The 72,089-nt window shown below is 38.7% G+C and overlaps 2 protein-coding genes, 1 long non-coding RNA gene and 1 other non-coding gene across 4 annotated transcripts; 2 read left to right on the plus strand and 2 right to left on the minus strand.

Moving 5' to 3' along the window:
• Nucleotides 1-14,257: 14,257 nt before the first annotated feature.
• LOC133793213 (small nucleolar RNA R71) lies at nt 14,258-14,364 on the minus strand. Its single transcript, XR_009874668.1, has one exon. It is a non-coding gene; the product is annotated as a small nucleolar RNA R71 (small nucleolar RNA).
• Nucleotides 14,365-38,009: 23,645 nt separating this feature from the next.
• Nucleotides 38,010-39,377, plus strand: LOC133788266 (NAD(P)H-quinone oxidoreductase subunit N, chloroplastic). The gene is made up of 4 exons (XM_062225681.1): nt 38,010-38,574; nt 38,669-38,785; nt 38,889-38,974; nt 39,076-39,377. The coding sequence occupies exons 1-4, from the start codon at nt 38,149-38,151 to the stop codon at nt 39,134-39,136; spliced, it is 690 nt and encodes a 229-aa protein (XP_062081665.1). The 5' UTR covers nt 38,010-38,148; the 3' UTR covers nt 39,137-39,377.
• A 160-nt stretch (nt 39,378-39,537) lies between these two features.
• On the minus strand, nt 39,538-45,344 carry LOC133788265 (sister chromatid cohesion protein SCC4). The gene is made up of 12 exons (XM_062225680.1): nt 44,839-45,344; nt 44,582-44,723; nt 43,974-44,090; nt 43,327-43,831; nt 43,078-43,116; nt 42,471-42,592; nt 42,135-42,281; nt 41,799-41,888; nt 41,558-41,682; nt 40,438-40,643; nt 40,110-40,234; nt 39,538-40,000 (listed from the first exon to the last, which is right to left on the minus strand). The coding sequence occupies exons 1-12, from the start codon at nt 45,201-45,203 to the stop codon at nt 39,815-39,817; spliced, it is 2,169 nt and encodes a 722-aa protein (XP_062081664.1). The 5' UTR covers nt 45,204-45,344; the 3' UTR covers nt 39,538-39,814.
• A 1,870-nt stretch (nt 45,345-47,214) lies between these two features.
• On the plus strand, nt 47,215-48,376 carry LOC133789707 (uncharacterized). Its single transcript, XR_009873667.1, has 2 exons — nt 47,215-47,822; nt 47,909-48,376. It is a non-coding gene; the product is annotated as an uncharacterized LOC133789707 (long non-coding RNA).
• Nucleotides 48,377-72,089: the final 23,713 nt, after the last annotated feature.

Genomic DNA, 72,089 nt, shown 5'->3' on the forward strand with positions numbered 1-72,089 from the left:
AAGGTGCTGTCTTAGGACAGACTTGAAAAAATACCTCTTGTAATTTACTATGCTAGCAAAACTTTAAATGATGCTCAATTAAATTATTCCACAACCGAGAAAGAATTGCTTGTTGTTGTCTTTGCATTGGAGAAATTTAGATCTTATTTGTTAGGGTCTAAAATTATTGTCTATTCTGATCATGCTGCATTAAAATATCTCTTGTCGAAAAAAGATGCTAAGTCCCATTTGATCTGTTGGATCCTGCTTTTACAAGAATTCAACTTAGAAAGACGTGACAAAAAGGGTTTGAAAATGTTGTTGCTGATCATTTATCTAGACTAGTTGTTGAAACTATACATGATTCCACTCCTATCACTAAAACTTTACCTGATGAACAATTGATGCATGTTTCTTCTTTGCCTTGGTATGCTGATATTGTGAATTATTTGGTCACTAAAGAAATACCATCTCATTGGTGTAAGCATGATAAATCTAAATTTTATTCTGAGGTGAATTTTTTTATCTGGGATGATCCTTACTTGTTTAAATACTGCTCTGATCAAATAATTAGAAGATGCATTCTAAATTGTGACCAATCTAAAATTATATCTTTTTGTCATGATCATGCATGTGGAGGACATTTTAGTGGTAAGAAAACAACTGCTAAAGTTTTACAATGTGATTTTTATTGGCCTACTATCTTTCGTGATACATATGTGTATTGTAAAGCTTGTGACCGTTGCCAAAAGTTAGGAAGTTTAACTAGACGAAACCTGATGCATTTGAATCGTATTCTTATAATTGACATATTTGAAGTTTAGGGCATTAATTTTATGGGACCATTTCCTAATTCTTTTGGTAATCTTTATATTATTGTAGGAGTTGATTATGTGTCTAAATGGGTTGAAGCTATTGCACGCCACACTAATGACCACAAAGTTGTGCTTCGGTTTTTGAAAGAAAATATATTTTCCTGTTTTGGTTCACCATGTGATATCATTAGTGATAACGGTACACACTTTGTAATAAGTCATTTGAACATTTGATGAAACAATATGGCATTACACATAAAGTCTCAACACCATATCACCCACAAACTAGTGGTCAAGTTGAAGTGTCTAATAGGGAAGTTGAGCACATTTTAGAAAAACTATGAATCCAACTAGGAAAGAATGGTCCTTAAGACTCACTGAAGCATTACGGGTGTATCGTACCACGTAAAAAATGCCCATTGGCATGTCACCCTACAGACTTGTGTATGGGAAGGTGTGCCACTTACACGTTGAGTTAGAACATAAAGCCTTTTGAGCTATTAAGCAGTTAAATTTTTCTTTAGACAATGCAGGTGAGAAAAGAAAGCTTCAACTAAATGAACTAGATGAAATTAGGAATGATGCATAAAAATATTCAAAAAAGTATAAGGATCGTATGAAATTTTACCATGATAAAAATATTTTGAGAAAAGATTTTTCTCCAGGTCAGAAAATCCTTTTATACAACTCTCGATTGCATTTATTTCCAGGAAAATTACGTTCTAGTAGGACCAGTCCTTATATTGTTCGAGTCTTTTTTCCACATGGGGCTATCAAAATTGAAAATCATAACAATGGTGATATTTTTAAAGTTAATGGACAAAAATTAAAACCATTTTTAGAATTAAAAATCGATGAAGTGGATGAAATCCTCCTTGAGGATCCTATTTACCAAGTTATTTGATTGCTTGTAATTACTGTTGTTAACTTGTGTTTTATTTGTTTTGTGTGTTCATTTATGTGTGCTTGTTTACGTGTTTACTTTCATGGGTTATACTTTTTATTAAGTGTTTCTTGCTCTCTTGATGATGCACCACGATGAGGTACGACCATTCTAAACTCTAACCTCTTGTAAATTTTAATTTGTATTTATATTTTGACACATTGAGGACAATGCTTAAATTAAGTTTGGGGGTAGTGAGTTTAATGGTTGTGTTACTATTCATTATGTTGAATGTGAGGGTAGAATTGTGTTAAGTTTGTTTGGAAAAAAAATATACATTTTTATTGTGTTTTGTATTGTTTTGTTTAAAAAAAACTTTGGTGATATCTTTTAATTACAATGATAAGAACATTGATTAAGTGTGATTGTAGTTCTCTTAAAAATTTGAATATTTCTTAAGCTTTGTGTAATGCCCTGGTTACCCCAGAACCGTTACGGTGAACTGGAAATTTGACCCGCTACCCGAGTCCTTTGGTTAAAAACGTGTTCTAAGTGTTATTAACAGGCTAAGGTGAAAATCAGCAAAAAAGAAAGGATATGTTTTATTTAATACATAAAACTGTTCATGGGCCCACAAGAACATTTACAAGTTATTTACAACTCAAAAAGGTCATTACTGTTCCAAAATTACAAACCCGCCGACCTAAGCAGCAAAAATAGGGTAAACCCCTTAGTTCCTCTGAGAACTCCTGGCTGTGGTGGTCAAGCGGCCGCATATGTACACATCACCACCTAAGCTCTCCACTCAAGGCTGGGTGAGCTTTTCTTTCCCTTGACCTGCACCACATAGCACCCATGAGCCAAACCCCAGCAAGAAAACATAGCATTATATGTAAACATTATCAAATGATTATCATTATAATCACACAGAGCTCATAGCTCTTAAACAGATGAGTGAATATCACTTGAGGTTCTAGAAAACCATACTGAGTGACTAACAAGCAAGTCACTAATTAAAACAGAAGAGTGGCTGCTAGGTAAGCCACTAGCCTTAAACAGATGAGAGATTGATAGGTAAGTCTCTAACTTAACAGATGAGTGACTGATGGGTAAGTCACACAAGCACTTATAATATTCATCGAACTTGAGGTCGGTCCGGAATTAATGCTCTTTGAGTCATCCAATGCAGATATCGATTAGATCTAATCTTTATTAGCTTGCGTTGGACTCGCTAAAGCCGTCTTGACTAATGAGTCAGCACTATGTGACCAGTGCCCAGTATCACTGCCGAACCTGACTAATAAGTCACAGCTTCACAGTTGATACTGGCACCTTTGCCAAATCTGACTAATGAGTCAGTACCATGCACAAGTGAGAAATATTTGCTAAGCATTCAATAATCAATTCATGTCCACATTTACACAACCAACATGCCTCAAGAACAACCATGCATGTCACATATGGGGTGCAGTTCTCTTAACTCTGATTCGAGATAGAATGAACAAAAGAACGACCCTTGAGAACGGTTTAGCTTTTAGTCCTTTAGCGGTTACCTAATCATAACACATTATAGGATACCATCAATAAAATGATCAACATAGGTTCCCAAACCAATATCTAGCCTCCAAGACATCAATCCCCATTAATCCGAGTAGTAGGAGTGATCCCGAGGCCTAAAACCATGTTCCTAGGGTCAAAACATGAAAACGGGGTGAAAACTGGGTAAGAGCTGCGGCCCTAGCACCTTGGGCCGCGGCCCCCAGAACTTCCTGAAGAAAGGGCCGCTGTGCCCTTCATCAAGGGCCGCGGCGCCCAGCAGGAACAACACTCCCACCTGCTTCTTCAAAGCAGGGCCGCGACACCCCAAGAACAGGGCCGCGGCCCCCAACTCTGGGCCATTCCCAAACGTGTTTTTAACACTCCAAGGCCTCCAAAATGATACCTAAACATTCACCAATCATCAAAACAAAGTTCCCAAGCTTCCCAATGCTTCAAAACCCAAGGTTCGAACAAACTGAAAACTCAACAGTTTACAAAATCTAATTCAAAGCTTAGAAACTCGAAAAACTCAAAACTTAAACTTCGATTACCTTCGATTGGGTTGTTTCTCGTCAAATCCTTTGGTTAAGAAGCTTATAATCTTTCCTAGGATCGCTATGCCTCGATCCTCACTCGATTCCGACTCCTATAACTCGAGATTTCTTCGAAAATGCTTCAGATGGCAAAAATGAACTAACGAAGGATAACGAGAGGTTTTCTAACGTACGTTCTATCTAACAAGTTACTTCAAGCTTAAGTAACCTCAAATAAAACCTAGTGCTCGGGGTCTCAAAAACACCCCCGGGGACATTATAGTAAAAACTTCCAGAATTCCATCATGATCTCAAATACTCCCAATTTATCATCAAATAAACATTTCTATTACCCCAAAATTGACCCCGTTATGACAAAACCGCTAATCCACTAAATAGGACCGTCTCATGCCGAATAGCTCGAATATATCTCCATAATAATGGAATCTCATTCACAAATCACATTATGCACCCAAATACACAAATTTACCCTCAATGGGCCAAATTATCAAAACATCATAATTATTCAAATGCGGACCCACATGCATGCATATAACATCATATTATAATATAATTCACATAAACATGCATATATTCATTTAATGGCATAATTAAACAGTTATGGCCCTCCCGACCTACTAAACCGCCACTAAACCACATCGGAGAATTCGGGGCACTACACTTTGTTTCTAATTATTGGGTCAATTTTGCTTAAATTATATATATATATATTTCATAATAGAACACTTCTAATTTTTTTATAAGTTTATATGAAAAATAATTGTTCTTAAAATATAATTTAGAAAGCAAGATTGATTATTTGATTAAATACATAAGCATAATCTATATTCATAAGTTTTTTAGAGCTATTATCATTGTGCAATTTTTGAGGAAATACTTAAGATATCACCAATAAAAAAAAATTGTGTTTAAATTTTCTTTTGCTTGAGGACTAACAAAACTTTAAGTTTGGAGGTGTGATAACTCTACAAAACAGAGTTATTTTACCACATTTTTTATGCTAATTGTTGCTTAGTCTTTGGGTTTTTAAGTAACTTATTAAGTGTTTAAGTAATTTTGAATTTATTAGTCTTATTGTAATTTTTTAGATTTTTATAGGTTTTTATAGATATTTTATTATAATATGTTGTAGTTTAATTATTTGAAATTAGTATTGTTAAGTTAGAAGTAAAAAGTTGCACTTTTGAGCTTAAATGTATAAGTAAATTAAGTTGTAATTAATATTTTCATGAAACTTATGTTGTAAATTTTATTATTGAAAATATTTAGTTTTAATTTAATTTATGTTTATTTTATAGGGAATATGTTGTATATTTTGGCTCTTGAAAATAAAGAAAAATGAAGAAAAGAAAGAGAAAAATGATATTTCTGAAGAAAAAAAAGCCTTAGCTCAAGGAGCCAAAGCCCACCAACCCAGGCCCGTGCCTCCTAGCCAGCCCAGCTTGTGCCTCCGAGCCACCTCCAGGCCTGCCTGCCCAGCCTCCGTCGGAACCCGCCTGGCCTAGCTCTTCCTCATTTCCCTTTCGGCCAGCCCGCCTCAACCAGCCCCCAACTCCCTTCTCCTCACATGGGCCTGCCAGCAGCCCCACGACCCAGCTGCCTGCCAGCCCACCAAGTCACCTGCCATTTTCCTTTTGAGCCCATATTGTCTCCCTTTCCCATTGTCCCTCAAATGCCAATTTTTTACCCATTTTTTCTACACATTTCACTATAAAATTCATCGTGACACCCTCGAATTTACCTTTGCTTGCCATTTATTATTAACTTAATTAATCTAATTCATTTAAATTGATTATTTTAATAATCTCATTTTGGCTATAAATAAGTAATGTCAAGACCATTTTGGGGTGCTTAATTTTTTGTTACCATCATCTTTTATACCATTCTCTCCTCCATTTTAGTGTTTTTCAAGAGCATTTTTCAAGTATGTATTCTTCTTGTTTTGTAATTTCTATTGTAGTTATGAGTTTATAATTTTTTTTTAAGATTATTAAGGTGATGATGAAACAATATGTAACTAGGTAGTATTTATTTTGTATGTCGATTTCCCATTTGTGCAACAAAGTTTATAGATTTTTTTTCTTCAAATATCTTCTTTCATCTTAAATATCATGTATTTTTTATTGTTAGCACATATTTACACTTTGTTCTTCATTAGTGGAAAATCATAATATTCTTTGATTAAGGTGTGCCATTAAATTGTGCACATCAAATGTTTAGAACAAAAATATTATGTTTTGCTTTATAAATAATATTTATTGATTTATTTGTTGTTTCTTTAGATTGATTCACACTAAAGACTTTGAAATTATATCTTAAAAAGTAAAGATAAATCCTATATTTCTATAATAACTTGTGCTTAAATATAATATATAATTTGAATAAGTGATGGTTTGATTAATTTTTACTATTACTAAAACTTGAGAATCAATGTACTTATAAATATTATTGAACTTATATTTTGTAGATTCTATTATCTTAATAATATTTCTTCTACCATCTTGTTTACAATTATTAATTTAGTTATATATATTGTCTTTAATTTCTTTATTATTGCATTTATTTAATTTTCTTGTCACAATATCCCATCATAAATTTTTGGAGCTAGGTTAGAGTTTATTAATGTTGGTTTAAAATAGTTTTTTATTTTATTTTAGACAACTCTTTTGGGTTTGACATCTTTGCTTACACGAACTCTATACTATAAATACGATTCGTGCGCTTGCGATTTTCATATGTAAAACGTACCCATTTTGGGTCCATTAATAATATAATCTAAAAATAACTAATTTGTATATTAAGATGTCTATAAATAAGTTTTGGAGGTAACCAAAATGGATCTCAAATATTTTGATCTAAAAATAAAGTTTTTTTTATATAAAAAAGTAACAAAATAGTATTTTATCGGTATCGTAAGCAATCAAAATGTAACTTTTTACAACTGATGAAAACAAAAAAAATTGGGAAGGGGGAATTCCATACTTTTTTCAAAATTTAGTATACCATGCAGGCTTGATACGATATTTGTGTAATTAAGTTTTTTAGTATTTTTAGAATGAAGTTACATTATATGTATATATATAAATTTCCCAACAAAAAAATTTGTGAACAAATATTTTGGTGTAAATTATTATTCTTTTCCTTTTAATTTATTGTCTACTTTACTTTCTAATATTGAGTATCGTCCACATCAGGGATGATTTAAATTCAAGACTCAAATTAAGTTCATTACCAAAATTTGGCTAGTTAATCAAATTCAATTCACAACAAACTACATTTATATTACAACTAAAAGGGAAAGATTTTTTTAGGAATAAGATTAGATTCTAATTTAATATCTATTGGTCTTATATAAAGACATTGTATTTCTATTTTTTTTTTGCAATGTGAATTTATTTCTAATACACTCTCTTATATTTGAGCCTGAAAATGTGGATATAATCAATGACCTTAGACACATCAGGACCAAACGTGATATTTGATTAAATCCCACAAAGTCAACTTAGAAAATTGTGAAAGAATATATTTGAACACCACAAAACTGATCGAAAAATGTGTGGGTATACACGTTGTCCGAAACAAGTCAAAAAATCCAACATGATAAATGAAATGTCCCAATTAGAGCAACTTTAATGCTCGTTGCCAAAATGGTAGCCCGTTGAGTGTATCAGACAAGCCACGATGCCAATGCATTGGAGAGGATTTGGTGACTTTGAATATTAAAGCATCGTTGCCTCTGTCAAGCAACAACGCTTTCATTTTTGTTTTTATTTTTTTTATTATCAATAATATGTAACGTTTAAAAATTTAAACAACTTTTGGAGTGAATTAGCATTGGAACATTTTTATGGAAAAAGTTGTCAAACTTGATATGGATGAAGGAGAAAATAAAAAATTATAATTTGTGATGAGAGACTTTTTGGACAACCAATGAGGTAGCTATCATTGAAGTTGCTCTCAGAGGTTAAAAGTGAAGAACAACGAAAGTTGAACCTCGAGTTTAGAGACCATATTACAACTGAAAAAGAAAGGCTTTTTAAGAATTTGATTAAATTCAACTTAAAACCAATTAGTATTAAGTAGTAATATTTTTCTATATAAGGAATTATTTTCCATTTTTTTCAATATGGTATTTTATTTCTAATAATTTTCTATAATAAGCTTCATAGTAAGGCATTGTGATCAAGAAGAAAATATATCTTTATATATTATAAATGTGAGTTTAACGGAAATTGTTGTTTTCTGTTTTATTTTTATTTTCTAACACCATTAGTTTTAAAGTTATCTAAATAAGTTAAAAAAAAAGTGATAAAATTATCTAAATAAGGTAAATAAATTGAAAAATAAAATAATAAGTAAGAAATAAGTCAAAATAATTTATCATTACATATTTTAAAATTTCATATTAAAGTATTTAAATTACTCTATCAATTATGTTTTGAAAACTATAATCGAAAAATATTTATGTGCTTACATTTTTTTCTTTTTTTATTAATTATTTATTGTGTCATTTAACATATTTTGTTTATCCAAACATATATGTAATAGGAAAGTAAGACATAAATATACATATTTTTATTTTGCCATTTAGTTTTTTTAATGAGAAATTACTTATTTTAATTGCTCTAAATATTAATTAAATAATGAGGCATTATATTTGCACAGCAAAATTTTATTAGTACACCCCATTTTATTAAAAATTAATATATATTATATATATTTTTTCAACTTGTGCTTGCGTTTTTCTATTTTTTTTTTTTTTGCTTTTTCATATTCTAAAAAATGCATATAAACAATATAGATTTTTAAATAAAAAAAAATCAAAACAAAAAATATATAAAAATCTTGTTAAAATAAGAGTTTTTTTTCTAAAAAATTATACATTATTTTTAATAAAATAATGAAACTAATATAAAATAAAATTATTGAAATTAACAAAAAATAAAATTAAAGAATGCCACAAAAAATATTGAGAAAAAGTGTTAGAAATAGTTTTTTTAATTAATGGGGTGCCTTTATATATTCTTAGGGTGCAAATACAATGCTCCTTAAATAATATATATTTATATATAATTTTTAGTTGGCTTTAAATTTTTTAAAATTTAATAACTAAAATTTGATTTAATAAACTTTTTAAATTCATAGTTTTAATTTAGAGTTTTTTAGTATTTTGTTATATAGAAATTCATAGATATTTTTTTTAAAAGAAAATTAGAAAAAAAATATTTAATTTTAAAACTAGAATGTACCATATCTTTATATATAAAAGTGTGTATCTAATTTAGTTTAATTTTTTAAATATGTTTATGCCATTATTTTATAATATACACTATTATTTATTTATTTAAAATTTATATGTGTTGACGCTGTTTTTCGTCAACTTAAATCGTAAAGCAATTAAATAACGTAAACTATGAAGCGAATGAATAATGAAGAAAGACAAGAGGGTTTTTACTTGGTTCAGCAGTTAATTCTGCCTAGTCCATGAGTCTGTGTTATTAAGACTTAGAGATTTCTAGAAATTCTTTAGAGATGAATTACCCAGAGCTTTCTCTCCAGCCAAAAGAAATCGATCCTTTACAAGTGGTCAATCATCCTCTATTTATAGGGGAGGTTACAGAGTTCATTCCCACATATTTCGGGAAGATATTTTATATATCAATTTAAATAATGACATTAAATGTAATATCTCCTATATACATGGAAACGTCCCATAAGAATCGGGAATGAATAACAGACTAAATGATATCCCTTAAATATTGGGATTATACAACAATAAATATGTTTATACGTAACGGGCTATCCCATGTGACTCATCGGGTCTTCGAGATCAGCAATCGGCCTTGTGGCTGTCAAGACTTATGGTACTGCTACGAGCTTGCCACCCTACTCCAGGACATGCTCGGAGTAGATAGACACTTTCGAAGCTATCACACTCGAGCTTGCACTTTCCAAGCTCGGACTGTTTAATCTGAAGACAATCGATAACTGATGTATCCTAACGTCGTGCTATTTCGAACTTCAGAAAGTATCCCGAGGTTACACATCTTCGAGGTCGTTGTTTTACTTCAGATATTTTACAGCTGGACCATACAATGTTTTCATACATTTCGAATCCACACTTGACGATCCCAGTTTTCGAGGTCATAACCTCTGGTCTGGAAATTTGGGTGTAACATTTTGCCCCCTCAAGAGTATCAGTTCAAATCCTATGAGAAGGAAACTTTTGAACTGCTCATCTTGGAAACTATACCATAAAAAACACTTGAGTATGGACACGCATCAACCGGGTATTGGTCACTCAAAGTACTTGAGTACCTTGGAAACCTGCTCACGTTCATTCACCTGCCACTCTTTATGGTAATATCATTTTACAGGTCCCTGATCGTCGGATCTGATACAGAATCTAGCCAATTCCCCAGATTAATTTGGCTTTTTACATTCCCATGGGTCTATAAATATGTCTCCACTCGTTTTCCCCATTCTACTTTCATGTTCAAGCTTTCACAAAGAGAAAAGAAGAAAAAACCAGAAAATTTTACCCAGTTCTTGCATGTTCTCCAAGCCAAGAAGACAAAGCAACATTCGCCTCTTCGACTCCGTGAGATCGTTTTTGCAACCGCTTATTCGGTCATCAATCTCTCTGTTTTCACCAACTTCATTGTGTAAGTCTCTGTTCATAGCTTCGTATGCCCGTATATTTTTCATGCATGTTTGTATTGTTGATCCCTTCACCAGTTTTGCACATTAGAGTGTTTTAGTAAATATTAGTCTTAAGTTGTGATATCATGGGTTCCAAACCTAGATCATGCGTAGAAGGCCCAAAAATGGTTCTCTTACTTAGTTTTTGAATTTCGGATGACATGTCTTGCACACCAAGATATTGGGTACAGGATTAGGGTTTTATAAATTGCACGTTTCCCAAAAATATCACTTTTTGAGTAACCGCCAACTTTTTTCCCTGAAATATCGGGATCTTAAAAAATAAATCCATTTTCCTTTCTTTTCGTGGAATATACGCTCCGAGACTGGCCTCTTCTTTTGGATTGAGTTTGCCTTGAAGCCTCGATTATTTGAGCTTAGATCATTATGATTTTCATTCTTAACTGCTTGTTCGCCTGACCCTCACCCTTTTTTCTCTTGCTAGATGCCGCAGAACTCAAAAAAGCGGTGGGGGTCAAAACTCGCAATTCCTTATTCTTCGAAGGCTCCAAGCCCGGAATCACCTTTCACCTGGAACCAACGTCTGATTCGGGAGCACCAACTAAGGCGCGAGCAAGAAGACACCTGAGATCACTTTCGGTGCCAAATCGACGAGGTCGAGGAGGGAAAAAGGAAGAGACTTAGGGTTGCCGTATACCCAAATCCAGACTCTAAGCCCAGGCCGATTCCCATCGATCCCACTCTTAGAGTGACAATCGCTTTCAAGTCGGGGGACCTTCAATTTTCACTAATGGAAGAACCATCAAACCCCCCTTCTACCTCACAGCCAACCTCCATTCCCACCTCGAAGAGAGAGTTATTTGAGGTCGAGCACTACTGGAGCTCGATTTCTTCATTAGGGCAGATCTCCAACATCTTGGCCCTTCAAAGCATTGGATTATCGGGCTCGCTAAGGTGTCGAGCTCCGTCATCCCACGGGCGATGTTGTCGTGCCCTGGGAGATGGGAAACCCGACAACAAGCTAAAGTACGCGGCCTGGAGCCAGGAACATATGAGGGCATGGGCTTTACTACCCTTAAAGTCCTTTTTCAAGAACTTCGCGGACTTTGTTGGGCTCGCCCCTTTCCAACTCAACACCAATTCGTACAGGGTTTTGTTCGCCCTGAGGTCGCTTTACCACGAGCTAAAGTGGGAAGGACCTTCACCAAAGGAAATCCTATATCTCTTTTGTTTGAAAAGCAATCCCTCCCGAGCTCGGGGAGGGGATGACTTCTACTACCTCTCGAGTTATCCCAAAGAGAAGAAAATCTTTGAGGATCTACCCAACCATCCCCCAGACTTCAAGAAGGCTTTCTTTTGGACAGATGGCTTGGCTCCTTCCAGACACTACTCGTTCAGGCGAATTCGTAAGTACCTAACAAATTTCTTCTTTTTGTGCTTGAGTTTTGTTTAAGCTCGCGCTTAGTCATAATATGTTTATTTTTCCAGCCAACTACCGTCGTCCCACTCCCACCAAGGAGATGAAAGAGCACAAGGAGGCTTTGCTCCAACTTCCCTACGGCAGGACGTCCCTCTCCTATCTCCTTCATGAAGACAAACTCCGAGCCTGTGGCCTCCTGGAGAAGGATTAGTCCACATTCGACTGGTCCAACAAAAAATATACCAAGTGGGAGTTTGTGCTTCTCCCAACTGGCAGCCTTCCTTCGAAGTGAAATGCTAAGGCGCTGATAAGTCCATTTTTGTGTAAAGTTTGTTTCTTATTATTTAGGGTTTTAGGTTAATAAGTAGTGTGTTTGAGGATGGTTAGAATTGTTTTGGTAATTTGTTTCATTTAAACTGAATTGTCATTTTTTGAGGATAATGTATATATTTTTAATGAGTTTTTGGTTTGATGATACTATTGTAGGGTTCTAATCATTGGAGTAAAGTTAAAGAAAAAAAAATAAAAAAAGAATGAAAGCATAATCAAGCAGAGAGCTCCCTGTTACAAGGAAAAATCCTTGCCGCTACGAGTAAAACAGAGAGTTTCTTGCCGCGGCAAAGGAAAATCCTTGCCGCAGCACGAGAACCCAGAAGTGCCATTCATCATTCTTTGCCGCGGCACGAGTTTAAATTTTGAATTCTTTTAGATTTTTATGATTATTTTAAGAGAGATATAAAAGGAGATTAGGGTGAGAATCGGGAAGAAGGGTTTTGATTACGGTTTAGAGAGACAAAAAGACTGAAAGGAGGCTGAAGAAAAGACTACAAGACTACATTACTTTTGTTCATCAATCTAGTTCTTTTCTTCCCTTTATCTCTTTAATTTTAATTATAATTATGTTTGTGATTATGATTACAATTATGGAGTAGATTCTTTTTAGGTTAAGGGTTAATTCAAAACCCAAGACATGAATTCTTGATTATTAATAATGAATATTGTTCTTCAATTTCTCTCAATATTAGATTGTTTCTATTTTTCCAATTGAATGTTATGAATCTTGTAATTTCTTGTTAGGTGGCCAACTAATTAAGGTTTTACATTGTTCAATTATCATCTTAGAATTACTACTCACCTAATAGTTTAGGATTCTAAGTGTGTGTGATAAATTGCAATTGATAGTTAAGTCAAAAGAATTGTTGATTGTGATGAAAAATAGAACCTAGGTTAAATGAATTATATGCTTCATTAATTTATTGTCTAGATTAAATTGTTTCCATAGAACTTAATGCTTTATCTAAGTTAAATAGATTGTATGCTTCATAGATTTATTGCTTAGATAAAAGAGTTAATTATTGAGCGCTTCGCCTTGATTACTTATAATAGGGAGACTGAGATAATTGACTGCTTCAGCATTATCTGCAAGGTTAATAGTTTAATTGAGAAATTGGAATAATATTTATTATTAGTGATTAGGAATGATTGTTGAGGGTGGAGATTAACCTTTAACTGCTTTTTAATATCGTAATCCAAATCTTTATTTTGCTTTCTAATTTATGTTATTTAATTTTGCATAAAAAATCAAAATCCCCTTTTAAGTTTTAGTGTTAATTCTTGAATAATAAAGTGAACGATAGTCCTCGTGGGTTCGACCTGTACTTGCTATTATACTGAAATAATTGAAAGTATTGAAAGAAAAATTATTGTTAAATTTGTGTGGTATACGACATCCATCAAATTTTTGGCGCCGTTGCCGGGGACTATTGTTATTCTCTTTATTATTCACATTTATTTATTTGTGACTAATTAGTTCTTACTGTGGAATTATCAGGTGTATATGTCTGGTGAAGACGATAGTCAAGAAAGGTTATCTCGGCTTAAACAATATCTTGAGTCATCGTCAGCTTCTCGGTCTTCAAGAATTATTACCGATAATCCGCTCTTTCAACGTCTTGCTTCGCAAGAAAATCCTGTTAAAGTGCCATTACCGTCTGACAACGAATCTGATTCTGACGATTCAGTTCGATCCTATAGAACAATGGCTCAGCAAAGGACATTGAAAGAGTTGGTAGCGCCAAATCTTGACCAACAACCACTATGCATCCAATATCCACCGTTGGATGTAAACTTTGAACTCAAGTCGGGCCTCATCCACTTATTTCCTTCTTTCCATGGGCTGCCTGGTGAGGATCCGAATAAACATTTGAAGGAGTTTCATATTGTCTGTTCTAGTATGAAACCCGCTGCAGTGACTGAGGAACATATTAAGCTGCGAGCCTTTCCTTTCTCCCTAAAGGATGCAGCTAAAGAGTGGTTGTACTATCTTCCACCTGGTACTGTTGAAACTTGGAATGGTATGAAGACTATGTTCCTAGAACGATACTTTCCGGCATCTAAAGTTGGAAGCATCAGGAAAGAGATCTGTGGTATAAGGCAGTATACAGGAGAGTCTTTGTATGAGTATTGGGAGAGATTTAAGAGGTTGTATGCTAGCTGCCCTCATCATCAGATAAGTGAACAGCTCCTCATTCAGTACTTTTATGAAGGATTACAATCACTGGATAGGAGTATGATTGATGCAGCCAGTGGGGGTGCACTAGTTGATAAGACTCCTGCTGCAGACAGGAGCTTGATTTCTAATATGGCTGCTAACTCACAACAGTTTGGCATTCGTCAAGATCTTGTTCCATCGCTCAAATCAGCTAATGAAGTGAGCACCTCTAATGCTAATCAGCTGGGTCAACAATTGGCTCAATTAACTGCAGTGGTACAACAACTAGCTTTGGGCCAACAGGTGCGGCCATGTGGAATCTGTCAAGTAGTGGGGCACCCTACTGATACGTGCCCCACTCTAGTGGAAGGAGAAACTGAGGGTGTTAATGCTGTAGGAAATTTCCCTGGTCAATTACGTCAGATGTATTATGAACCATTTTCACAAACTTATAATCCTGGCTGGCGTGATCATCCAAACCTTCGATATGGGAATCAACAACAAATAGCTCCACAACCAACAGCAGCAAGACCACCTGGTTTCATTACACAACAGAGGTCTTAGAATAATTATGTACCTAGACCATCACAACCACCGCAAGCTGCTCCACCACCAAGTGTCAAACCTTCTACTGAGGATTTAATCAATGCACTTGCTACAAATACTCTTCAATTTCAGCAAACCACCCAAGCTTCTATCAAAAGTTTGGAGAATCAGGTGGGACAATTAGCGGCATCATACAACCGGTTGGAGGCTCACCTGTCAAATAAATTTCCTTCACAACCTGAGATGAATCCCAAGGAGAATGCTAGTGCAGTAATTTTGCGAAGTGGGATGCAATATGATCCACCTAGTCCTCCAATGCCCAGTAAATTGTCATCCAAGCCACAAGTTGATTGCTTAGTTAATGAAGATGTTCCTCCAAAGCCAACCACCCCTACACAACTCAGCCCTAAGCCTACTTTTGTCATTCCACCTCCATTCCCAAGCAGGCTGAAAAAGACTAAAAAGGAAGAGGTTGACAAGGAGATTCTTGATACATTCCGAAAGGTAGAAGTGAATATTCCTCTTCTTGACGCTATTAAACAAGTGTCGCGTTATGCCAAGTTTTTGAAAGAGTTGTGCACTAATAAGCGTAAGTTGAGAGGTATTGAAAAAGTTAGTGTGGGGGAGAATGTTTCCGCAGTTCTTCAAAAGAAGCTTCCACCAAAGTGTAAGGATCCTGGTACTTTTACTATCCCTTGCACTATTGGTAATAAATGAATTGAGCGTTGTATGTTGGATTTGGGAGCCTCTATAAATGTCATGTCGTTTTCCATTTATGCTTCATTGAATCTTGGTCCACTAGAAGAAACAGGGGTGATTATTCAACTTGCTGATAGGTCGAATGCTTATCCCAGGGGTGTAATAGAAGATGTTTTAGTTCAAGTAAATGAATTGGTGTTTCCGGCTGATTTTTATGTTCTTGATATGGAAGATGAATATATTCCATGCTCCACTCCAATTTTTTTGGGGAGACCATTCATGAAGACTGCGAGAACTAAGATTGATGTGCATGACGGTACGTTGACCATGGAATTTGATGGGGAGACTATTCGATTTAATATTTTTGAGGCTATGAGATATCCAAGTGATGTGCATGCTGTTTACTCTCTTGATGTGTTGGATATTCTTTCTCAATGAGTTTTAGATTTGCATAATGAAGATTGTTTGGAGGTTGCGTTGAGAGAGCATCTTGTGTTGACCGATGAAGATTTGTCTCATGAGATCATGAATGTCATCACCACACTCAATAGTGGTTTTGACAAGACTTTTAAGAAGGTTGCATTTCTTAATTTTCCGATTTCTAATGAGAAATTGCAGCCATCAATTGTTCAAGCTCCTACACTTGAGTTGAAGCCACTTCCGGAGCATCTCAAATATGTTTACTTGGGGAAGAACGAGACACTTCCGGTTATAATTGCAAGAGATCTTAATCAAGTCCAAGAAGAAAAGTTAATGAGAGTACTTAATGAATATAAAACAGCCATTGGTTGGTCTATTGCTGATATTAAGGGGATTAGCCCTTCTATGTGCATGCACCGAATTTTACTTGAAGAAAGGTCTAAACCAACACGTGAGGCGCAACGGAGATTGAATCCACCTATGATGGAGGTTGTGAAAAAGGAAATACTGAAGCTCCTTAGTGTGGGTATTATTTACCCAATTTCAGACAGTCAATGGGTGAGTCCTGTTCAGGTAGTGCCAAAGAAGTCTGGAATCACAGTGGTAAAGAATGATGAAAATGAGCTGGTACCAAAAAGAATGCAAACCGGGTGGTGAGTTTGTATAGATTACCGGAAGTTGAATGCGGCAACCCGTAAAGATCACTTTCCATTACCGTTCATTGATCAAATGCTTGAGAGGTTAGCGGGTCATCCTTATTATTGTTTTCTTGTCGGTTATTCGGGATATAATCAGATTGTTATAGCTCCTGAAGATCAAGAGAAGACAACCTTCACATGCCCTTTTGGAACATTCGCTTTTCGACGTATGCCGTTTGGGTTATGTAATGCTCCTGCCACATTTCAGCGATGTATGATGAGCATTTTTTCAGAATATATTGAAAACATCATTGAGGTTTTTATGGATGATTTTAGTGTTTATGGAGACTCATTTGATCGCTGTCTTCATAATCTCACTTTGGTACTTCAGTGGTGTATTGAAACTAACCTTGTGCTTAATTGGGAAAAATGTCATTTTATGGTAAACCAAGGTATAGTTTTGGGTCATGTGTTTTCAGTCAAGGGAATAGAGGTCGATAAGGCAAAGATTGATTTGATTCGTTCTCTACCATCTCCGACTAGTGTGAAAGAAGTGCGATCATTCCTTGGGCATGCAGGGTTTTATCGGAGATTTATTAAGGATTTCTCTAAAATTTCCACACCACTATGCAACCTTCTCCAAAAAGATGTAAAGTTTGAGTTTAATGAGAAGTGTTTAGTGGCTTTCAACTCATTAAAAGAGTCTCTGACTACAGCTCCTATAATTCAGCCACCGAATTGGGAGCTACCATTTGAACTCATGTGTGATGCAAGTGACTATGCCGTGGGCGCTGTTCTTGGGCAGCGAGTTGACAAGCTTCCTCATGTTATATATTATGCTTCTCGCACTCTTAATGATGCTCAATTTAATTATTCCACCACTGAAAAAGAGCTTTTGGCGGTCATTTTTGCATTGGAAAAGTTTCGGTCATACTTGATTGGAACTAAAGTGATTGTTTATACCGACCATGCTGCTCTTCGCTATCTATTGGCAAAGAAAGAAGCCAAGCCTCGGTTGATCCGGTGGATTTTACTTCTTCAAGAGTTTGATTTGGAGATAAAAGATAAAAAAGGTTCTGAGAATAGGGTGGCAAATCACTTGAGTCGTCTTATTCGTGATGAAGATAATTTGCTCATAGAAGAAAAATTTCCGGATGAGCAACTCCTCGCCATGCAAGAAGTTATTCCTTGGTATGCCGACATTGTAAACTACCTTGCTTCAAAGGAGTTACCAAGTGATCTCACACAAGCACAACGGAACAAGATCAAACATGATGCTCGCCACTACATATGGGATGAACCTTATCTTTGGAAGCATTGTACTGATCAAATCATTCGAAGGTGTGTACCGGAATCTGAATTTCGTTCCATCCTTGCTTTTTGTCATGCTTATGCTTGTGGTGGACATTTTGGACCTAAGAGGACAACTCGTAAGATATTTGACAGCGGTTTCTATTGGCCCACAATTTTCAAAGATGCTTATGCTTATTGTAAGGCATGTGATTGTTGTCAACGAGTTGGTAACATAACGGCCAAGGATCAAATGCCTCAAACTCCTATTTTAATTCTTGAGATCTTTGATGTTTGGGGTATGGATTTCATGGGACCGTTCCCATCCTCTTTTGGCTATGAATATATTTTATTGGCGGTAGAGTACGTGTCTAAATGGGTGGAAGCAATTGCAACTAGAACGGATAATTAAAAAACAGTAGTGGATTTCATTCGCTCCAACATTTTTGTGCGTTTTGGTACACCTAAGGCTATACTTAGTGATCGAGGCACTCATTTTTGTAACAAGAGTATAGAAGCATTGTTTCGACGCTATAGTGTAACTCACAAGGTGACAGTTGCTTATCATCCACAAGCCAACGGGCAAGCAGAGGTTTCTAATCGTGAAATCAAATTGATTCTTGAGAAAACTGTAAATCCAAACCGGAAAGATTGGAGTACAAGGCTTGATGATGCCTTGTGGGCGTATCGAACGACATATAAAACACCTATCGGTATGTCACCTTATCAGTTGGTGTATGGGAAGCCATGCCATCTACCGGTGGAGCTAGAGCATAAGGCGTGGTGGGCTGTAAAGAAGTGTAACATGGACATGGTTGCTGTAGGACAACAAGGAATGCTTCAATTGCATGAGTTAGAAGAAATACGCAATGAAGCATATGAGAGTTCAAGAATTTACAAGGAGAAAACCAAAGCTTTTCATGACAAACATATTCTTCAGAAGAGCTTTGTGGAAGGTCAGAAAGTTCTCATGTATCATTCTCGCCTTAAACTCTTTCCTGGGAAGTTGAAGTCTCGCTGGTTAGGTCCGTTCATTGTTACCAAGGTTTTTCCTCATGGAGCGGTCGAAGTTGTAAGTCCAAGTACCGGGAAGTCATTCAAGGTGAATGGTCAGAGATTAAAGCCATATTATGAATCGATGGAGGAAGAACAAGCTGCGGTGATTCACCTCATTGATCCGGTATATGTTGATGAATGAAGCATTAAGTCGAGCTAGCGACGATAAACTTAGCTACTTTGTAAATTAGTTTATTTTCATTGTTTAAATTGAACATTATGTTTTTATTTTTTTTATTTTATTTTATTTTATTTTTATTTTTGTTTTTGTTGAGGTAATTTTAGTTTAATTTCTGTACTTAGAATCGTGAAAATCGTGAAAAAAAAAGCAAAAAAAGGAAGAAAAAGCCCTGCCGCGGCAAACATCCCAACAGCCAAAGCCGAGAGCCTCCTGCCGCGGCAAAGAAAAATCCCTACTGCGGCACGTTCCAAAACCCCAATACCCGAGAGGCCTTTGCCGCGGCAAAGAAAAACTCATGCCGCAGCATGTGAAGAAAGCCCCCAACTCCGAGACCCTTCTGCCGCGGCCAATAAAAGTTCCAGCCGCAGTACGTGCCCTAATCGCACGTGTGCCGCGGCACATAAAAAGTCCTGTCGCGGCACGAAGCCCAGAAATAGCCTAAATAAGCCATTTTCTTCCCCTTTTCTCAACATTCACTCTCCCTCTTGCCTTCTTACCAATACCAATCGATTTTCCCATCCCCATTCTCCATTTTCATTCCTCTTCTCTCAATCCCTAGAAACAACAACCACATTCCTAAATCCCTCATCTTCCTCATCAATCTTGCCCATACCCATCCTCCACCATACCCATTCCTAACTCTTCCTTAAAAAAAAAAAATTAAAAAAATCACCCAACCATTTGCCACCCACACCCTCCACTTACCAATTCATGCTCATTTGGAAGTTTTTGCAAGGGATCAAAGCGTAATCAAGCACACTTTCACAATTTTTTTGATTGGATTCATCAATTCAAGGTATTATTCTCACTTTGCAATCTTTGCTTGAGACTTATTATCATTCAAACCAATCTTAGAGTGGACGGGATTTGTCGGGTCTATCTCCTTCATATTGAATTTCTGTGGTGAATGTGCTTGTCTATTGAGTGTATCTGTATATTGGGGGTAATAGTTCAAGCCACAAGCCTTTGATCTCTTTGTTCTACATTCTGCACTCTACGTGTTTGATAAAATGTCACATTAAGTTGACTATCCAGAATTGAGAGTGTAGAATATTCTACTTTGTGTTGTGACCTTAGTTACTTCTCATAACCACTTTGAAGGAGTGTCTCATCAATTATTGCCATTGATACAATGGCTATCAAGAGATCACGCACTGAACATGCTGACCCTTCTACCACTGCTAAGGTGAAATATGATGCCAGGAAATTCATCTCTAAAGAATCATTTGAGAGTTACAAGGACGCCATCGACAAGAAAAAGGCATGGGTGGCCGAAAGAGGTTTTGATCTGGACATGCATCATCCTTATCCGAGGTTGATGAGTATTATTGAGCTGAGGGGTTGGCAACGACTATGTGCCCAACCAGAGCTAGCGGTTGTTTCTATTGTTCGTGATTTCTATGCCAATGCCATCAACCGCAGTAATTTACAGGTAACGGTTAGGGGTGTTCCTGTCACCTATTCAGCCTTCGCTATTAACCACTATTATGGCCTGCCAGACATTCCGAATGATGAGTTTAATGCCTCTGAGTCAAACATGGATCCAAATGCTATTATCCAAGCTATTGGCATTAGAGGGGCTAGGTGGAGGACGTCCGAGCATGACACCGCTCATAAACTAGAGTCCAAATATATGGACTATGAACTTAAGGCTTGGCACCGTTTTGTTGGGGCAAAATTGTTCCCCACAAAACATTTTGGAACAGTTGACTTGGCTTGTGGGAAGTTGCTGTACGCCATAGTAACTAACAAGTCCATAGATGTTGGCAAGATCATTCATGCATCAATCCTGAAGAGTATGTCCAGTACACAAAATGGGTTCTATCATCCTTCATTAATCACAAACCTATGCAAGAAATCCGGTGTACGATGGAATGATAATGAGGAGGTAATAAACCCAATACATATCATTGACAGGAATACTATTCAACGGTTTGACAAACCCACAGCCACATCTTCTGAGCGACCTGCATCCTTTTCACATGCACCTGTTCAGCCTCACACTGGCCGTAACAGGACACTTACTGATCGGGTTGCCACTATGGAGACTGAACTCTATCATGCTCGCCTTGACATTCGAGCATATCATGAGGAGATGATGGCCCACAATCAAAGAATAATGGAGTTTGCTAGCTACCAGGACTTGTGCTTCAGGATGCAGCAAACCAATTTAGGGGTGGATATGTCTGGGTATCCACCGGCCCTAATGTGGTTGCCACCTTATCCTCCATCTGTTCTAGTGCCGCCTAGCCATACCAATGACTATGATGATGACGATGGAGCAGGTGCCACAGAAGAGTTTCAATACACTGATGCGGACGACACCTATAGTCGAAATTGATGAGGGAGTTTTTCTTATTTTTTTTTTCTTTCATTTTTATTTCCTCTTTTCTTTTCTTTTCATTTTATTTCTTTTCTTTTCTTGTTTCAATTTGTACTTATCACCATTGAGGACAATGTTTAATTTAAGTGTGGGGGATGGGTAACAAATTGTTTGTTTTGTCTGTCTAATTGTCTGTGTTTGTTTATAAATGTTTGTTTTGTTGATGTTGGTCTTGTGTCTTGTGCCGGTCTTATTGAATGCAATGGTCGATGATGAGTATATGAATGATACTAAACTTGAATGCTAGATGATGATGGAAAGAGTGTGATTCGTGTGCTTGACTCTTGTTTTGATGACTACTTGAATTTGTGCTTTAAATCTTAACGATTTATTACAGTTAGATTTGCTACTTACTTGTTTTGGAAATAATTTGTGCATGTCGAAAAAAAAAAAACTAGATATATACAAATTTAGTCCCCACCACTCTAGAACACATTGGTTGATTGCTTGAGGCGAAATCATAAGTGCACAGAATTAGGAAAATGATAAAGGCAATTTTCTTTGGATCGTTTGAGCCGTTCAAGCCTACCATGATAATAATGTATCCTTAGTTTCCCATTTTTGAGCCTTATTGACCATATTTTTTGTTGTTGAAAACTCATTACTTAACCCTAAATTGCTTTATTTTTCTTTATCTATGTTGATAACCCATTGCACCATGGCTTAGTTAGTTAATTTTCTACTATGGGGTGAGAGGTTATATGTAAAAAAAAAAAAAGAAGAAGAAAAAGAAGAAGAAAGAGAATTGTAGTAAGAGTTTCTGTACATGATGTGGTGATAAGTGTAAAGATCTCCTATTTATCCCCGAGAAATATGTTAAAAGAAAAAGAGAAAAAGAAAGAAAAATTTCTTGCATAAAAATAAGTGTGGGGGAAAATAGAGAGATCAATAATGTATGAAAAGTATGTGGGAATTGTTAAGGAAGATCCAAAGTAGAAATAAAAAAAAAAAGTATATATTGGGTATGCTATGGTGCAATATGAGCCTAAATGTACCCTTCTCATCTACCCTGGACCTTAGCCATACATTATAAGCTTATAAAGACCTTTTGATTCTTGATTCTGTGTGTTTATATTAGTGGAGAGTAATTAGTTAATGTCTATGGAGTGACTGTTACTTATATATATACACTTTTTCTGATGAGGGGCTAGTTTGCCATTATGAAAAAAAAAAGAACATTAATAAAACGACATGTATGGATTAGTCTTGATTCAAGTAAGCTGGTAAATATGATTGTTATAACTCGTGATTTAAGATGAATTTCAAGTAGTTCATCAACTTAGGAGTTGAAAATCTGATGATTATGAAATTCAAAGTTATTATAGCATAATATTTTAGTGTGATTCTCTGAGACAATCGTCGTATTCAATGAGACCGTCTTTTGTGTTAAATTTCAATTTTGTTTAGAGTTTAGTTGTTTGCTAAGGGACTAGCAAAGTTTAAGTGTGGGGGAATTTGATAAGTCCATTTTTGTGTAAATTTTGTTTCTTATTCTTTAGGGTTTTAGGTTAATAAGTAGTGTGTTTGAGGATGGTTAGAATTGTTTTGGTAATTTGTTTCATTTAAACTGAATTGTCATTTTTTGAGGATAATGTATATATTTTTAATGAGTTTTTGGTTTGATGATACTATTGTAGGGTTCTAATCATTGGAGTAAAGTTAAAGAAAAAAAAAATCGAAAAAGAATGAAAGCATAATCAAGCAGAGAGCTCGCTGTTACAAGGAAAAATCCTTGCCGCTACGAGTAAAACAGAGAGTTTCTTACCGCGGCAAAGGAAAATCCTTGCCGCGGCACGAGAACCCAGAAGTGCCATTCGTCATTCTTTGCCGCGGCACGAGTTTAAATTTTGAATTCTTTTAGATTTTTATGATTATTTTAAGAGAGATATAAAAGGAGATTAGGGTGAGAATCGGGAAGAAGGGTTTTGATTACGGTTTAGAGAGACAAAAAGACTGAAAGGAGGCTGAAGAAAAGACTACAAGACTACATTACTTTTGTTCATCAATCTAGTTCTTTTCTTCCCTTTATCTCTTTAATTTTAATTATAATTATGTTTGTGATTATGATTACAATTATGGAGTAGATTCTTTTTAGGTTAAGGGTTAATTCAAAACCCAAGACATGAATTCTTGATTATTAATAATGAATATTGTTCTTCAATTTCTCTCAATATTAGATTGTTTCTAATTTTCCAATTGAATGTTATGAATCTTGTAATTTCTTGTTAGGTGGCCAACTAATTAAGGTTTTACATTGTTCAATTATCATCTTAGAGTTACTACTCACCTAATAGTTTAGGATTCTAAGTGTGTGTGATAAATTGCAATTGATAGTTAAGTCAAAAGAATTGTTGATTGTGATGAAAAATAGAACCTAGGTTAAATGAATTATATGCTTCATTAATTTATTGCCTAGATTAACTTGTTTCCATAGAACTTAATGCTTTATCTAAGTTAAATAGATTGTATGCTTCATAGATTTATTGCTTAGATAAAAGAGTTAATTATTGAGCGCTTCGCCTTGATTACTTATAATAGGGAGACTGGGATAATTGACTGCTTTAGCATTATCTGCGGGGTTAATAGTTTAATTGAGAAATTGGAATAATATTTATTATTAGTGATTAGGAATGATTGTTGAGGGTGGAGATTAACCTTTAACTGCTTTTTAATATCGTAATCCAAATCTTTATTTTGCTTTCTAATTTATGTTATTTAATTTTTCATAAAAAATCAAAATCCCCTTTTAAGTTTTAGTGTTAATTCTTGAATAATAAAGTGAACGATAGTCCTCGTGGGTTCGACTTGTACTTGCTATTATACTGAAATAATTGAAAGTATTGAAAGAAAAATTATTGTTAAATTTGTGTGGTATACGACAGCCATCAGGCGCCATCCCCAGTTCAACGTCGCAGGAGCCCGCAATCGGGGAACGAGGCCAATGATGAAGCCTCGAGCTCGAGCTCGAGTGACAGAGGTATGGCCATCCTTAGCTCAGATTTGTGGTCTCCCTCACTACTTAAGCATAAGACCGACAGATTAGTGTTGTGTAAGGATGATAGGGACCATTTTTATGTATGGTATTGGGTAGATGAGAGGGTTCATAGGTTCGATAGTTGGCTCAGGAAGTATGAAACTATGTATAGTCTGAACGAGGTATGGACGTAATAGCCGTTCAATACGGGACAAACGAATATAGAGACCTTTCGAGGTTGACTTCAACTTATAGGGAAGGTACTCCCCCCGCATCCTCTGAAGATGGGGGAATTACGTGGTCGCTGAGCACGAGCTCGGGGGAGAGTTCCAGTTAGGTTTCTCTCTACTTGTCTTTTTATTCTTTGCCTGTCTGCATCATGCTAACTTTTATGTCTTGGAATATCTCATAATGAGGTGTAACTGTGCAGGTGATATGGATTCTGACCTCGACACTGTGCTCGCTAGTGGTGAGGGAGCCCAGAAGAGTAAGTGCCCGAGGGGCTCGCGGAAGTCTGAACGACCTGCCAATGTCCTCAAGAGGACTGAGAAGACACCTCCTCCACCAGCTCCAGCTGTTACGAGCCCAACTATGGATCTGACTCCTCAGGTCGAAGCATCCACTACAGTCGAGCTCCAACCTCCTCCGATCATGGTTCATTCAACTCTCAGCCTGCCTCTGAAAAAACCCTCAGCTTCCACAACACGCATGTTGTCGGTTTCTACTCATGTCGATGAGTATGTAATCGAAAATGTTGCCGGACCCCATGGGGCTACACTTGGCTCGGACATTCTGTCTCGAGTAAGCCAGAGCTTTAGTGGCTTTGACGCACCTCATTGGCAGTTTTTGAACAATGCTCAAGACTGCAATGCACTTTATGAGAAGAGTATCGAGCTCACTGCTGCGGTAACTTCCCTTATCTTGTTATTAATTGTACTTGTACTTAGTTCATGTTCTAATTTGATTTCTTTGTGTGTCAGACTCTTGCTATCTTTGCTCAGCTTAATTATAAGTTGAATAATGAGGTCCATTCAAGCAAGTCTTATGCCCAGGAGTCGAAGGATCTCCAACTCAAGCTTAGTGACGAGCTCAAGGCCACAAAGGAAAAGAGGGAGGCTGAAGCTGAACAACTAAAGGCCAAGATAGCTGGAGCTCGAGAAGGTGAATGCCCAGCTCGCGGAGCTTGAGAAGATTAATGCCAAGCTTGAGGAGGATAAGGCAGCCACCTTCGAGATTATGGAGGGCGAAAAGGCTCGTCTCCTTGCAGAGTTTAAGGAGAAGAAGGATCGGGCGATCGACCTGGACATGTATAGGATCTGGGCCAGTAATGTTGATCTCGATACCAGCTTCTTAGGCTCTTTCGAGGCAGAACTCGTGGCCAAGTGGAAAACTCAGCTCGAAGAGGAAGAGGCTGCTCGGGAGGAGGCAGAGAGAGCCAAGGAGGATGCCGAGAAGGCTAAGGAGGATGCTCCTCCCTCCCAAGTCTCTACTTGGGGCTGCGTCCCTTCAAATTTTTTTGTACTAGTTTTTATACTTTGTTTTTTATGCCCTTGGGGCCAAGACAATTTATAGCTCGTTTAAGAGCTATTTTTTCTTTTGTTTATGATATTCGCGTTTGACTTTGCTTTAATATTTTTGCTTTTTACTTCTTAAGTCGAAATATTTCAAGCAATTCATATTAAGTGTCCTTATGTCTGTTTATTCATACAAACATGTGGTGGATTTTAAGCTCAAGCTTCGATGCATTCATGCATAGTTTACTCGACGTATCCGTGTTCGATCTCGTTATTTGTCAAGGTCAAAAGTTACTTTTACCATGCACCTGAAGGTACTTATATGGTGTATAACATAGGTGGTTTAGTTATATCTTGTTTTTTTAGTCACTTTTCCTCGTCCTTGGTAACTCCCCAAGGTTATGAGGTCGAAACTATCTTTTTGCAGGATATTCCAGCCTCGATCTCGACTTAGCTTGAAGTAGGTTATGTTCCAACTTACTGTCGATTAGTTTTAGCTGGTTTGTTCTAAACCTATTCAGGTTGTGTTTGGTTTGTAATCCATACACTTATATTCTTGATCTAGTTATATCTAGATCGCGTATTTGGTTATATCCAATTTATCTTGGCTCGCGTATTTGGTTACATCCAAACACTTAATTTTCAATAATTTGGTAGTCCAAACTATCTTAGCTCGCGTATTTGGTTGTGTCCAAACACTTGTTATGCTTTTAATAATTTGGTTATGTCCAAACCATCTTAGCTCGCGTATTTGGTTATATCCAAACACATATTTTTTAATAATTTGGTTATGTCCAAACTATCTTAGCTCGCGTATTTGGTTATATCAAAACAATTTTATTTTTTATATATGCTATTTTATTTTTTCAAGTCAACGGTATATATATATACCACTAATGCCCCCTTAATATCCTATGAGTTTGACCATAGGTTATTAAATCAAGAGATTTTGCAAAAAATACAACATAATCAAATGAAAACGAGGTTTATTTGAAATTGAATAATTTATTAACATAGAAAAGATAAACAAACATGGTTATAGGTGTCATTGTTCCTATACTATTGATAGTAAGGTCGCAAATGTTCGCTATTCCATGCTCGTGGCACCAAATTCCCATTCAATCTTGCCAACTTGCAGACGCCAGGTCAGATAACTGATTCGATCTGATAAGGTCCTTTCCAATTAGGCCCGAGCACGCCAGCAGCTGGATCCCGTGTTGCCAAGAACACACGCCTAAGCACCAAATCTCCCACCCCGATTTTTTTATCTCGAACCCTTTTATTGAAATACCGGGTAGCTCGCTGTTGGTATGCATCATTTTTTAGCTGTGCCTCGTCCCTTCTTTCTTCAATCAAGTCCAGACTTACTTCGAGCTGGGATTGGTTCGAGGCTTGATCATAAGCGTGGGTTCGAATGGTGGATATTTTGACCTCAATTGGCAGCATAGCCTCGCATCCATATGCTAGAGAAAAAGGGGTATGTCCCATTGAAGTACGGACTGTGGTCCGATATGCCCACAAAACTTGGGGCAATTCTTCAGGACATTTCCTTTTAGCGTCTTCCAACTTTTTCTTTAGAGAACTCTTCAGGGTTTTGTTTACAGCCTCGACCTGGCCATTCGCTTGGGGATGGGCCACGGAGGAGAAACTTTTTATTATCCCATTTTTCTCACAAAAGTTGGTAAACAAGTCGCTATCGAATTGAGTACCGTTATCGGACACTATCTTCCTCGGCATCCCATATCGGCAGATGATATTTTTGACCATGAAGTCCAAGACTTTTTTTGAGATAATTGTCACCAGAGGCTCAGCCTCGGTCCACTTTGTAAAGTAATCTACTGCGACTACTGCGTATTTGACTCTGCCTTTGCCAGTTGGCAATGAGCTTATGAGGTCGATTCCCCAGATCGTGAATGGTCATGAGGAGGTCATCATAGTTAGCTCGGAAGGTGGAGCTCAAGGGATTGTGGAAAATCGTTGACACTCGCATTTCTTGACGTAATCAAACGAATTTGCTTTGATGGTAGGCCAAAAGTATCCTTGGCGTATGATTTTCTTGGATAAGCTATGCCCCCCAGTGTGGTCTCCACAGAATCCTTCGTGAATTTCTTCTATGATCTTCTTAGCCTCGGGTGGAGTCACACATCGGAGTAATGGCATAGAGTATCCTCTTCTATATAGCCTTCCATCCACAACGGTGTACTTGGGGATCTGATACATCAATTTTCGAGCCTTGGTCCGTTCTTCTAGGAGAATGCCGGTTTCAAGGTACCTAATTATCGGGGTCATCCAGGTTGGCTCGGAGTTTATCATGCATACATCTTCCTGTTCAGGCTCGGTTATACTGAGTGTTGATAGATGTTCGATTAGCACGAAATTCAGTTCGTCGACCTTGGTGGACGTGGTGAGCCTGGCTAAGGCGTCTGCATTCGAATTTTTCTCTCGGGGAACCTGTTCTATCGTGTAAAATTCGAAATGCTCGAGTGCTGCCTTTGCTTTTTCTAAATATGCAGCCATTCTTATCCCGCAAGCCTGGTATTCCCCTAAGATTTGGTTGACCACCAACTGGGAGTCACTGTAGCAATGTATCGCCTTAGCCTTGAGTTCCTTGGCTATTCAAAGTTCTGCCAGTAGAGCTTCGTATTCAGCCTCGTTATTTGACGCTGCAAAGTCAAATCTCAAAGCGGAGTGAAATCGACTTCTTGCTGGGGTGATCAGTATTATTCCTGCCCCGACCCATTTTCATTGGAAGACCCATCAACATAAAGTTTCCATAACTCGCGGGCTGGGGTTATAACTTCATCGTTAGTCACTCTAGTGCATTCCACTATGAAGTCTGCCAGGGCCTGTCCTCTTATGGTTGTCCTCGGATGGTAGGTGATCTCAAATTGTCCGAGTTCAACGACCCATTTTAGTAATCGGCTCGAGGCTTCTGGCTTGGACAAGACTTGTCTTAGTGGTTGATTGGTCAGCACATGAATGGGGTGCGCCTGGAAATAGGGTCGGAGCTTTCGAGATGAGTGAATTAGGCTGAGAGCCAACTTCTCCATTAAGGGGTATCTCGATTCTGCCCCCAGTAACCTTTGGCTGACATAGTATATAGGCTTCTACACCTTCTGTTCTTCTCGGACGAGCACGGTGCTGATGGCGTGCTCGGTCATAGCAAGATATAGGTACAAAACTTCCCCCGTGATGGGTTTTGACAAGATGGGAGGCTCCGCGAGGTGCTTCTTGAGCTCCTGAAAAGCTAACTCACATTCTTCTGTCCACTCAAATTTTTTGCCTCCCCTCAAAAGGTTGAAAAATGGAAGACAACGGTCTGTAGATTTTGAGATAAACCTACTTAGTGCCGCCATCCGCCGAGTCAAACTTTGGACATCCTTATGCTTTTGAGGTGAGGGCATATCAAATAAAGCCTGGATCTTGTCTGGATTAGCTTCTATTCCCCGGGCGTTTACAATGAAGCCTAGGAACTTTCCTGACGATACTCCAAAAGAGCACTTATGGGGGTTGAGCTTCATGTCATACCTCCGTAACACGGCAAAGCACTCTTCAAGGTCGTCCACATGGTTACTGTTATGTGTAGATTTAACTAACATATCATCAACATAAATTTCCATGTTATTACCTATTTTCTCGGAGAACATCATGTTTACGAGCCGTTGGTAAGTGGCTCCAGCATTCTTTAGTCCGAACGGCATGATATTGTAGCAATACAGTCCTTTGTCTATCACAAAACTCGTATGCTCTTGGTCTGGGGCATGCATGGCGATCTGGTTATATCCTGAATAAGCGTCCATGAATGACATAAGTCCATGCCCAGCTGTGGCATCTACGAGCTGGTTGATTCAAGGTAGGGGAAGTAGTCCTTAGGACAAGCCTTATTGAGGTCTGAGTAATCAATACAGGTCTTCCATGTCTCATTAGGTTTTGGGACTAGCATCGGGTTGGCGACCCAATCAGGGTAGAAGGCATCTCGTATGAATCGGTTTGCCTTCAACCTGTCGACCTCTTCCTTTAGGGCCTTCTTCATGTCGTCATCCAGGAGTCTTCGCTTTTGCTGCTTCGGAGGAAAGCTTTTGTCAATATTTAGAGCGTGGCTTACCACATTCATATTTATCCCTTCCATATCCGAATGTGACCATGCAAAACATCCTGGTTCTTTTTCAAAAAGCAAATTAATTGCTATTTCGTTTCTTCTGGAAGGTTTTTCCCTACCTTCACTGTCTTCGGGGGTTCTACTTCTTCGAGCTTGACCTCTTCGAGCTCTTCTAATGGCTCGAGGTCAGCTCTTTCCTATATTCTCGGATCAATTTCTTCGTCTATCTCGAAGATTGTTCCGTCCTTATTCTGAATTATGACAAGTGTTTGTGCACTTGTATGTTTCTTTCCTCTAATGGAAATGCTATAGCATTCCCTCCCTGCGAGCTGGTCTCCTTTCAGTGTCCCAATGCCACTAGAAGTCGGAAACTTGATGGCCAAGTGCCTTACAGACGAAACTGCCCCTAGCCTTACTAGGGCGGGTCTCCCGAGCAGCACGTTGTAGGCCGATGGTAGATCCACTACAATGAATTCCATCATCTTGGTTGTCGAGACCGGGTAGTCTCCCAAGGTTACAGGGAGTTCGATGGATCCCATACAAGCAATCTCTTCTCCTAAAAAGCCGTATAATGTCGTTGCACAGGCCTTTAGGTCACGAAGCGTGAGTCCCATCTTTTCTAAGGTGGCCTTATAGAGGATATTCACTGAGCTCCCGTTATCAACCAGGACTCGGTGAACCCTCTTATTCGCGAGCTGAAGGGTGATGACCAGCGGGTCGTTGTGAGGAAACTGCACATGAGATGCGTCGTCCTCAGTAAAAGTTATAGGTTGAGATTCAACCCTCTGGTGCTTCGGAGCTATGGGCTCGGGTTCTTAAGGGGACCCGTCACCAGTTTTCAACTCATTCACGTATTGTTTTTTAGCGTTCCTGCCCGATCCTGCGAAATAAGGCCCCCAGAGATGGTTACAACATCTTCTCTATCAATCGGAGGGGGTCGCTCGTCCTCCCTTGCTCGGGAGTTATTGTTTTGGTCAGGCGGTGGTGCAGCTACCCTCTGACTGGTAGAAGCCTGATTGGGATTTTGGTTTCTTACATATTGCCTAAAATATCCTCTCAAGATCAGGCCTTCAATCTCGTCTTTTAGTTGCCTGCATTCATCGGTTGTATGTCCGATATCTCTATGGAATCTGCAGTATTTACTAGAGTCTCTCTTTGCTTTCTGGTTCCTCATGGGGTCCGGACACCTGAAAGGGACCTGGTTTTCATTAGCCAGGTATATATTCTCCCGAGACTCATTCAACTTGGTATACACGTTTGTTGTTGTAGTTACGAGCTTAGAGGCCATATTCAACGCTGACCTCGCCTCTTCTACATTAACAAACCTCTGAGCTCGTCGATTGAACTCGGTTAAGGACCTCACGGGTTTCCTCTGCATATCTTCCCAGAGAGGACTTCTAGGCATTACCCCGGCTCGGACATCCATTAAATGGTCGCTGTCATCTATGTCACGAGCTCGGGTGACTTCCAAATTGAACCTTGTAAGGTAACTTTTCAATGTTTCATTCGGCTGCTGTCGGACATTGGTCAAGGCATCCGCCTCGAGCCTTATTCCAATCATGGCTTTGAATTGCTTCTTGAAATCTCTAGATAATTGATCCCAAGAAACAATTGAATGCCTCCTATATTTTTCAAACCAGTTTTTTGCTGGTCTTGTGAGCGAGGCTGGAAACAACATGCATCTGAGCTCGTAGCCCACATTACTTGCTCTCATAATTGTATTGAACGTACTCAAGTGACTGTATGGATCAGAATTCCCATCAAATGGTGGGACATGAGGAATTCGGAATTCAAAATCCTTGAGGAAACGGGGTGTTGGAAATATGGGGGGCGAAGGGCTCGAGTTCCTCGTTGAACTCTTCGTCCCGATCCCGACCTTGTTCATTTTGTAAGAGCCTGAACACTCTTTCCAGTTGTTCGATCCTTTCTTGGACTGGGTCCACGGGGGGTCTGACTTGAAACTGGTTATCGTTGATCACAATTCCAGCTTCGCGCCTCCGCATAGGATTCTTGCATCCATTGAGGTGATCCCTCAGATCTGGGTTCGAGGGGTTATCATTACCCCGATTCTGGTTCAGGTGTTCCCGTAAATCTGGGTGATCCCTTCGATTCCCAGTATTTTTGCATCCCTGGTCATACATACTGACTGATCTAGTATCTCCAGAGCCTTCACTGATATGGCTCATCGCGCGGTTGTTTCGAGATGGGTTCCTTTTTGGTTGTCTCGTCTCAATAGTGTGAGACCGAAACATTTGGCTTCTCGTGGGTTGGGTACCTCTATGCTCCCTAGCAGTTTCCCCATTCCCATGTTGTCGCCCAGCTCGCCTTTCCCTATCACCCTGAGCCGGTTACGTGTTCTTCCGAGTTGGTGAGGGATACCTTATCGGTGATGGTGGATGCCTTATAGGTGATGGTGGCTTCCATCCATTACGGGGCCTAGAAGGCCTCGAGTTCGCCTGTGCTGGTTCAAGAACGTTCTACGTGTTACCAGGATTTTGGGTCCGAGACTCCGTGGGGGCTCGGTTATTCCCAATCTCAGTCGGTACCTTAGCAGTTGAGTTGGCAGGAGCTCCAACCCGGGTACTTCTCTGGGGCCTTGAGGGAGCAGGTTGTTCTGCAGGGGGTGGAGGTTGCTCCATTCTTCGCGTGGTAGCATTTTTGCGAGGTCTCCCACGAGGCCTGCGTGGTGGAACATGAACGTCTCGTGGAGGTGGAGCTTGGGCCTCAGGCGGAGGCGGAGGCAGGGGCTGAGTCGCCTGCGTCTCGGCAGCCAATCTGGCCAGCTCCTCGTTATGTTTCTTGGCCTCCGCCAACTGCTTTCGCAGCTGACAGTTTTCAAACTCCGCAATAGGGACATATCGCTCAGGGTTGTAGTACATGTCCTTGTCGTCCCTGGGGGTTGGTGGTGCAGGTGGTCCTCTCGAGTCAGAGGACCCACTCCTCTCATCTGGGTCTGAATTCATCATTGGCTGCTTCCCAGGGCGCCGGGGGTTGTCAGCTTCCTCTAAGATTTCCTCCTCAGGAACATTGGGATCATTCGCGACCATAGTTGATTCATGGAGGCTTCTTCTACTGAATAGACTCACGTACGTACTGCTTAATGCTCTCAATGAAAGCACCAAATTGTTGACGCCGTTTTTCATCAACTTAAATCGTAGAGCAATTAAACAACGTAAACTATGAAGTGAATGAATAATGAAGAAAGACAAGAGGGTTTTACGTGGTTCAGCAGTTAATTCTGCCTAGTCCACGAGTCTGTGTTATTAAGACTTAGAGATTTCTGGAAATTCTTCAGAGATGAATTACCCAGAGCTTTCTCTCCAGCCAAAAGAAATTGATCATTTACAAGTGGTCAATCCTCCTCTATTTATAAGGGAGGTTACAGAGTTCATTCCCACATATTTCGGGAAGATATTCTGTATATCAATTTACATAATGACATTAAATGTAATATCTCCTATATACATGGAAATGTCCCATAAGAATCGGGAACTGATAACAGACTAAATGATATCCCTTAAATATTGGGATTATACAACAATAAATATGTTTATATGTAACGGGCTATCCCAGGTGACTCATCGGGTCTTCGAGATCAGCAATCGGTCTTGTGGCTGTCAAGACTTATGGTATTGCTACGAGCTTGCCATCCTACTTCAGGACATGCTTGGAGTAGATAGACACTGTTCAAGCTATCACACTCGAGCTTGCACTTCCCAAGCTCGGACTGTTTAATCCGAAGACAATCGATAATTGATGTATCCTAACGTCGTGCTATTTCGAACTTCAAAAAGTATCCCGAGGTTACACATCTTCGAGGTCGTTGTTTTACTTCAGATATTTTACAGCTGGACCATACAATGTTTTCATACATTTCGAGCTCACACTTGACGAGCCCAGTTGTCGAGGTCATAACCTCTGGTCTCGAAATTTGGGTGTAACAATATGATAATAAAATAAATTAATAATTTTTTAAATAAAACTAAACAAACCTGCATTGCAATTGCCTATACCTAGTATATATAATAAGACAAGGAAAACTATGACAATAGACCAAAAATATTTTAAATAAATTTAGAATACATGCATAAAACCTTAAAAAAAAACACAGAAATTCCAACTAAGCATATATCACGTGCAAAGGAAATATCTATAGTGATTAACAAAAAAGGTTCACTTTTTTGGCCTATGATGAAATTATAGGAATTAAACTCAAAATAAATGCCTTAATTTGCAAGAGAGCATATGAATGAAAGGAATCCATCGTGAGGATTATGAGCATAAGAGGCAAAGATTAGCACATGAAGAGAAGACTACTAGTGTAACGCCCTACTACTCAGGGATCGTTACACTGTGTATTTTAAATAGTGCTCAACTCGCTAAACAAGTCATTTGGTCATAACCGTGTAACTGAACGTGATTAATGGTTTAGGGTTAAAAAATTTGGTCAAAGATACAAACATTTACTGTATACATGGGATCCCAAAATACATTTAAAATGTTAATTACCATAAAAAGTTACAACCTGCCGACCTAAGCGACAAAATAGGGTTTGATCCTAGTTCCTCTTTAAACCCTCGGCCATGAAGGTCGAACAGCCGCATATGTACACATCGTCACCTAAGCTCTCCAACTCAAAGATGGTTCAACTTTACTTTCCCTTTACCTGCACCATATAGTACCCGTGAGCCAAGGCTCAACAAGAAAATTTAAACATGCTCATAAGCAATTAATTACATATTTCCAAATCATAATAAGCATGCCTAGCAGTAATAACCCTACTCATGCATGCATACCATTCATATAAATGACTACAATGTCATATGGGGCCAATTTCCCTAGATAAATGATCAATGCATCATACCAGGGTCCAATGCCCAAAATACATGATTATGGAATCATACTAGGGCCCAGTGCCCAAACATTTGATTAATAAATCATACTGGCTCAACGCCCTAGGATAAGAGACTAATAAGTCACCCCGGGGCCCTTTGCCCTGTCCTCTGTATAACCAACCTTGGAGCTGACCCAGCGTACCTGGCGCTTTAGTTTTCTCCGGCCAATAGGTCGGTCAAGCGTATGATGCGCTCCTGGTTAGACTAAACCATATCAACCAGCGCTCATCGCGTTATTGCCATCCTTAACTAATAAGTCAACGCTTTACGACCAGCACTCAGCGTGCTAATGTCGTCCTTGACTAATAATTCAATGCCTTATGACCAGCACTCAACGTGCTAGGGTCGTCCTTGACTAATAAGTTAATGCTTTACGACCAGCACTCAACGTGCCAAGGTCGTCCTTGACTAATAAGTCAATGCTTCACGACCTGCACTCAATGTCCTAAGGTCGTCCTTGCTCATAAGTCAAGTCTGGGGCCTAGCCCTAGCCTAGGATATGGGACTAATAAGCCACCCCGGGGCCCATTGCCCTATCCTCTGTATAACCAGCCTTGGAGCTGGCCCAGCATACCTGACGCTTTAGTTTTCTCACAACCAATAGGTCGGTTAAGCGTATGATGCGCTCATGGTTAAGCATAACCATAACGACCAGCGCTCAGCGCGCTATTGCCGCCATTGACTCATAAGTCAATGCTTTACGACCAGCGCTCAGCGCTATTGCCGTCTTTGACTGATAAGTCAAGCCTTTCTCAATAAGATAATGCAAACATGCATATATCATATGTCAAATATCCAGATACAAAGCATTCAACATGCTTAATCAATAATCACAAGCATAATCATAATCATGTACATACTCAGGCATTCATGCTCTATTCATGTTCCTGTTCAGCAACTCAGGCCAAACCATAATCACATGTATCACATACTGGGTGCAGTTTTCTTTGGTCCAAGTACAGGTTACCAATGAACGACCCTCGAGCACGATCCCGTTTCTGAGCCCCTAGCGATAACATAATCACAACCATGATATAGAATCATGTCAATAACGAGTAAATACAGGCTTCCAGACCGAGTCCTAGCCTCCGGGACGTCGAATCCTACTAAATCGCGTAGTAGGATTGATCCCGAGCCCTTAGGTTTGAGTTCCCGCACTCAAAACCTCCCCAAGCCCAAAAATCCCTTAAGCGTCGTGGCCCCCAAACATTTGAGTCGCAGCCCGTTCAAGTCAGAGGCCCGAGCCTCTTCTTTGCCTGCACCAGTGTCGCGGCGCTAATAGCCCTTTGGCATCTGCTTCTCCTTCGATCGATTTGAGCCGCGACTCGACATGAAAACCCAGATTTCCTTTGTTTTTCCCTTGCCAAATCCCTCCATAAACCTATCCAACACATAGCCAAATCCCATAAATAAAGTTCCCAAACAACTTAGCAGCCCAAAACCATCAAAACTCAAGTTATAATTCAATCAAAAACTCATCAAAACACAAAAATCCAATCAAACTTAAGAAACTCGAAACTCAGAACTTAAAGCTTGGATTGCCTTTGATTAAGTCGTTTCCCAGCTAAATCCTCTGGCTATCAAGCTTCTAATCTTCCCTAGAATTGTTATGACTCTAACCTTGCTTGAATCCGAGTACTAAAACTCGAGTTTCCTTCGAAAATACTCACGAACACCAAATAAGAGAACAAGAGAGAGAGAGAGAGAACTGTACGTTCTTTTCTATCTGACAGGTTACTTCGAGCTTAAGTAACCTCAGGTAAAACCCAAGGCTTAGGGCACCCAAAACATCCCCTGGGGCCAAACAGTCAAAATTCCCAAAGTCCTCTCCTGATCTTACTAACTCCAAATATATCATCAAATATTTATTCCAATTACCCAATAACCTGGTGATGTACTAAATACCCATATACCCCTTGACTGTGAGTCAAGTCTAGGTCTCGTTGTGACTTCCCACTAGCTTGCTCCCTAGGATCGTCTCGTACTGGGTAACCCAAATATATCTACATAATAATGTGGTCTCAGACATATATGCCAAATATACTCATAACATGCCAAATTACGAAAAGTGTCATTTTAATCAGAAATGAGCTAACATGCATATTTAATACACCTAAACATGCATATCAAGTCATATTATAATATAACTCACATAATCATATAATGATACATATATATCACATAATCACATAATTTCCATAATTTTCCATCCCGACTCCCTAATCAAGGCCTTAAGCCTTATTAGGTAATTTGAGACGTTACAACTAGAGATACATGACAAGCTAAAAAAAAAATACAGGGACAAGAAGTTGGTGAAAAAAAGTTAAATCATTTGAGAAAGAAAAAAGGGGCTATGATGTTTTAGAAATTATTTTTTAATTGCTATTAATTTATGTTTTAATTTGGGTCTTTAGATTAAGTTTCATCGGAAGGTGTAAAATTAGTGTTGTAAAAATTAATGTAAAAATCTGTGTATGAACCCCAAATAAAGATTATTATTACCCAGTAATTTATATAAAAATCATGAGCACAGTGAGCAATGTAATGCCTAGCTATGTTTAGCATGAGGAAAAAGATTAAGGTAATAAATGTATACATGGCATAGAAATAGTTTTTTTTAGTACTCTTCTTAAATTGAAAATTGTGTATGATATGTTTCTTCTATATATTATATTGATTCTCCTTACCAGTTACCACTATGAAGAGAAAAAAGTTACGAGGTGAACCCCACTTAACATTTTTTTTTCACTTGCTTTTTTCCTTATAAACTAATAAATATATATTTTAAATGTGAGGTTGATTTTTATCAGTAACTTAAAGAGAATGTCTTTCACACGTTGGCAAGTAACATTTTAAGTGCTAGTTTCTCAAGTTATATCAAGTCTCGTATGCTGTCCAACACCTACTATATATAAGGCTTCGATGAACTGAAACTGGGTCCACACTTTCTTTAAACTCAATTTCTTATCTTGTTTATACACCATACATATATACATCCCGCAACATCTTGCATGTGTTTTCTTTTTTACTTTTTATCCAAAATCTCAATTCATTCCCTGATATGGCCTCCTAAGTCTGTGGTAAAACTCAGAAACCAAAATCAACAAACATGGCATCCACGACCAACTTCAAGTGTGGAACACCCCTCTATGCTCATCTCCACGGGATCCCAAACCAGAAAAACTGCTTCTCCGATGCAAGAAAGGTGATGTGGCAGGGAGAATCGGCGGCAGCGGCGGTAACCAGGGGAGTGAGATGGCAAAAGGGTAATAAAGAAGCTAAGAGAAATGGGGTGGTGAGGTGCATAGGACTAGGGGACTTCATTGGAGGAGACTTGGTGAAACCTGATTTGGGGCGTTGGCTCTCAGACGTGGAAGAGCACAAGGCCCTGGCTATTTACCCTCCTCATGAAGGAGGCTATGAGGGACGATACCTTAATCGACTCATTTACAATGGCTACTATTTCCTTGACATCTCAGCTCGAGGCCTAGGTGACCCGGAGACCACACTCACCAAGATTCACCCTGTTTGCCCAGTGAGTTTAATTTGTTTGAATAAAAAATTGCTATAAATATAACAAAAATATCATTTCACTTGATTTCTTAGTCATCTACTCTCTTGTTTCGTAGGCTCATCTAGGGAAACAACCTATAGCAAGGTGGTATTTCCCGCCAGAGGTTGATTACAGACTCGACGCATTGCCTCCAGATGCCAAAGGACTGGTGGTGTGGATTATTGAAGCCAAGGTAAAAGGACATGTTGTATTCGAAGGGTATTTGATTGTAGCAAAAATATGACCTTAATCAAGTTAGAAGAAGGCTCCCTTGTTCATGTTCTCATCATCCACAGGTTTTGTCAAAGGCAGAACTGCAGTTTCTCGCATTGCTTCCAACGCTCCGTCCAAAAGTTAGGGTCATTGCAGAATGTGGAAACTGGTAGGTGGTCCAAATCACATCTGCTCTGGTTTTGAGCAAGTTTGTGATTCAAAAGTTAAAATATGACCAAGTACTGTAATTTCTGCTTTGATATGTTGCAGGCGGAAGTTCATGTGGAAGCCGCTCAAAGAAATCGCAGGACTAACTGAAAGTGAGGACTGAGATGGAACAAGAACAATAAGCAAGACCGCATACCTTCACTCCGTTTAATGCCTCTGCTGAGCTGACCCTTCCAGGCTGAAGGCCTCTAAGCTGTATTGCCGAGGGATTATGCAAATCTAAAGAAACTGGGATGGAAATTTGGCATTCACAATTGTATATGCATACACACGATAGTTCTCATCCTAAAATTTCAAGTGATTGCTTTTTCACCTCATCAATAACATGACCATTTAACAGTAAATATGTTAATCCTGCTTTGCATGCAATTGATATCTCAAAATTGAGAAAGGGGAAGCTCAATTAGAATATGTCAACTTTCATAAAATATGCATCCTCTTGTCCCCGAGAACCAATTGAAATCAGTCATAGACCTAATTTCAGACATTTTTGCAAAGACTAAATTGCATATACAACAGCTTTAAATTAACTGGCTTCACCGTTACATAATCACAGTAAATATAATGATTAAAAATAAAGGAGCTACTGAAATAGGTTAAAAAAACATCTTAACTAAGTAGTAAGAACTGTACAGCATCCCCAAAAGTTGATGCTTAAGACATTGTTTACTGGACATAACGAAAGGTTAAGTCCAAAATTCCTAAACTGAGTTCTAAGCCATCTGTTTCATTTTTTCTTAATAAAGATAGGTTGTTGGAATAGAACCCGTACAAGTCAGAACTAGAGTTTCCTCTTCCCACGTCTTCCAGTGTCTAAATCCACTAACCTTGAAGAAAAGTTGGGTAATGGGGTGGACAGACCAATGGACTCTGGGATGTCAAGATTGATTCCAACAGCAGGGCCTGCAATTGCACGCTTGATGTCGAGGTCATGAAATTGGTGGACTTGAAACTTTACTTTGTCAATCTGCTCAGTGCACATATACCAAAGATATATCAAAATAAGTGACTTTTGAAATATTGGTTATACATAACAAGCTATTTCCTACTCAGAAGACCAAAATGAGTGCTCTTACTAGTTCAATATGATGACTGGTAGAATGTGCATCAGCAAGTCTCTTCTGCAGTTCGTCCATCTTTTTCCTTTGATACTCAAGATTTTCCATTTCATTTCCCCTCTCACCCAACTCTTGATATAAAGCTGCCAGAAAAACAGCAATTGTAGAAATTTTAAATAATAATAAAAAAAATATGTCAATGTAGAACATGATTCCAGTGGATTATTGCTTGACAGAAACCTCACCATCTCTAAACTCAGAAGATGATAAAGATGATATCTGACAAAAATCCAATCAAACTAGAATAGCTTTAAATAATACAGAATGGATGGGGGATCAAATATACCTGTCAAAACAGAGAGCACCCAAATCTGAGTAGGGATATCATAAAGCTTCTTTGCCAATGTTAGGGATGATCTCAAGATCTCTCTAGCCTGTACATTATCATGCAGGGCTAATGCCAAACTACCAAGAATTGTCAAATATTGTGCAACGAGTTGAAGGTTCCCCAAATGATTATGTGTCAACTGCAAACCTTTGGCCAGTCGATTTCTGCATCAAATTAATATATCAATTCAGGAAGGGAGGGAGAAGAAACCCACTGTGAGGGGGTTGGGGTCCATATCAGTTTGATCCCTAATGGTTAGAGGCTGGTATTTATTAGTTCACATAATGAGCTAACTAAATATTATTTCCAGTCATCATTTAGGGACTGAAATCAGAATCAGTCACAAAGACAACAACAATACTAGATAAATCACCTTCACTATAAAACAAATGTTGGCTAATCATGACATGAAGCTTGTAAAGATTCACCACCGCCTCTTTCACTTTTCTAGATGTTTCTAGCACATCCATTTCTTTTCAAGTTATCTAGTCTAGAAATATATGTACATCAAAGTTCCAAATTGCTAGATTGTTCTAGTCTTTGGGCCAAGCCCACTATCAATTAATTGCTAGAGTTTTCTAGCATGTTAAAGTCAGCTAATGCAACCGACTTTGAGAAGTATAAATAGGGACCTTAGGTCCCTTGCAAGTGTGTCCAAGTTTGTAGTAAAGTGTGTTAAATGAGTGTCCCAAAAGTGTGAGTCTAAGTGAGTAATAAATAAGTGTTAAGTGTGAGAGAAATATAAGTGTGTCCAAAAAGAGTGTGAGAGAAGTTACAAGTGAGTGTTCCAAAATAAATTGTGTAAGTGTTTAGTGTGTTGTGATCAAATATTGTATCTAAGTCTTGGTGTAATTACTTTTGCAATAATAAAGTAATTACGTTTTTCCTGTGTTGTACTGTTCAACAGCTTGTATAATAATAATGTCAAAACAAATGCTCTTAAGGTTTTAATGATACCATGGACAACGTGGAAAATGTGATGCATATTTTATTATTTATTTAGCTCAGACCCAGTATGAATTGAAGTCAATAATCAGATGAGTGCCGTCAGAATAGGCAAAGGTTTCAAAATATTTACCTTGCCTCTTGTAAATCCTGTTGCTTCATTAACAAAAGGCCATATGCAAAAAGAACACTGGTTTTCTCTCGAACTCCAACAAAGGAATCCATCATTCTGTAAACTGGTCCAATCAAATCTAGTGCCTGCACAAAACCTCATTTTCAGGGATAAGTATTTTTATTTTTATTTTTTAGCACTGAAACAAAATTATAACAGCTAAAAGAAGAAATCATTTGGCAGGCACAGTGAAACACTTTACCTGTGATGAAGATTCTGCATCACCAATGCAGATGTACGAGACAGCCGCATAAACTTGGCAAATGGCTTGCATTGATTTGCTCTGTGTTAGCTGAAATATAAAGAAGAAGAATAAGAAAAAAGATTTAGAATATATTCCTTGACAAAGTTACAATAGCCAGTGATTTTTAGTACTCAAAGAAAAGAAGATGTTCCATTCATCAAGAAGCAAACCATAATCACTGGAAAGCATACAAAATTTTGCATTGTACTCCTTTTGCCTCATCCAAGTGTGAAGCTTAGATAATGGTCGGTAAACATCTCTTTAAAGCTAAGACTGAAAGACTAGAATAATTACCTTTGCAGCTTCAATATAATGAAAGGCTGCTTCACTATGGCTCCCAACAGAATGAGCATACTGCCCCCTGAGCATCTCAATTATGCTCTCACAAGCTTGTAAAATTGTCGGAAAGCGCATGAACCAGTTCTTCATTTGCATCAGTGCCTATCAGAAACAATGGGTTTAGTTAATAACAGGGTATATAAAGCAAGAATAAAGTTCCATAGCAACAGCATAGTTCAATTAATTATTTCCAGTTCAAGCAAGAATGAAGGGTGCGCCGTGCACATAACGACCAAACATACAAACTGAGAATAGATACAAAAATAACATTAATTAGGGCATAGCATCTACCTCTTGTGCATCCACAAACTCAGACCGAGTAAGGTCCACGACCACTTTGTTTTCTAGGAGTTGCATTAACAGCATCAAATATACACCCGCCATCCAAATGGCGGAGTGTTGCAAATTCACCTCTGCTCAAGTTAAAATAAATAAATAATATCTATTAGGATTGGGAGGGAAGGTGCATATTCATGATATTTTAATCATTAAAAGAAGGGTTTTTAGCATAAATACCCCTTGATTTTTCTGATGTTTGCAATTTAATCCCTGAGAATTTTGCAATCAAGTCCTTGAATTGCAAAAACAGTAGCAATTGAGTCCTTTTAATTAATTTTTTAACAAAATTCTAAGATTTTTATAGATAGTTTTAACATGTTTTCAAAATATTATAAACCTTCAAATATTTTACACGTCATATTGTATAGATTTAAAAAAAAAACTCATTTAAAAACTAAGAATTTTGTGAAAAGATTAAACTATAAGGACTTAATTGCTACTGTTTATGGAACTCAAGGATTTGATTGCCACAAAATTTTTCTTAGGAACTAAACTGGCAAAGACAGAAAAATTTATGGGATATTTATGCTAAAATCCCTTAAAAGAATGCAAATCTTACCTCTCACACCATCAGTTATTCCAAGCTTTGCCAGTTCCACTGCAAAATAAAAAAGGGAAAAATAATAGATACATAATATTATGAAAACATAATAGTTCAAAATTCCCAAGATGCTATTGTCAATGCTGATAGTAGATCTCATTCATACGTCACAAACATCAGAATTAATACAGATATAAGCACTCTGTATAAAAAAGGCAAAGCAGAAAAAGTCTTATCATGTATTCTAGTTATCATTAAAAAAAAGACCTTGTATGGTATGCATTCCAGATTGAATTCGTCTTCCACACTCCTTAAATAGTCCTTTTGGACGTCCAAATATGACAATCATAAGATCAACAAGAGCATGTACTGCACTTTTTGGTAACCACTCCCCATCAATAGGTGGTGGTGCCAACACAAGCTTGTCCCCATAAGTCCGCTTCATATTCCCAAAATAAGCTGGTTCAAGTGATCCAGTTCCAGCTTGATTACTCAAACTAGTCAAACTTGTCAACCTCTCCTGTAGCTGAGCTTGTTTTTCTGAAAGTGCTGACCTATCTCTGTTGGGTAGATCAGACCGAGAGAGACTTTGATTCAAGGAATCAAGTTCCTTCGTCAGATCTCGCACATGCTGCATTTTCTTCGAGTCAGCCTTCAAAGCAGCATCCAATCTGTCTAAATGTGGTGCAGCATTTTTGTAATCACATATCCGAAGTCGATAAAATATGTGCAGAAGCTCATTGTAAAAGAGTAATCCAAGGCAGTGTTGTCTCTTTTTGGTGTTGAAGAGGTAACAATATAGTACAAGAAAGAACAAGTATTAGCAATACAGGAAATATTTCTTTAAACAAAGTAAAATGCCAAACTTTCCCAGTTGCATAACCATAGAATGTTAAAGAAAAAATGGTACATACATTTTCTGGCCGAATAGTCTCCCAGACCTGATCACATTGATTAACGGCTGCCTCAACCAAATTCATATCATCCCATTGCATGAGGTGCACGTGCAGGATAGAAGCAGCAAAGAACATCTGAATCACATAACAAGGAAACGGGAAATTACATACATTAAAAACGATGAAACTTAGTCCAAAAAGAGGTTTCATTTTCTTATCTTCCTTTCTTATTTGTGGAAGAGAATATTATACCTGCCCTTCCAATGTTTTTACAAACATATGGGCCGTATTTACAAATCCGTAAAGGAGCAACCACTAACAGAAAAGGTTTCCCTCTATTTAACATGTAAAAGAAAGAAAATTTTAATACTTGTCCTATTTTTCATTTCCAAACCCTTTTCCCATGTAATTTTTTTTATTACGTATTAAACCTGCCCAAGGCATCAGAATTACAGACTCCATACCTTATGAAGCATGCCAAGAATTGGTAGTTGGTACCCAAAACACTCGTTTACAGCATAAACCCAGAAACTACGAAATTTCCTAAACTAGTCTCTCTAAAACAAGAAAAACAGTTAACGAGAAGCTAAATGCAACTGCTAGAAAGAAACCGTTTATGCACAAACCTGTAACTCGGGATAACATATTTGAGTAGCGCAATGATAACCACACTGAAGCGCCGAAATTGAACTTCGAAAGTCTCCTTCAATTATCAGAGCATTCGCAAGCTGGGTGTTGAAGTTGCAAGACCACAAATTCACTGAGATCCTTCACCCCCAAATAAATAAAAATTAAAAATCAAACCCCAATTGATTGCAATATCCAAGTGAATTCAAAGCAGAATCGAAAACACACACACACAAAGTTTAGGCGAAAGACATACTCGTTGCCAGCGGAAGCAGTAAGCTCGAGAGCCTTATGGAGAACCTGCTTCTGGGGAGCAATAGCACCGACGAGATGGTAACACTGACTGAGCAAGCTATAAGCTCTGCATTTGAGATCGAAGCAAGAAGGGATGCTCTTGAGAAGCAATTGGGATCGTTCGAGGTGAGACTTAGCGTGATTAACATTGTGAGAATGCTTGATAAGCAAAGTAGCGATTCGAAGACGAGTCTTGACCTCGACGATGGGGAAGAAGGTGACCTGACTCTGGCAAATGGCTTCCAGACACTTCACCGCTTTCCCCATCTCCCCTTTCTTCTCATGGTAGTCCGCTAGTCCCCAAAGCCCCTCCGCAACCGCTTCCATCTCTCGCTCTCAGTACTTCTCCATTGAATTTGGGGAAGATGAGGAGTGCTGCTGAAGACTATAAATTGAAATTGAAGTGATTTGATTTTCGTTTATAATAAGTCGCACCATTTTCTACTTGACAAGATTTCGGATCTTGGTTATTTGAATTTGGTGGGGTTTTTCTAAAATTAACTTCTTTTTTTTTTTACCCTCTCTAATACTTTTTTTTAAAATAAAAAATCGTAATCCCTGTAAATTTTACACCAATTATAGAAAAAAAGTCTACTTCTGTTAAATTTTCACGTACATATGAAACTCTACAATTTTTTATTTGAAAATCTAAATATTAATTTATGTGTATTGTCTATTTAAGTAACATAAAAGAAGAAATTACAAGAAATATGATATTTTTTCAATAACTTTCATAAATATGTTGTTTTCAACTTTGTGTATTTTGCATGAAATTTTTTTATTCTTCATATTTTGGTAATTTTGACCAAGTTTTTAGCCAACGACGTGAGAACGTCAATAACGACAAACCTTCAAGAGAATTTAAACGACACAGACAATTTAATCAAGAAAAGTAAATAACACACAAGATTTTATAGTGGTTCAGCCCCGTTCAGTCGGTAATAGCCTAATCCACTTAGAGATTTTATTACTTTATCTATACTCAAGATCAGATGAACCAGTCTCATCTGAGTTTCTTCAGTGTAAATTTACAAAAAAGGTTCTCTCTCAAGGAAAACACACTTTCTCTCTCTAGAACTCAGACCAAATCTCAATTTTCCAAAAGTCCTTTTCTGATCCCATTAACCCTCTATTTATAGGCTTGGGATCCTAAACTGATATCCCCTAGGATCGGGATATTCTATTATTTATATTATATTTAAATTACACAAAATATTCAAAATACAACAGATTCCTCAATTTGAGCGAGGAATGAGAGATTCCCGCGATGCCCAGACCGATTCTTGCTGAAGTCGTTTCTGGGAATTTGACGTAGTCTGGTCCATTTGTTTGATGAATATCGTATTCTGGTCGGACAAATGCATGTTGGACACCTGCATACGGACCATACCCCTTACTCTCCTCGGACCAAGATCCGATCACATGTTCTGGCTCTCCTCGGACCATGGTCCGAACACATGCATTGGGGCTCCTCGGACTAGGGTCTGAGCCAATCCTTCCTTGGCCCTCCTCGGACTAAGGTCCGAGCCAACCACCTGGCTTCTCCTCGGACTAGGGTCCGAGCCAACCATTTGGCCTCTCCTCGGACTAGGGTCCGAGCCACATCTTAGGGGTACTCCTCGAACCAAGGTCCGAGCCACACCTTGGCTCTCCTCGGACCAAGGTCCGAGCCACACTTGCATGGGGCATCTTCTCAGACTAGGGTCCGAGCCAATGACCTGTGGCCTCTCCTCGGACTAGGGTCCGAGCCAATCTCTTAGACTCCTCGGACCAAGGTCCAAGCACACCATTTGGACTCCTCAGGTGCATCTTGCTTAGACATAACACCTCTCAAGCAGTCAAAACTCTTCATCAGTCTACCGGGTCACTTTATCACAACTCTGAGGAGTCAATGTATTTATTGATTATTAATGTGTCTTTTACTGCCACTTGTCACCTCTATTGCTACGTCATCGATCTCCAATTTTTTGGGATAACAGGTAATATTAATTTTTTTACCATATATTTTTTTAGAGAATTGGTACTATGTGCTTTTACAAATTACAAAGTATAGATTGATACTCTCTATTACCAATCATTTTCAACTAGTATTGTTAATTGTAAAATTAGTAAAAAATAGTGGTACGAAAATAACAAATTTGGTCAACAATTTATCATAATACCCAAATTACCCTCAATAAATAACTAAATCATTAAAATATTGTATTAAAATATTTTAAAATTTCTTCTGAAACATCTCAGTATATAATTGAACCATGTTATAATTTTTTTAAAAACTTGATTTTTAAATTACAAATGCTTAAAAATATATTTTGAGGCAATGAAAACTTCATACAAAAAATATAAGGGATATTTGCAGCAAAACTCCATAATCTTTTCGAGTTCACGCAGCAATATACTCCAATAAAAAAAATGTGACAGCAATACCCCCGACTGCTACATTTTCCTTATAGCCGTCCACTTTGGACCGTTAAGTGCCAATGAGGAACACGTGGCATGAATTCATTTGTCCACGTGGATGTTTACATGTCCATTACTTAATGACATGGACTTATTTACTAAAACTAAAAATTAATAAATATTAAAACTTTAATTTAATTAATATATTAAATTAACCTAAATCTAAAACTGGTGAAAAAAAAAAAGCAAACCCTAAATCTAATTCCTTCAATCGCCTCCCCTCCTCCTCCTCCTCCTCCTCCTTCTTTATTTTTTTTTTTCTTCTTCTTCTTCTTCTTCTTCTTTCTCAAGTTTTGGGATGAGAGCACGATGTTGGTGCAAGATGCAAAGATGGAGGGTTGCACAGACATTGTCGAGGACGCCAACTAAGAGCATTGGTGCAAGATGCGAAGACGAAGGACTCCCCAACTACTCTGATAGCCGTTGCAAACTCCAATGGCCAACACCTTCAGATCTAGGTTTGGAGAAGATGAATAGGAGGAGCATGTGCGGTTTTCTAGGTTGATGCATTTCATCTCTTTTTCTCCCCTTTTCTTTTTTTGTTCATGCAAGTTCTTTTTTTTTCTTGCAAGTTGTGAGATGACCGAGGTGCTTGCAACTTGGGCTCCATGAACAACAATGGTGGAGCTCCATGGCGAACAAATTTGGGCATGTGCGGCACAAGAACAAATCTGCCTTTTCTTGTTCTTTTCATTAGTTCTTCGGTTGAACTTTTTTTCCTTTGTTCTTGTTTACTATTTAGTTGATTTCCCCATCAAAATGTTGGGTATTTGAGCAGTTTTGTTTGTGTTGTTGTGAGTATTGCTCTTAAATTTTTTGGATATTTATTGAACATCAATGATATTTTGTTTTTTAAATTTATGCGTTAGTTTGTATTGAGTGTCGATTATACTGGGTATTAAACTTTCTGGATTTGTATTGAGTATTGATTATACTGGGTATTAAACTTTTTGGGTTTGTAATGGGTATTGATTGTACTGGGTATAAATTTCTGGGTTTGTAATGGGTATTGTTTTTGGTATTGAATTCATGGTTGTGTTGTTTTTGTTGCTAATTTTATAACTATGCAAGTATACATAATCGCAAATTTTAATAAATCTCGATAAGAACCAGTATCGTCCCACAAAGACTGATTTACCAATTACTAAATAATTAATTTCTAGTTTCTATTTGGTTAACGAAAAAATGAATTTGTGAAATTTGAAAATAAGAAAACTGAAATAAATGAAAATTGCATAAATCTAATAATAACAAGAATACAAGAATTAAATTCACTATGAAACAATTAGGAATCCTAATCTTCTCTACTATCCACTCTATTATTCTTTAATGCAATCACCACTGAAATTCTTCTCACTGAAATGATAGGCATACAAAAGTGTTAACCATTCGAGTTAAGAAATAGAAAACTCGACCTAATGTGAATTCCCTATATTTCTATGGTCAATTCAAACAATAAGAAACAATAAATACAACCCTAAATTACATAACTCAATTTGATACTCTCGTTCTAAATTGAGATCTATGTCTATTCAATTTGAGCATATTTAAATCTCACTTTTCAGATTTTGATTCAAATTCATAATTTGTATGTAAAAGGTGCGCAATCAATCACATACACAATAAATACAAACTGAATAAATTTTAGATGAAGAAGAAATAGATAAATGCATTAAATCATAATAGAGTTTCAAGAGAGTCAATTAGAAAATCTAAACATAAATTTAGTTCATAAACACCATTCTAAGCATGCATATCCATGGAAATTAACATAGAATTCTAAAGTAAAAGAAAAAGAGCTGTTGAAAATAATCGGTCGTGCTCTCCAAAAATCGTCTTTTTTTCCTCCCCTTTTCTTTTCTTTCGAAATTAGGTTTATAACCTAATTTTTCTTTCTAAAGTAACTAGGGTCGTGGCCCAGCTATTCAAGCATCGCAACCCATATCCCGAAAATTGACTTTTTCGTTGAGGCGAGTCGTGGCCCAACTTTCCATTTGCCGCAGCCCGTACATTTATTCTAGCCTTGAGAATCCCTTAGCGCCGCGACCCCTCCTTCTAGCGCTGCGACCCTTGCAAAACTTTGAAAACATGCATTCTGTAAAGGACCTGGCCGCGACGCTACCAAGCCATGCCACGACTCTTAATAATTTCTTCAAATTACACACTTTTTTGTCCCAAGAGTTCACCAAGGCTATAAAATATCTTGAGGACTCTTCTTTTCACAAAAACAACATCAAAACGCTGATTATTTCATCATTTTTCTGCCAATTTTCTTCATTTTATCTTTTCCTTTATTCATTGACTAAAACCTGAAAAACGACAATGGCAAGTGCAATACTGCATTAAATAATAGAAAAACTTAAATAAAAACTATCTAAAATACAACCTAAAAACCACACCAAACGAGACTCAACAAACTCCCCCAAACTTAACATTTACTCGCCCTCGAGTAAAAACTCACACTAAACTCACAAACTTATGAATCAAGTCAACAACACTGAATTAGCCTCAATTTTCAGAAAATCTCACACAAAAGTCCAAAATCTTGATTTGTAAAAACAATCCAGAATTTCAGCTAAACCACACCAACAACCTGATTCAATCCAAAAATGCCTATTCAACCATAACCACAAAAATTACTCAACAATTGAATCTTATGTATGCATGTCAAAACTTACTTTCAAACCATCAAACCTTTTATCCATATGCCTGCATTGTTCATCGCTCTCCACTAATGTAGACCAAATATGCTTTCAAATCATTAGGACTTTAGGCTCATATCAATAGGCTTAGGCAATGGGTAGATATGTCATTTAGGCTCCAATTTACCATAAGCATATAAACTTACAAACCAACAATTCACCCAAACTATTTCCCAAGAAAACCCCATATGAACCCAATTAAAAGTTGAGAAACACTTATTTCACTTGATCATTTTTTTTTAGATGAAACTCCCCTAAACTTGTTGTTGTGAAAGCATAATAAGAATGTAGCTTGGGTTTCAAACTTCTATTCTTTTGCTTCTTTTTTTATTCAATTCTCAACCTTTTTATTCTTCCTTACAATACACCAAGTTACTAAACTATTCACATCCCATTACAATTTATTCCCCATTATTTATATATATGCTCATAGTAATTTGATAAAGAAATGAAAACTAACAAGATGTCTATTTGACTCACAATTGGTGTCAAATAACAAAAAGGATAATTTTAGGCTCAATCAAGGGTAACAATGGAAAATTATTTTTGGGTTGGCTTGAAAGGCTCAAACTTTCCAAGAAATTGCCTAAATCCCTTTCCTCAGCATATCTCATCTAGGATTTCGTCTCAAATGATAAACAAGCAAGTTCTAGATTCATTCATACATCAAACTACAAACCAATGTTTTTAACAATGCATACATTCAAATTCAAATGGCAAAGAATTTTTCAAATCATGGCTAAACATTCATTTTTTTTTCTTTTTTTCTTTTCGATCAAAACAAGCTAGTAATGCAGTATAACCAAGCACACAGATTCAATTGATCAAAAATTTTAAAAATTTGCTTGACATTTTCTTCCATATCATAAGCTAGCATTGCAACTTGATTCACACAAACAAGACACTGTAACAATTCTAAACACAATGCACAACTAAAACCAAAACAAAAGTAAATCTCCTACCCCAAACTTAATGGACACATTGTCCACAATGTGTCATAAAAAGAAAAGAAAAGAAAACTTACCGAAAAGGAGACCTACCTCATCAGTATGGTGGTGGCGGAGACGGTGGGTTGTAGGGCATGTATGGCGGGGGATACATAAAGGTATTCTGATCAACCTCATTTGTCGACCACCGTTGGACTAAAGCATTGAGGGCATCCACATGCCGAGCATCATAATCACTGCGCTGCTCCATATATTGATTGACGGGGCCAAAAACTTGTTGCTGATTTTATAACTACACAAGTATACATAATCGCAATTTGTAATAAATCTCGATAAGAACGAGTATCGTCCCACGAAGACTGATTTACCAATTACCAAATAATTAATTTCTAGTTTCTATTTGGTTAACGAAAAAATGAATTTGTGAAATTTGAAAATAAGAAAACAATAAATAAATGAAAATTGCAGAAATCTCATAGTAATAAGAACACAAGAATTAAATTCACTATGAAACAATTAGGAATCCTAATCTTCTCTACTATCCACTCTATTATTCTTTAATGCAATCACCACTGAAATTCTTCTCACTGAAATGATAGGCATACAAAAGTGTTAACCATTCGAGTTAAGAAATAGAAAACTCGACCTAATGTGAATTCCCTATATTTCTATGGTCAATTCAAACAATAGGATGCAATAAATACAACCCTAAATCACATAACTCAATTTGATACTCTCATTCTAAATTAAGATCTATGTCTATTTAATTTTAGCATATTTAATCTCATTTTTCAGATTTTGATTCAAATTCATAAATCGTATGTAAAAAGTGCGCAATCAATCACATACACAATAAACACAAACTGAATAAATTTCAGATGAAGAAGAAATAGATAAATGCATTAAATCATAATAGAGTTTCAAGAGAGTCAATTAGAAAACCTAAACAGAAATTTAGTTCATAAACATCATTCTAAACATGCATACCCATGGAAATTAACATGGAATTCTAAAGTAAAAGACAAAGAACTGTTGAAAATAATCGGCCGTGCTCCACAGTGTATTCCTTGCTTTCCAAAAATTATCTTTTTTTCCTCCCCTTTTCTTTTCTTTCGAAATTAGGTTTATAACCTAATTTTTCTTTCTGAAGTAACTAGGGTCGCGACCCAGCTATTCAAGTGCGCGACCCGTATCCCGAAAACTGACTTTTTCGTTGAGGCGAGTCGTGATCCGTACGTTTATTCTAGCCTTGAGAATCCCTTAGCACCGCGACCCCTCCTTCTAGCGCCGCGACCCTTGCATAACTTTGAAAACATGCATTCTGTAAAGGACCTGGCCGCGACGCTACCAAGTCGTGCCGTGACTCTTGATAATTTCTTCAAATTACACATTTTTTTGTCCAAGAGTTCACCGAGGCTATATGTTGGGGTTTTATGCCCTAATTAAAACCCAAATTCTTTGTAATCTCATTTTATTATCAATAAAAGAATAGAAATTATTTTTTGACTTGGTCAATCACTTTGCTCACATGTTTTATTTTCATGATTATTTGTTTAATATAAACTTATATTAAAACCCGAGCATATAGCTAATCTTATTTAGAGTGACGTAATCACAGTGGAATATAAATATGATTATATGTTCAAAATAAGTTAGTCCTAAGATTAGTCAGTGCACATGATTTACATTGGCTTGCTAATCTACGATATGATCTACTTACACATCACAGTGTTATGTTCTTTCCAGAACATTAGCAAAGTAGATAAGATCGGATGTATTTGTTATATTGGACAGGACCGATATTGACAGTTGATAAGATAAGTAAACATACTGTTATTATCTATTCTAGTCATATCATATAGTTGACCATAGGTCAATTCAATCTCAATTCTGAGTGGTTAGTATTCTAACTTATTGTATTATTTGAGTTCTTTGACATTTTCGTTACCAGCTTACCCTACGGACTAGCCTATACTTACATCTATAACTTCTGATGAAGAAGTAAAACGATGGTTTTCTTTTAGTTTGATTCAAGGTGTTAAATGATAGAGATCTCATTTCAGTAATTAAATTAGTTTATTGAAATATCATTTACAAGGAACTAAGTGTTTTAAGGATAAAATACAATGAGGGGTAAAACGGTATTTTAGTCCCATCACATTGTAGACCGTCTATAGATGATTGAGTCACAATTATGGTTGTAACAATGGATAATTGATAGCGTATCTATATTTGTTATAGGGTGTTCTATGAATTCAAGAGTGCAATTCCGAGTCTATAGTGGAGTCACGAGGAATTAATAAGTTAGTAAATTTATTTGTTAGATTTATGATAACTTATTGGAGCTTGATTTCATAGGCCCATGGTCCCCATTATACCTTGGATAAAATCATCTAGATAGTTTCAATTAATTGATTTAATTATCAATTAGAATTATCAAAGTTGACTAGGTCAGTTTTGGATAGTTTCATAGAGTTATGTAATTTTGAGAAGAAAAGAGAAATTTGGGCAGATTTATTAATTAAGATAAATTGGTATATAAATTAATAAATAAGTTTAAATGAAGGTTCAAATTATAAATAATTAATTTGATAAAGGATTTAAATAATTATTTAATTAATTAAATCAATAGAATATAATACATGCCTTGAATTTAAGTCCAGTGGGCTTATAATCAAATGAGAAATTTCACGGGCCTAAAGTCTATGATAATTTCGACATAGGGCTTCAAATTGGCTATTATTTTATTGATTTTTTAATTAAATTAAATGACCTAATTGAGTCTATAAAATGAGTGCTTAGAGAGAAGTCAAGACAGACAACAGATAAGTTTAATCACTGGTTTTCTAATAGTTTTAGATTCTTTCAAAATACAAGTCATTTTCCAAGCCTCTTTGTTATTTTCTCTTCTTCTCTCTGTATCTATCTCATGTGTTGAGAATTGCCCACACTAGTCTAGGTGATTCTAAGGACACATTGGAAGATTGTGAAGAAATTAGAAGAATGGTTCAGTTTCTTGATAATACTCTGCGACAAAAATGATACAAGCGTTAGAGAAACTGAAGGAATGACTCTTTCATTCCGCTGCGAATACTATAAGTATTCTTATTTTTGTTTCTCTTTGAATTCAATTTTAGAAACATGTTCTAGGTTATCTCATATTAATTTGTATGAAAATAAATAAAGATCATGTATAAGTTTTCCTAACAACTGGTATAAGTTTTCAAAAATTCTTTATTTGAAAATATAAATATATTTTTATTCTATAGTTTTTAATATTTAAATTATTTGAAATTTGAATATTGTTAGTTAGATATTTTTATGGATATTTGAATTTAATTAACTTGTTATCAGGTAAATTAGCATTTGTGACGTGGCAAATAATTTCTTGATACGTGGCTGACACCTGGAAGCATCTGCTAGAGTATCGACCAGGGGACACACCTGAAGCAGGAGAGGCCTATCTTTGCCGCGACCAGTCTAGTCGGTGGTTCCGCTAGCAGAACAACATTTATGGGAAGATCTTTGTGAATCTCGAATTTATCTCATGCAATCTTTTGAATATCCCACCATTCAGGGTATAATATCTGCAACAATAATCTGTAACCCTCTTTGAGCCTATAAATAGCAAGATATAGCTAAAGGGAAGGGGACCTTTTTTTTTTGGGCGAAAATTCATAGAGGGATAGAATTTCTCCGAGAAAACTTGTATTGCTTTTGGTGAAGTGCTGGAACTCATTGAACCCAAGTTCTTTGATCACACTTCTGATTTCATATCAATATAATTCTAAGTGGACGTAGGTCATTACCAGACCCTGGGGCCGAACCACTATAAATTGCTGTGTTTTCTTTACTTTCATCATTATATTATTTTCTTTATATTCGTCTATATCATTCATATTTTGACTCCGTGTCAGTTGGCCAAATCGTGGGTCAACATTCTGGTGCTTTCATTGAGAGGACAATTCATTGCTGTTAAGAAAACCGATGGCGAAAGCAGGAAGGAAAGCTGGCCAAACTGCCGCCACTGCACCGTCAAATCCACCACCTCCTCCTCCACCCGCAAGCATGGCGGAAGATGAGCCGCAACTAGATTTTGAAGAGGAGGAAATGGACGATGCAACGCTGAAGAGCACCCTGGGCGCATTGCAAGAAGAATTGGCTAGTCTGAGGGCCAATCAAGAGACTGCCGCAGAAGCCATGGCAAGGCAGCAGCAGGAACTTGATCGTCAGCGGGCGGAGTTGAGCGAGAGACAAGCAGAGGTGGATCGTCGCCAGACTGAGGCCATGGCAGCCCTTGAAGCAGCCTTGCTATTGGCAAGAAATCGGGCCGCACCTGCCTCGCAGCCTAACCAACCTGAGAATGGGCCACCTCAGGAGGGTCCCAATCCTAGCCCGCCAATCCATCCTTCAAGTCCGCAAAGGCCCGAGCAGCCTCAGATGCCCCATGATGACGTCCCACTGGACCCCGAGGCAAATCCACCATCCCAAGCTGCTCGAGGTAATCCCCCGCAGCAAAGGCAGAATAGGGCCGAACGACAGCCTCGTAGTCCTAGACGCCGTGAGAATGATGGGCCACACCAAGCGAACAGGGGTCACTACCCTCCTGGTAACAGGAGGGACTCGGAGTTAGGCTCTGCGGTCCGTGGACCCCCACGGCATGATAATGCACGGGGACATCGCGACCAGCGCAGGCCACCCTCTAACGCTCGGGGCGTTTCTGCCAGAGACGGGAATAGAGGGAACAACCAATCTTACCACAGCCAATCAAGGTTCAAAGATGGCCACGGATACAACGAGGCTGACTCAGGCAAGGGCAATGCTGATGGGAGGAACGAAAATAGAGGTAAAAGCAGGAGCCAAATACCTCAAGGTGACCAAACAAATAGGCAAGATGCTGGGGGGCAACCTAGGCAAAATAATGTCTTCAACCGACTCGGAGGTAGCGAGCAACGGAGAAGGGAGGAAGACCTAAGAGGCATACTCAATGATTGTCGAGAGAAGCATGGTGAGAACATCCCCCCAGCAGCAGAGACCACAGCTATTCCTACTACATTGCAAGCTCAGATAGACGCACTGAATCAGGCTGTGCAACAGCTGGTCGGGGGAAGAACCTCTTACATCGACCACGATAGAAGAAAGGGCACTCCTTTTGTCCAAAGGATAGCCAACGCAGAGACTCCCAGCAAGTTCAAGATGCCTACGCTCCCGAACTTTGATGGATACGGGGATCCCGTCTCGCATGTGAATAAGTTTGAAATCCAGATGGACATTCAGAAAGTGTCCAAAGACGCTCGATGCAGGATCTTTCCTGCAACACTTTCTGAAGCCGCGCAGGAATGGTTTTTTAAGTTCCCACCTGCAAGCATAGTTTCCTGGGAAATGTTCGTAAGGGAGTTCTACGGACAGTTCTACGCGGGTCGTGTCCACCCAACCGAAGCAAACCAACTAGTCGAGATCCGCTAGCAGGACGGAGAGTCAGTGAAGGACTACGTCCAACGATTTATGAGGGCGGCAGCTGGAGCAAAAACAGTAGGGGACGAAGGCAAGATGATGGCCATTACCGCAGGGGTAAAGCGTTGCTCTCCCCTCTGGAAGAGTCTCCGAAAGGAAGGAGTTAAAACGACCCAAGAGTTCTTGGATCGAGCCGATCGTTACATAAAGCTCGAGGAAGCCATTGCTGACGATGGGAAACCCTCAAGCAAGGGTAAAAAGGCCGCCGAACCTTCCAAAGCCGCCAATGGGTCCAAACCTGATGGCAACGACAAAGGCCATAAAAATGGCAACGGTAATGGCAAAAATGGTGGGAAACGACCATATAACGAGCCCTCCACCTCCGACAATAAACGCGCCAAGGGTAATCGTTATGAACCTAGGTTCACTAACTACACTGCCCTCATCGAGTCTCGAGGAGAGGTTTACCAGGCCACAAGCTCTAGTGTGCCTTACAAGAAACCTGGGCCCATTCGAAAAGACATTTCGAAAAGAGACACCACCAAGTTCTGTCGTTACCATAACGACTACGGACATGACACTAATGAATGCAACCAGTTAAAAGACGAAATCGAGTTCCTTATAAGACAAGGACACTTGAGAAGGTACGTACGGGCCTTGGGAACTTCCCAACGAGAAGCTCCAGGTGGCAACGAGCAGACGTCTACACGCCAGCGCTCGCCACCATTACAGCCTGCCCCCGTAGCCGGAACGCTCTTAACCATCTGTGGAGGCCCGCACCTCGCGGGAAATAGCGGAAAGGCTAGAGAACGATATGCTCGAACTCTACGCCACGACCAGGACATCGAGATGATGACTGTGGAGGACCGCGCGCCGAAAAAGGCTCGCTCAGAGGAGTACGGGATAACCTTCTCTGAGGGCGATGCCCAGCACGTCCGGTTCCCACATTCCGATCCGCTGGTCGTGGATATCCAGATGGCCAATATGATGGTAAAAAGAGTACTGGTCGATACAGGAAGTTCAGTGAACATCCTGTATAAATCAACGCTGGAACGCATGAAGTTGTCCGTAAAGGACTTGGAGCCCTGCAATCAAACCATATACGGCTTCTCTGGAGAAGGACTCGCACCAGCCGGAATGATCAAACTCCCAGTAACAACGGGTACAACGCCTGCCTCAAGGACACTACTCGCCACTTTTGTAGTGGTCGATTGTCCTTCAGCGTATAACGCCGTTATTGGTAGACCCATACTGGTTGAGCTGAGGGCCATCATCTCCATGTGGCACCTAGCCATGAAGTTCCCAACAGACGCAAGGGCAGGATGCGTTTTGGGAAACCAAAGGGAAGCCAGGGAGTGCTACAATGCCTCGATCACAAAGGCAAAAAGTGGAGCGTTGAGGAGCGCTACCCCAGAACGATTGCAGATGACAGAAGACAGTCAGACCCAATCAGGTGGTAAAGTCACCAAATAGGGTGTTGCCCAAAGTGAGGATATAGATTTGGATCCTCGCTTTGGGGATTTTGAAGAAAATATAGGACCCATCGAGGACCTGGAAGAGGTCCAACTCGATGAAAAAAACCCAACCAGAGTCGTAAGGGTTGGGAAGAATTTAGAACCTACCACAAAGCAGGCACTGGTGAGATTCTTGCAAGAGAACCAGGAAGTTTTCGCCTGGTCGCATAAAGACATGGTTGGGATAGACCCTGCAGTAATCAGCCATGTCCTGAACATAAACAAAGCCTTTCCACCGGTGCAACAGAAAAGAAGGCTGCTCGATAAAGATAGATCAAAGGCCTTAAAAGAAGAAGTCGAAAGACTTAAAGAAAATGGGTTCATCAGGGTAGCGTTTTATCCGTTGTGGGTCTCAAATCCGGTGCTGGTCCCTAAGCCAAACGGCAAGTGGCGGACCTGTGTGGATTTTACAGACCTCAATAAAGCCTGCCCAAAAGACTGCTTCCCACTCCCAAGGATCGACCAGCTAGTCGATGCAACTGCAGGACATGAGATCCTCTCGTTCATGGATGCGTATTCGGGTTACAACCAAATCAGCATGCACCCCCCTGACGAGGATCACACCAGCTTTCGGACCGATACGGGCTTGTATTGTTACAGAGTAATGCCCTTCGGACTGAAAAACGCAGGTGCGACTTACCAACGACTGGTCAACCACATGTTCAAAGAGCTAATTGGGATAAGCATGGAGGTATATGTGGATGACATGCTCGTAAAGTCCAAAAGGGCAGAAGGACATGTGAGGGATTTGCATAAATGCTTTCACGTGTTGAACAAGTATCAGATGAAATTAAACCCCCTCAAATGTTCCTTTGGAGTCGGATCAGGGAAGTTTTTGGGTTTTATAGTAAATTCAAGAGGAATCGAAGCCAACCCCGACAAGATAAAAGCCCTGATCGACATGAAGTCGCCGAAGAAAATCAAGGATGTACAAAGCCTGACCGAAAGGATTGCTGCCCTGAGTAGATTCATCTCAAAATCAACTGACAAGTGCGTTCCATTCTTCAATCTACTCAGGGGGAATAAGAAGTTTGAATGGACGGAAGACTGCGAGCAAGCATTCCAGACCTTAAAGGCTCATATGTCGCAACCTCCCATCCTATCAAAACCGATCGAAGGAGAGACTTTGTATATTTATCTGGCAATTACTGAAGTTGCTGCTAGTGTGGTACTGATACGGGAGGAAGAAAGCGTACAGAAAGCTGTTTACTACGTCAACAAAAGGCTTATCAGTGCAGAATTGAAATACCCACCGATCGAAAGATTAGCATATTGCCTAATCCTAGCCTCCAGAAAGTTGCGTCCATACTTCCAAGCCCATCCTATCACAGTTTTGACCGACCAGCCCCTTCGGCAAGTCCTCCAAAAACCTGAGGCGGCTGGACGACTATTAAAATGGGCGGTCGAATTAGGACAGTTCGATGTAACTTATTCACCACGAACAGCAATAAAAGGGCAAGCCTTGGCCGATTTTATTGCGGAGTTCACCGAACTCCCCAACAGTGAGCTGTGCAAACAACCTGACACGCCCATGCCTCAAGACGAGACTCCTTCGTGGAAGCTATTCACGGATGGATCATCCAATGAATCCCACGCAGGAGTGGGAGTGATATTGATAACGCTCGAAGGGCATCGATTTCACTGCGCAATCAGGTTTGACTTCGCAGCGTCAAACAATGAAGCAGAATACGAAGCACTCCTCGCTGGGCTGAGAATGGCCAGGGATATGAGTATAAAAGCGCTCGATGTTTACAGCGACTCTCAGCTGGTCGTGAATCAGCTCCTGGGAGAATATCAAGCGCGAGGATTAAAGATGATGGCCTACCTTAACAAAACGAAAGATTTGCTAGCCCAGTTTACAAAGTACACCCTTCAGCAGATTCCGCGAGACCAAAATTCGAATGCAGACGCCTTGGCCAAACTTGCAAGTGCTAAAGATGCTGACACCTTGAACATAGTCCCAGTAGAGAGATTAAGTAAACCAAGCATAGATGTGGTCGAAGCCAACATGGAAATTCGTGCAGAAGATACATGGATGGCCCCTTACCTGGAGTATCTGACAAATGGGACATTGCCAGCAGATAGAAACAAGGCCAGAACTCTGCAAAGGCGGGCTGCTAGATACATACTACTCGACGGTGTTATGTACCGAAGAGGATATTCAATGCCACTGCTCAGGTGCATTACATCAGAGAAAGCTAAGGAACTCATGAAAGAGGTGCATGAAGGCTTCTGCGGAGATCACGCTGGGGGGCAGAGCTTGGCGAAAAAAGTTCTTAGACAGGGCTATTTCTGGCCAACAATGAACGAGGATTCAATGGAGTACGTACGAAGGTGTGATAAATGTCAAAGGTTCTCCAAAATCCCACGAGCAGCTCCAAACGAGCTAAAGCAGATGCAAAGCCCATGGCCTTTCGCAATATGGGGAATAGACTTGATTGGGTCATTGCCAACAGGAAAAGGAGGAGTAAAGTACGCAGTCGTGGCAGTCGATTACTTCACGAAATGGGTAGAAGCTGAACCACTCGCAACTATCACAACCAAGAAAGTTCTCGACTTTGTCATCAAGAACCTTGTATGCCGGTATGGTTTTCCCAGAAAGATAGTATCAGACAACGGGACCCAATTTGACAGCGATCTGTTCACTGATTTCTGCGAGAGGCACGGAGTTATTAAGAGTTTTTCTTCAGTCGCGCACCCCCAAGCGAATGGGGCTGTAAACAAAACCCTCAAGGACACCCTGAAGAAAAGGCTTGAAGAAGCTAAGGGAGCGTGGCCAGAACAGCTACCTGAAGTCCTCTGGTCGTATAGAACATCTCATTGAACAGCGACGGGGCATACCCCATTTTCCCTAGCCTACGGCTATGAGGCAATGTTACCTGTCGAGCTAGATCCCCCCTCACATCGGCGTTTAACTTACGATCAGGACGCGAACAGCCAGTTGATGATGGAGTCCTTAGACTCGATCGATGAGATAAGAGAAAAATCTCAACTCCGAGTTGCTGCTTACCAGCAAAAAGTCGCCCGGTACTTTAACTCCAAAGTTAAAGAAAGAAAATTCAACGTCGGAGATTTGGTGCTACGACGAGTTTTCTTAAATACCCGCGACCCCACTGCTGGCGTACTCGGACCTAACTGGGAAGGACCTTACCAGATTGAAGAAGTCCTTCACCCAGGCACCTACAAACTTGCACGCTTAAACGGAGATCTTGTTCCGCGCTATTGGAATGGAGAACACCTGCGCAAATATTATCAATAAACAGCCCTTCTTAAAGGACTGGCTTGTTTAAATTTTTCTATTAATTTTTACAAGTTTTGTAAAGAGGGTTAGCCACGATGTATGGCTAACTGCTCGTATATGTAAGATTCTGTTTCAGAATCACTCGTAAAGACATGTTAGTCCATTTTCAATACGAGATTATAAGAGACTGTGCTCAGCCAGTCATTCTTGCCAACCTTTTGTGAATTTACATATGCAAGTATTTGTTCATTACGTGTGTTGTCTTGCTGTATCACAAGTATCATTTTTCTACACGAACAGGAATGTTCGAACAGGACATGGTCAAGGCAAGTGACCGAGGACCTAAATCTCCCCGATCACTTGGGGGGCATATAAGGCACATCGATAGCAAAGCATACTCTCAAGGTATGTAAACAACACACGAACAAAATGAGTGAAAGCATGCTACAGTACTTAGTGTATTTTTCAAAATTTATGTTTTGTTAAATCATGCCAAAGTACTATGCTAAGTTCGGTCATACGGACAAATGTTATAATAAGTAAAAATATTATAGCACCAAGAGTTAAGCTTTTACACCGCAAGCATTGCTGCTTGGATGTAACTGTTCGAATAAAAAAGATTTACTGCCCGTGCAGCAAAGTTTAAAAAGAAACTATTGTCTTTACATCACGACCTGTGGGTCGCATGTTCAAAAAGAAAGAAAAATAGTTAATAAAAGTTAAGAGGCCTGGGGGGCAGGAGGGTCCTGGGTAGCATCCTGGTCAGTCACTTCCTCGATGGTTTCTTCTTCCAAACCAACGACACTTGGGGTTGCAGGAGTCGCAGCTCTTGCCTCCTCTTCAGCCAGTTGAGCAGCGCACCGGGCCAACTCCGCAACTCTGACTTCCTCTGAAAGGTAGCTAAAGTCAGCACCCTGATTGTGTTTCCAGAAGTTATAGAAACATCGGAGTGTGGTCCTTTTGTACTTTTCTAGATTCTTGGAGTTGTCAAGCTCCAACTGCTGCACCTTGCCCTCAAGAGTGGCAATAGTATCGTCCTTAGTCTTGACTACCCCCTCCAGATGCTTGATCTCGCGGAGATGAGTTTTGTTGTACGACCGGTACTCTTCCCTTAGCTTAACCGCTGCATCTTTTGCAGCTTCGGCCGCGGACAGTTTGGTCACCGCTGCATCCCTCTCTCGGACCACCGTCTCCAGCTCCTTAGCATGCTTAGCCTCAGCAGCAGAAAGCTCCTCGGCCGCCTTCACCTGATGTTTCTCGAGGACTTTGGTCTCGACCTGTTCAAAATAAGCCTGGGCTCGGGTGCGAGCGGTAGTGGCAGAAAGTAAGGCCTGTGAACGAAAGAAAAAGAAGTTAGGACCTATCACGAGGTCTAAAAAACTAAAAGACTTAAAGAATAAAGAAACACTTACGCTGGAGATCTCGTTCAGAGTCCTGTTCAGGATCTGATCGACCGGTAGCTCTTCAGCTTGGATCAAGGCGGTCCCAACACGCTCACCTTTGCCTATGCGTTCAAGTCGGTCTTTAGCAGATCGGATGGAACGGCTCACAAGCCTGGCCCCATGGGCCTCTTCACGAGAAAGCTGCTCCCTAGCAGGCGCAGCTGGAGGATTGGACCGAACAGGAGTGTTTTGCCGTTCAGAAGGAGCTGGAGGAGGGGTAGGAGTTTGCCCAGTTGGCGCAGGACTTTGCCCAGTCGGTGTCCCCTGAGGAAGGTCTTCTGGTCGACTCTTCTTGGCTGAAGGGCCTTGACTGGTTTCACCAGTTCGCTTCTTTGACCTCCGTTGAAGTTGAGGGACTTTCTCTTCCTCTTCGGCCTGGTACATGTCAAAAATGTTGGGAGTCGACATATCTGCATAAAAATAAACACAAGAGGTTAGTAAGGGAAGAGAAAGGTGAAAGTAAGTAATACAACAGAAAGAAGATAATAAAGTGAATACCCGAGCTACAACTACTGGTCGCTACACTATTGACTCTATTAATCATATACTCATTTTCTGGCATGAAGAAGTCTGGCCCTAGATTTGGAGCATATGTAAAGTTACCGTCCCCATCAAACATATGACAGGGAATTGGCAAACCATTTAAAAGCGAAATAACGTTACCATTGTCATCAGAAGACTCTCCCAAGTCAACAACAGGCTCTGTGGCTTTTTCTTTCCCCTTGCCTTGGGGAGCAGAAGGCCTTTCTGCAGAAGGGCTGCCCGAGGGTTCCCTGATCGTAACTCCTGTAGGCCTCCTCCTGGGAGAAGGAACAGGAGGTTGCTGCTCGGGAACCCCCTCGGCAGTGGCTTCGTCCACCACGGACCCTCTATTTTCATGGCGAGGAGCCAGGAGGCCAGATGACCTCAAGTTCTTTTCAAGGATTAGGGCCTTGACGCTTTTCGCTGCATCAGACATCCTGGCCAGGGCATTGGATCTCAACACCATGTCTGGTGTTGGAGTCGGACGTAACCAGGGGCCTGAAAAACATGTCAAAATTGAGAAAAAATGAAAGAGTATACTCTGGGGAAAAGTATCGACCATCGAAAGACAAGCTCTTACCTCCTCTCGCGAAGGCCAAGTTGTTACTGGCTATGTTCGGAGTAAAGAAGTACTCCTTATTATAATGCCCCACGTTCGAGACATGAGTAGTGCCGCTCAGGAACGTCCGGCTGGTTTCCTGGTGACAGAAGTGGAAAAAGCCCATCCCGTTGTGTTGAGGATTGGACTTGAGGTCAAAGAGGTAGTTAACCTCATGAGGTGAAGGTTCTGGCCATTTGTTAAGTTTGTACAGGACATAGAGTGCAGCCAACATCCTATATCCGTTGGGGGTTATTTGAAAGGGAGCGACGCCGAAATAGTTGGCCACCCCTACAAAGAAAGGATGAAGAGGGAGATAAGCCCCCGCTTCAATGTGATACTGGGACCAGGCGCTGTTCGCTCCTCCTGGACGGTTAGCCCTCTGGTCCGCAGCAGGACGTGTAATGGTTACCCCCGTAAGGGGGAATTTTCTGAAGCAGTTGGCGACCATCCGAGGGGTCATCGAACTAGCCGGGGGAGTGTACCACTCGACATCAGGCGGATTCGTATGACGAGGACGAGCCCTAGTTTGGATATTAGGGTCAGGAACAAGATTCTCTCGACCACTGGTCGAGGGAGCCCCTGCCTGCAAGCCAGGCTGAGCAGGAGAAGTAGGGTTACTTTCAGATTCGGGCCTTTTCTTGCCAGAAGACTTTGAACGGGCCATTGGAGGAGAAGGATGTGGTCTGGAAGAGGCTCGTGAGAAAGGTATCTGGTGAATGCAATCATTTGGTTGTTCTTCTCCCTCGAGCAGCTGGGCGAGGAGGTCGTCGTCGATGGGTCTCTCACCTCCCCACAAATCTGGCATTAAAGGCTGCAAACAGAAGAATGGGGAGGTGAGGTCAGAGGAGTCTAGAAGGCTTTTAGAATAACGCTGGTCGAGTATAAAGGCTATGCCTTTATACAACAGCATTCTAACAAGAAACTAAGTCTTTCTGTGCAAACAGTTTAAAAAGTGGATCAAAGGGTGGAAGTGAAAAGTTTTCCTGAAAAGCTTTTTCGACTCCCCTTAGGGCGGAAAAAATTATTTTCAACTGGCTTAAAAATCGAAATGCAACTTCAATTCTACGTCCTAAAAAGCACTGATCATGGGTTTTAAACCAACTCATAAGCCTACTCTGCCTACAAAAATATTCTATCTATGGGCGCTTAAAAAACCAGAAGCCAAGAGACTCAAACAGTACACTATTAAAAAGCATGCACCACGAGAAATTAGACGCATGAGGTTTCAAGAAACTTACCAGTAAAAATGGTCGTGAAGGTGGAAGTGAGAGCTTCGGGAGTCAAGAAGCCCACCGTTTGAGTCTTGAAAGCACAAGAAAACGTTCGCCGGAGAAGGTAAAGCTCTGGTTTTTAGGGTTTTCGGCAGGGCAGTGACGTTCGTGAAAAGGAAAGAAATGGCTCTGGTGATCTTATATAAGTTTGTCTCTGATATTCAAAAGGCCTGATCATTAATTTTCCTTTTTCGATGTATGGGGAAACGTGATGGCCGTCAAAAGTGTTTCTGGGGAACTGAAAAACCATGATTAGACAGGAGTGGTTTGTTTTTTTTTTTTTTCAAGAACACACGAAGGGTCCTGACACGTCAGGAGGGGTTACCGAAGAGTCATTCGTTCAAAGTTCATTTACTGTTCGTAGTAAATAAACTTTGGGGGGCAAATGTTATCAGGTAAATTAGCATTTGTGACGTGGCAAATAATTTCTTGATACGTGGCTGACACCTGGAAGCATCTGCTAGAGTATCGACCAGGGGACACACCTGAAGCAGGAGAGGCCTATCTTTGCCGCGACCAGTCTGGTCGGTGGTTCCGCTAGCAGAACAACATTTATGGGAAGATCTTTGTGAATCCCGAATTTATCTCATGCAATCTTTTGAATATCCCACCATTCAGGGTATAATATCTGCAACAATAATCTGTAACCCTCTTTGAGCCTATAAATAGCAAGATATAGCTCAAGGGAAGGGGACCTTTTTTTTTTGGGCGAAAATTCATAGAGGGATAGAATTTCTCCGAGAAAACTTGTATTGCTTTTGGTGAAGTGCTGGAACTCATTGAACCCAAGTTCTTTGATCACACTTCTGATTTCATATCAATATAATTCTAAGTGGACGTAGGTCATTACCAGACCCTGGGGCCGAACCACTATAAATTGCTGTGTTTTCTTTACTTTCGTCATTATATTATTTTCTTTATATTCGTCTATATCATTCATATTTTGACTCCGTGTCAGTTGGCCAAATCGTGGGTCAACATAACTGTTTTAAGATATTTTAGGGTTGTTATAACTATTAATATTTTATTTTTTTTAAATGGTTAAAATATTAGATAATAGTTGTAACAACACAAGATATTTTTTTTTTAAAATAGTTTTAGATATTGATTTTAAAAGTTAAAATTGGTTAAATTTTGAAAAATATCCTTTTTTTTCAGCCAATTAATAATTTTTTTTTTTATAAATGAGATTTAAATTAACTTTGGTTAATTGTTGATAAATCCTATTTAAATTAAATTAATATTTTTTTTCAAATTAACCTAAACCAAGTTGATTGTTGATAAATGAAATTTTTGTACCAAGTTGATTGACTTATTTTTGTAAAAATTTAATTAATTTGAATATTTTTTATAAATTCTAGATAATTAATTGTGGTATTTTTGCAAATGAAATAAATTGTGGTATTTTTGCATAAATTCATAAAATTGCTCATATAGTAACATGATTAGGCCCATCCAATTATAACATGTCTGTTTGCACTATATGTGGTATTTTTGCAATTGGGCTTAGATGCATATAATGACCTATATGTTTGTTTGAACTATAGTTTTTGCCAAATAAAATATTCATAAAATGATAAGTTTTATTTGGGCCCATTAGTAGTAGTAGTAGTAGTAGTAGTAGTAGTAGTAGTAGTAGTAGTATGTTAGTTACCGTAGATTTTGGTTCAAGTCGGGACTTAGTTGGAAACTCATAGCAATAGTTATGGATTTTATAAGTTTAACCTATAGTTTAAGAATATTAATTATAACATAAGATTTGATTAATATTGCTGGACATAGAGATATTATTTATTATAACCTAAGGTTTAGATAGAACCATTAAGAGCATGGCACTTGTCATAATCATGATTATTAAGGAAATTAAGTACTTTGATGAGCAGTTTTAATAAAAGAAAGATCTAGAAGCTCTAGAACCTTCCAGCAGCTGTTAGGATCGTATTATGACTAAGTCAAAGCTGTTTATCCAATTCAAATTATGCTGAAAAAGTGCAAATACGTGTTTAATATATCTATGTATGCCGATATATCGCAGCATAGGGGCCGATATATCGCCTAACGGAAGATACAGAAAACACATCGACTTTGCACGAACGATCGAACAAGCCTCGGGAATACAGGGGGAGGCGATATATCGCCTAGGGTGGGCGATATATCGGCTCCATGGGTATAGTTTTGGAAGTTAGACTTTTTAAATTTTAAAAATACCCTTAACCACTTAGACCTGCCTTTGAATGATTTTGACCGATTTCTGGGCGTCAGTTGAATGAAAATTCAAATATTTTTCATTTTATAATCATTTATTTATTTAAATTAAAAGGGGATAGTTTCACTCCTTGAACTCTATAAATAGGACCTAGTGCTCAGCCATTTTCATCAAGCATTTGATCAGAGTCTCCAAGGTGCTAGTGTTACTATAGAGAGAGACACTTGGGTTTTGGGTTAAAACTTTATTATTCTAAGCTTTTATAAACACTTAGGAAGTGAGAAATAGTGTGATTTCGGTATTGGGGTTTAGAACAATTTATAAGGTCATTCAAGGTATTCCTATTCCTTAAGTTCAGTTCTATATAATTCTTTAGTTTCTTTTATTCAGATCCTAACTCTTGTTATTGATTCTTGATTAGGTATTTAAGTTCTTGAAACTTAAGGTCTTTCTTGGTAAGTTTCTTCTTGATGGTTTAGTTCTCATATTCATCTTTATTCTTAAAGATTCTAACCCTTTTCTACTGTTGGTTTATAGGAGTTTCTAAATCTCGTTCTTATTTCCAAATATCCCGGCTTTTGGTAAGGAAAATTGGATAGATTTTATATGCTTATATGTTATGATATGTTATGTTATAATATGTTTATGTTATGATATATATGAATATGTCTTGTAGTCTTTGGGGCTTATAGTTGCTTAGCTAGCAAACCTCAATGCTTTTATGTCGCTTGAGGCTTATAGTTGCTTAGCTAGCAAACCCCAATGTTTTTATGTTGCTTGGGGCTTATAGTTGCTTAGATAGCAAACCCCAAGATTACCATGACCATGGGTTAGAGTTGTGATATATGTTTTATAGTATGTAGTTATGATATAGTCTTATGCTTTTGATTTATGATGTATGTTGTTAGTGGATTTTCCTTGATGGGCATTAGGCTCACTCCTTTATTTTTTTTAAGTGCGATGCAGGAAAGTGATTATGGAGGCGAAATGATTCTTGGTAGCTTGGCTTGTGTGTTAAGGATGAATGGAGTGAGTGGACTGCGTGTCGATCGAGGATGACATTTATTTAGTCTTTTGAATTATGTTTCTTTTGTAATTCCGCATTTAGTTTTTGAACAATTGATTTAAAGTTATGTTTTATGTTTTACAAACAATGGGTACCCATGCCATATTACATTTTAATTTATAATTTTATGTTATTGATACAATAATTATTTTAGAGTTTTAATAAAGTTATGATTATTTCTTATGTTTTCTCTAAAAGTAGTAGCTAAGTCTAGTAGTTTTTAATGGTCCAAGGTCTTAGAAATAGTTGGGTCATTACAAAAACGAAGGTTTAAATTCCTGTCTTTTGGACCTTGTATGGAAGATAGGGGCCTTTGTAGTGGGAACGACATACTGGACCCAGCCCTCCTCCATACAAGTCCAATTGTTAACGCTCATTTACCTAAGTTGGATTTAATTGTATAGGTTCATTATATTAGTTAAACCTAAATATTGATTAGCAATAAATTAATTCTAAATTAATTGAATTTGTTTCAATGTGACACTTTAGAATTAATAGGAAATTATAGGACTTTGGTTTTAAAAAAATTAATCTTTTTCAATTTTTTGGAGAACCATAGTAATTAATTTTCTAAAAAATAAATAATAAAAATACTATTTTTTAAAATTTAATAATGAGCTTATTTTAAGATTTTTATTCGATCTCCACCGTGGGTTTAACATAGTCAATTGCTTAATGGGGCCTCGAGGCACTTTGATTCGTCCCCTTACGGAATGTGTTCATTAGTTATTTTGACAATGTTAGATCTCGAAAGATAGATAATTATAGGTCAAATTCTACTAGACTCACCCCTACAGTGACTACTAGGACTAAATCTGTGATTATCGAAACCGTAGGTCTAGCTCATAAAAATAAGAGATTTTGTTTTCTTATTTTGATCGAATACAACTATATTTAACTAGTGGTATTTTTTGACTCTCGCCAACTGGGACAATGATATCATAGATTAGTTAAAAAACTAAGAAATACAGATATGATTGTTTTGGGTATTTTTTCTCCTATCTTACATATTTTTGGTATAGGTTGTGCTATTTCTTGAAATTTTTGTGAATAATAGTTTTATTGAGCAAATGTGATTGATTTCTATTTTATTAATAATTTGTAGTTTTAAGTTAAGTAGTATGTGTGTCTACTCCCATCCTTTCTCAACTTTCGATGGAGAAACTCACTGGAGAAAACTTACTTAATTGGAAGTAGAATATCAACATAGAGTTGATTGATGACAACTCTGAGTTTTTCATGATTTAGGAATCCCTAGAACGAGCACCGTGTCCGCATGTTCATGATGGCACTGTCAATTCTCGTGATGGCACTGTAAATGCTTGGATAGCACTGTCTCCGCACATACGTGATGACACCGTGAATGCTCGTATAACACCATGTCTGCACATTCGTGATCAACTCAACTATGGTCTGAAACAACTCATGAACGAGCTTTAGTTTATTGAACCTATCATGGGTGGACCTAGTAAAGGAGGTGAAAATAAGACTACTGATGTTGCTGATCCAGCTAAGGCTGAAGCTAACCAAGCTTCGTCTTCGAAAGTTGGAAACAAGAGAAAACATGGACAAAACAACAACCGCAAGCCTGCAAAGGCTGTAAAGACGAGTGCACAACCATATGCACAGATGCCTAAGGGGAAGAACAAGAAAAATAAGAAAGGTAAAGATAATTGCTTTCACTGCAAAGAGAAGGGGCATTGGAAACGAGAATACCCCAAGTTTCTAGCAGCTAAAAACAAAGGTAATGATTATAGTTCATTTATCTTAGAAACATGTGTTTTAGAGAATGATAAATCCATTTGGATTATTGATTCTGGATCTACCAACCATGTTTGCAACTCTTTACAACTTCTTGAATCGTGGGAGGAAGTGAATGAAGGCGGCTTAAAGCTTAGAGTTGGGAACGGAGCATTCGTTAAGGTCCAAGCTAGAGGAATAACTCGTCTGAAGTTTAGAAATAAATACTTATTTTTAAAAGATGTATTTTTTATTCCGGATTTTAGTAGAAATTTAATTTCAGTTTCCATGTTGCAATTAGAATGATTTGTTATGACTTTCACATGTTATAATATATCTATTTCCTTCAATAGATCACAATTGTGTATTGCATGTTTGGAAAAAGGGCTTTATATTCTACGACCTAACAAACCCCTCACTCTTAACAATGATTTATTCAAAGTAGCTAAACCTAGGACCAATAAACTTCAAAAGACCGATAACAGTAACATGACATATTTATGGCACTTGAGACTAGGTCACATTGGCTATGATAGGATTCAAATACTTACAAAGGACGAACCTTTGAGGGAACTCACCTTAGGGGAATTACCTGTCTGTGAATCTTGTCTAGCACGCAAACTGACCAAGCGTCCATTCTCTGCAAAGGGTGATAGGGCCAAAGAACCAATTGGTCTTGTGCATTCAGATGTTTGTGGACCTTTGAATGTACAAGCCATGGGTGGTTTTGAGTATTTCATCACTTTTATTGACGATTACTCTAGATACTCATGTATTTACCTAATGCATAGGAAATCAGAAACATTTTCAAAGTTTCAGGAATTCCTAGCAATGGCTTAAAACCAATTAGGTAAAACATTAAAGATCTTGCGATCTGAGAGGGGTGGAGAATATTTGGATATGCAATTCCAAGACCATTTAGCTGAACTTGGGATTTTATCACAACTTACTACCCCAGGTACTCCGCAACAAAATGGTGTAACGGAACACCGGAACATAAATTTATTGGAAATGGTTAGATGCATGCTTAGTAACTCAACTCTACCAACTTTGTTCTGGGGACATGCAATTGAAACCGTGAACGACATTCTCAATGTCGTGCCATCTAAATCAATCCCCAAAACACCTTTAGAACACTGGAATGGTCATGAACCTAGTTTATGCCATTATAGAATCTGGGGGTGTCCCGCCCACGTCCTGAGGAAAAAGGATGGAAAGCTAGAACCGCAAACTAAAGTTTGCATGTTTGTTGGTTATCCTAAAGGTACTTGGGGTGGACTTTTCTATAGTCATTTAGAAAAGAAAGTGTTTACTTCTACGAATGCTACTTTTCTGGAAAATGTCTATGTCCAAAACTTCAAACCTCGCAGCAAAGTAGTTTTAGAGGAGATGGTTAAAGAATTGACTCCAACCAATGTTCCATCGTCATCAACGCAAGTTGATGATGAAATTCCCACTCTTCATGTCCAACTGATGCAAGTCGATTCAAATGAAGAAAGTACCACTGTTCCTGAGCAAACTGTCATAGAGCCTCGTCATAGTGGGAGGGTTTCTAGGAACCCAGTTTGCTATGGTTTGGATGGTGAAACCAATATGGTTGTTGGTGACACTAGTGATGATGATCCGTTGTCTTTCAAACAAGCAATGGCTAGCCCTGAAAAGGAACTATGGCTCGAAGCCATGAAACAGGAGATGGAGTCCATGTACTCAAATTCCGTCTGGGATCCTGTGGAAGCACCTAGTGACTTTAGGGCCATTGGGTGCAAGTGGATATACAAGAAGAAACGAGGTGTTGATGGAAATATCGAGACTTTTAAAGCTTGATTAGTAGCAAAGGGTTATACCCAAAGAGACGGCATGGACTATGAGGAAACTTTTAATCAGGTAACCATGCTCAAATCCATTCGCATCCTCCTATCCATAGTAGCCGCTCTTAGCTATGAGATCTAGCAAATGGACGTCAAGACAACTTTTCTTAATGGAAAGCTTGACAAAGTCATTTATATGGATCAGCCAGAAGGATTTAAAGTAGCTGGACAAGAAGGAA

The sequence above is a fragment of the Humulus lupulus genome, chromosome 7 (assembly GCF_963169125.1).
Source record: "Humulus lupulus chromosome 7, drHumLupu1.1, whole genome shotgun sequence".
In the NCBI taxonomy this organism is placed as follows: Eukaryota; Viridiplantae; Streptophyta; class Magnoliopsida; order Rosales; family Cannabaceae; genus Humulus; species Humulus lupulus.

What these genes read in the sequence shown, in the direction of transcription:
- LOC133788265 (XM_062225680.1), bottom strand. Translation starts at nt 45,203, where the DNA reads ATGGAAGCGGTTGCGGAGGGGCTTTGGGGACTAGCGGACTACCATGAG. An exon ending in ACTGCTTCCGCTGGCAACGA is followed by an intron (nt 44,724 to 44,838) that starts GTATGTCTTTCG and finishes TTGGGGGTGAAG; the next exon opens with GATCTCAGTGAATTTGTGGT. An exon ending in AGTTTGTGGATGCACAAGAG is followed by an intron (nt 42,282 to 42,470) that starts GTAGATGCTATG and finishes TGTTTCTGATAG; the next exon opens with GCACTGATGCAAATGAAGAA.
- LOC133788266 (XM_062225681.1), top strand. Translation starts at nt 38,149, where the DNA reads ATGGCATCCACGACCAACTTCAAGTGTGGAACACCCCTCTATGCTCAT. An exon ending in AGATTCACCCTGTTTGCCCA is followed by an intron (nt 38,575 to 38,668) that starts GTGAGTTTAATT and finishes CTTGTTTCGTAG; the next exon opens with GCTCATCTAGGGAAACAACC. An exon ending in ATTGCAGAATGTGGAAACTG is followed by an intron (nt 38,975 to 39,075) that starts GTAGGTGGTCCA and finishes GATATGTTGCAG; the next exon opens with GCGGAAGTTCATGTGGAAGC.